The sequence below is a fragment of the Sceloporus occidentalis genome, unplaced genomic scaffold (assembly GCF_023333645.1).
Source record: "Sceloporus occidentalis isolate IW3139 unplaced genomic scaffold, rSceOcc1.0.p SCAF_2, whole genome shotgun sequence".
NCBI classification, from domain to species: Eukaryota; Metazoa; Chordata; class Lepidosauria; order Squamata; family Phrynosomatidae; genus Sceloporus; species Sceloporus occidentalis.
The window spans coordinates 216002706-216074794 of NW_028316982.1; positions in this window are offsets into that span (position 1 = coordinate 216002706).

A 72089-nucleotide genomic window follows, 5' to 3' on the forward strand; every position below is an offset into this window, starting at 1 on the left:
CGGTTACAGATCACTTCACCCTGGTCAGCCAAAGCTGAAGGCCTGTTCAAACAGTTTCATTACATTTTGATATTAAACTTCTGCACATTTTAGGTACATTGTATTTGCTTAATTTGTAAGCTGGCTTGAATCATGGTTATGGGCAAAAATATGGGTTATACAGAGATAATAGACAGACAGACAGACTATGAGGCTGAGAGAGTATAACTTGCCCAAAGTGGATTTCTATGGAAGATCCAGGTTTTGAAACCTAGTCTCCCTGAGTCTTCAGCCAACAAGCAAACCACTGTACCACTCTGGCACTCAGGTATGATGTATTTGACATATTTTCCAATCATTTTAACAAACTTTCTGTGGATATATATGTCATGTGTGTGTGTGTGTGTGTGTGTGTGTGTGTGTGTAAAAATGTGGTATTGTATGGAATGTGGCTGTCATTGGGCTTCTGTGGCAAAAGATGCTATTGCAGTACACTGCTTGTGTGTCTTCATAGATGACACAAACTATGGGACAGTTTTCTTATTTCAAGTATTGACTTGATCATTACACCCTGATTGCATTTTTATCTATTTGCTGCTCTGACAGGTATCTCTAACCCACTATGGAGTGTCTTGTGGGTATTTGGCATAGGAACAGTCACACACACACACACAACCCCCCACACATTTCATTTATAATTTATAAGTTAAATATTTAAGGTGACACATATTACTCTCTGTTTTAGAACAGGGGTTGTACAACATAGGGCTGTATAATGAACATTTTAATGCAACATTATTCACCTACAACAAAAAATAAATTAAATGTTATAAAGGTGATTCAAATGTTATATGTAGTTTGTAACAGTGAAATTTAGGAAGTATCTTAGAGTTGACTTTCTATACATTTGCATTCATTAATGCTATAAATGATTTCAAAGTGATTATTTAAATCAAACCAGCTTCTCTGACTCTAGGGCATAATTTTTTTTTGTATTTGCATAATAATTGGTTAGAAACAACTGATCTACTAAGCAATATTATGTAGACATAGTGTAATGAATACAGTAGACACAGTCTGTTAGATCAATATCAGAAATATAATGAAGGTTGAATATTTGAAGTCTCTGGATTATTTCAAACATCTATAATTAGTAATGAGCTCATTTAGATAAGCATTAAACACAAATTTAATCATATTACTGGTAATTATTAGCAGGTTGCACAATGTGAAGCCCCTTTTCATTTTCTTCAAAAGTTGTGACTAAGAACTGAAAAAAAAAACCCTCTACATTATTTGACCTCATGAACTGCACAGAAATGACTTAACTAAAGAAACAAGATTAGTTAGGGATGCCTTTGCCCATAAGTCATTTTATTTATTTCTGCTATCACACCAGAGGTCCAGATATCATTTGTTCAATGTACGGTATTAATCAATAGCCAATTATGTTTCCCCCAACTGCTGTAATGAAAGAGTCAAAAATCAAAATATTATTTTTATGTTCATACATGCATACACGGTATGAGAAAATTAAGTGGAAAAAGAAGACACTTATTTGTGTGTATTTCATTTTGAGTAAACTCAAGGGGGGTATTATGCATTAATAGAAAATTTTTAAAGGTAAAAAAATGACATGATGAACTGAAAACTAGGAAGTGAATAATAGAAACTATGGGTATGACTCAGCTAAAGGTACGTACAGTAAATTCAAGCTTGCTGAGATGAACAACAAAGCTATGCATATGTTGGATTTTCTGCCCCACTACCCTCCCCCCAAAAAATCATTGGCTTAATTACATCCTGCTTTAACTAGTCTGATTAGAGCTGTTTAAGAAAATACCTTGCAGCAGGAAAGATTTTCATTTTATCTTAATATCCTGCATTTTTATGTCTTGAAGAATACAAATCTTAGCTACTTTACAATGATATCTTAATTCTAAAGGAATATCACCTTACATTAGGGCTTGATTTTTGAAGAGTTTATTCCTTCCAGCCAAAGATAAAACTATCCAATTTTGGAGTAGGAGGCACTGTTATGGTGGTTCTGCTCCTATCTGCAAATCTAGTTGCAAAGAATGGCATTAAAGGAGTCCTGTTCAGTTTCATGGCTGTTAAACTATGAGATACCACTAGATTCCATTCTACTCCTCCTGTTGTTTAACATTATCTAAAACAACAGGGTGAAGACATTAGATAGTTCTGGATTGTGTACCATTGGTATGCTGTTCACACTCAGCTCTACTTCTTTGTTTCAGGAGTTATCTTATGAGATGCTGGAACAGTTCCTAGATGAGGTAATGGGCCAGATGATGTTAAATCCCCATAAGATTGAAGCTCCATGGATTAGTGGTTCCTGTGTATGGGAACTGAATTTTTTTAAAAAACCTGCCCTGAATGGGACTGTACAACTCTGAAGCAGGGTTTGCCAGATTCTGGGAGTACTGTAACTGGATATCCAGGGGGTCTTTGTGGTTTGGGCATCCTGGGGACTTTCCTTGATATTTTGGTCACAGAGTTTCATACTCTGGTAACTTACCAATTAGACTACTTTTCATGAGCTTGTCGTAGTCTAATAAATGCATCTTTTCTAGACATGACTTCTACTTTCTTGGCATATAAAATAATGTCATGTATATTAGGGGGTCCCAAAGGGTTCTGTCCTGGTCCCAGTGCTATTCAACAGCTTTATCAATGACTTGGATGACAGAACTGGGGACATACCTATCAAATTTACAGATGACACCAAATTAGGAGGAGTAGCTAATACCCCAGAGGACAGGATCAAAATTCAAAATTACCTGAATAGACTAGAAAGCTGGGCCAAAGCTAACAAAATTAATTTCAACACACAGAAATGTAAGGTACTGCACTTAGGGTGGAAAAACGAAATGCATAGATATAAGATGGGGGACATCTGGCTGAATGAAACTACATGTGAAAGGGTTCTGGGAGCACAAGTAGACCACAAGTTGAACATGAGTCAACAGTGCGACACAGCAGCTAAAAAGGCCAATGCAATTTTAGGCTGCATCAATAGAAGTATAGTGTCTAGATCAAGGGAAGTAATAGTGCAACAATATTTTGTTCTGTTCAGGCCCCACCTGGAATACTGTCTCCAGTTCTGGGCACCACAGTTAAAAGGACATTGAGAAACTGGAGCGTGTCCAAAGGAGGGTGACTAAAATGGTGAAGGGTCTGGAAACCATGCCCTATGAGGAACGACTTAGGGAGCTGGGAATGTTTAGCCTGGAGAAGAGAAGGTTAAGAGGTGATGTGATAACCCTGTTTAAATATTTGAAGGGGTATCATATTGACGAGAGAGCAAGCTTTTTTACCCTGCTGCTCCAGAGAACAGGACCCGGAGCAATGGATGCAAGCTGTAGGAACAGAGATTCCACCTCAACATTAGGAGAAACTTCCTGACAGTAAGGGCTGTTCGAGAGTGGAACACACTTCTTCAGAGCGTAGTGGAGTCTCCTTCCCTGGAGGTCCTTAAACAGAGGCATGATGGCCATCAGTCGGGGATGCTTTGATTGAGATTTCCTGCATGGCAGGAGATTGGACTGGATGGCCCTTGGGGTCTCTTCCAACTCTACAATTCTATGATTCTGTAAGGACCATACAATACAACACATCACTGTCTGTTGATCATTGACACTATGGCCAGAGTCCTTGTGAATTTGACCATAACATTAGTAGTTTGACATTTTTTTTTTTGCTGTTAAGATCTTGCTGTTCCATTTGGAATGGACATTGCATTTTTTAAAGAAATGGGAATCACCACATGCAAAATGGAAAATCTTGCATTAGTACAACAAGAGAGGCTTTTCTCCTTATTGGTGTTTGGTAGGATATTCGCTTCTGTCTCTCAGTCATCCTATACTTTTTCAAGAAATGAACCACACAACAAGTTGCAACGATGCTGGAAGTTGGAAGATGATCATATTAGAGATTGTGAACATCATGTTACCAGATGCTCTGCCACTATTTACAGCAGAGGGGACAAATGCACAAGGGCCAGGGGCCAATTTTCCACATCCAATCCCTCACAGGCTTTCTCACAACTGCACCAAAACACCTTCATTATTCTCTGTTTGCCCTCCAAAATGGCCAACAGAAATAATAGCAATAGCAGCTTCATTTATATACTGCTTCATACTGAACTAAGCAGTCTCTACATGGTTTACAACTGCAAGCTAATTGATGACTCTGATGAAATATGGAAAAAATATATTGAAAAAGCACCGAGAAAAGAAGACGGGAAATTTCCCTCACAAGAAGAGCTGAACTTTTTGATGGAAGATAAGGATGGGGATGGCTCTGGGGAAGGGGAGCACTGAGGTGGTATATTAAAGATATTTAGATATAATGTATTACAATGTAAGAATGTGTGTGTGTGTGTGGTATAATTTTAAGAATATTAAATAAAAAATTGGGAAAAAAAAACAACTTTAAGCTAATTGTCCTCAACAAGCTGTGTACTCATTTTGGGGCCTCAGAAGGACAAAAGCCTGAGTTGAGATTGAGCCCTGGCTAGTATTAAACTCAAAACCTTATGGTTTTGAATGAATGGCTGCAGTACAGGCATTACACACTGCACCACCAGGGTGTCAAGGGTTAAAGTCAGCACACTGGGAAATGCTTGGATGTGTGTGTGTGTCTGACCATGAGCATGCAGCAAGAGAAGGACAAGGCTGATCAAGCACAGCTGATGCTCATAGCCTCAAGGACACTCTGGTGCCTGCATGTACTAAGCCCTGGGTGATGAAACATCTAGTTGGATTGCACAGGGGGACACGTTAGACTGTAACACAGGAAGTCACTGGGTTTGGGAGACCGCATGGTCTGAAGGCTATATAAGCACAGAGGCTTCCAGTGATTGCTTTGTGGGTTGTAGTAGGAGAGTTGGTATTTGTTTGTGATCTGTATTATAGTACTGTAAATAAAGCACTTCGGGAGACTTGGCTTGTCTGGTCGTTTATCAGCAGAAGCCTGGCATCGGTTGCTGAGAGTCCCCGGAGGTTCTTGCATTTCTTCTGTTCCTGGAAGACATCCAGCTGCTGTTATCTCAACTGAGGACTGAAAACCATGTTTCTGAATTTGCCAGATTACTCTGCCGTATGCCAGCATTTGCTACAGGGCTCAGATGAGTTGCTGACAATGGTTATGGGTCCAGAAATTCCAGTTCCAGTCAGTGAGGTGCAGTTGTTGGTCTCCAGTCATTTCTGAAGCCAGCAGGTGGTGAGTACTGAGAGATCTGTTTGCTGTTTGAGTGTACACAGCAGTGAGAGCTGGGAAGCAAGCCAAAGTTGTTTAGCTATGGAGGGAGTGAAGTTTCCCAAGCTGAATGATACCAACTATGGAAGCTGGAGTCATTATTGTAAATCTCTTTTGATAAGAGAAGGGCTTTGGGATGTCGTCGAGCAGAGAGCTACTTCTGAGGAAGCTGAGGACGATGAGAAAGAGAGCCACTATTTTGCTAACAATAAAGCCTGGAGAGATAAACAGAGTTTGGGACAAGCCAACTGCAAAGGTTGTGTGGGATGCTCTGAGGGAGATCCACCAGTTGCAGACAGAGCTATCACACATGATATGGTGTGCTAGGCTGTATGGCTGCAAGATGCAATATGGCGAGTCTCCAGAAGAACACCTGAAAACAATGCAGGACTTGTTTTGCCAAGTACAGCAGCGAGGTGTTGATATACCCAAAGAACAAAAAGCTTACATTTTACTTGGCAGCCTCTCCAGAGAATATGAAAACATTCTCTACAGTTGCCAGGGACTATCACGGCAGCAGATAACCTTGGAGCTGGTAGCAACTCGAGTGTTGGAGGAGAGCCAGAGATGTCGGTTTGAGGCAGGGCTCAGAGCAAGGCAGCAAACCCATCATCCACCAGAGGCTTCGCAGGAAGGACAGCAGCTGGAGAGTGCAGCTGGTTCCTGGAGTAGACGGTGCTTCTACTGCGGCAAGCCTGGACACTTTAGACGGGACTGTGAAAGACATGCACAGGCTAGGAAACAACAGCCCAAAACTCCTGGGAACAGGAGGAGTGTTGTAGCTGTGACAAGGGAGAAGGACTGCAATGCCCAGAATGCTATTTGGCTTTTGGACTCTGGAGCAAGTTCCCATATGATTTATTCTCCAACTATGCTGAAGAACAAGAGATGTTCTGATGTGCCTACTGTGACGATGGAAGATGGAGTGGAGAGAGAGTCCAAGGACATGGGAACTGCTTTCATCCCCAGCTTTGCAAAAGACTTTTCAAAAGTTTTGTGTGTGCCTGATTTGAAACACTGCCTTGTGAGTGTATCTGCATTGACAGATGATGGCTATGAGCTAAGGTTTAAGGGGGATGATTGTATAATTTCCATGGGTGGTCAGGTGTGTGCAAAAGCACAAAAGAGAAACAAAATTTACTATATGGTAATGTGGTGGAAATTCCTTGTTGAAATAAAAAAGCTATAGAAAGATGGAGTCACCTTTGTCAGCCAGAGAGATGGTTTTTGAAATAAAGGCTTGGAGTTTAGAGAAACTAGAGCAAAGGAATAAGGAGTGCATCTTGACCTGGATGGAAGCTGGCACCAGTAAAAAAGACATAACATAAACTACTGAGATAAGGACATTCAGAAGCAAGGTTAGGGGGAAAGCTACTAAATTCCTAAAGGAGGAGGTAAGGAGTGATGATGCAGTTTTAATGTATGCATGTATTTCTGTTCTGATTGTAAGAATTCTGTATATTTAAATTGTAATTAGCCAATCAGGTGTATTGAAGAAGCTTCTTTGTCTTCAATAATATAAAAAGAGCCATTTTGTCTTGTTCGGGGTCTCAGCTTTTTGGAAGTTGAATTCCACTGAGTTCAATGTTTTCCTTTGTCGACAATTGGAAATAAACTTATGGATTTTCAATTACTAGGTCCTCTTGCCAATTCTTTTGCTCTATCAGTCCTAGAAATTTGAGTTTCCTGAAATTTCTGTTACAGTAAATGGGCCTGAGTGTGCCACAGTCAGTAATACTCCATTGCATTATAACTGTGTGCATTACCTCCACCGTGTGTTGGGTCATACTAGTTTCTCAAGCCTGAAGAAACTTGGGGATGTGTGTCCTGAATTGTGAAAACCACTTGGATTGTACTGTATGTGAAAGGGTTAAGCTGAAGGCTTGTCCTGTTGTCAAACAAACGGAATGCACTACACAGAGGCTGTTTGAGATAGTGCACACTGACTTAGCAGGCCCTTTGCCAGCAATTCTTGGCAACAGCAGATATTTTTTGGTGGTGGTGAACAAATACACCAGATACTCGTATGTGATGACCCTGAAGGAAAAGGGAGAAGCAGTAAAATCCTTAAAGGAGTGGGTCAGCATGGTAGAGAGGGAATTCCAATGTAAGGTGGGGGCGTCACAGGAAGTCACTGGGTTTGGGAGACCGTGTGGTCTGAAGGCTATATAAGCACAGAGACTTCCAGTGATTGCTTTGTGGGTTGTAGTAGGAGAGTTGGTATTCGTTTGTGACCTGTATTATAGCACTGTAAATAAAGCACTTCGGGAGACTTGGGTCCATTACAAACGGGCCTTTGCGGCGCCCCTGTCACGTGCTGGGGGTTGGCCAAGGACCTAGCATCCATACCGGCCTCACCCCTAGCACGTGACGGGGCGTAATAATGGCGCCGCCGCCATTTTGACATATCGGACACATAGCGACTGCACGTCGCACCCCAGATGTGATGCCATGAGTGCATGAGTAGCACCTCGCGGCGTCCCATCCGGGGCGCAAAAAGAAGCGCCATTTTGGTGCTTCTTCGCTGCGTCCAGGAACCATGCGGTTTGGCTGCTGCGGTTCCCAGATGCAGCAACCGGCGGCGGTGGCAGAGCACCACTTTTCGGCGGTCTGTAACCCTCCTTGGCTTGTCTGGTCATTTATCAGCAGAAGCCTGGCATCGGTTGCTGAGAGTCCCCAGAGGTTCCTGCATTTCTTCAGTTCCTGGAAGACATCCAGCTGTTGTTATCTCAACTGAGGACTGAGAACCACATTTCTGAATTTGCCAGTTTACTCTGCCGTATGCCAGCATTGGCTACAGGGCTCAAATGAGTTGCTGACACAGGACTCCTTCAGTGTAATGTTATGTCACTTCTTGTCACCATATCGAAATAGAAACATGGGGGGAGGGTATTTGAGAGGGGTGCAGGATTATAGGTGGATTTGGGGTAGCTGGAGAGGGAAGATTTGTATTTTTGTATACATTTGGACTTGGGGTTGGATTTTCTTGTGATTTTCACTTGAAAATCATGATGAAACATTAAAAAAAATGGGAGGGAGGGCCCAAGAGTTTTGAGGTCCAAGGACCTCCTCCAGGCTATATGCTGTAGTTTCCCTACCCAGATCAACTTACCTGAATGATTGCTGTTTTCCTTGTTCCTAGTAAATGTTGTCTTTGCAAAACGTGTTACTGCAATTTAGTTAATTTAAATTGCAAAAATTGTTCTTTGGCATCATTTGCCCTGTCTCTTAACAGTCAAGGTGTTGTAAGTATTATGTTGCATTTTAATAATAAATAATAATTCTTTTTTTAAAAAAAAAACTTTATTTTTTCAAATGGGGCAGTGCTTTAGTTGTTATGGAGATTTATAAGCCATTTTTGGTAGCTATTGTTTTGTCTAAAGGCTATGGTAAAAAAAAAAGGTTTTGAACAAATAAAACATACAGGTATTACAAAACAAGTGTATGCATTCATAGACATCCTGACACTGACACTATTAAACAACAGGGAAAGGGATTAAGAACCTGAGAAGTGATACTTGGTATGTGGATGAGGGAATTGCAAATGTGGCTATATTTTCATCTGCAAAGTATTGGCAGGTATGTATTAAAGGGATTGGATTACACTGGAATTCTTCATAGCTTCATATCTCAGAAGATTTCCATACCAGCTCTTAAGTGCTGGTAAATCACCTCTAAAACATTGAGGAAGTGTGCGTGTATGAAAGCCTGTCACGCTTCCTCATCATCACAATTCAGTGATGCTAGAGGGAGCCGACAATTCCCTGACAATGAGGAAGCACACCAGGCTTTGACACACACGTGCTTCCTCAACATTTTAGAGGTAATTTACCCATGCTTAAGAGCTGGTATGAAAATCCTCATTGTCTGCTATCAAGGTCAGATGTAGCTCCTAAACCAGTTTTCTGTATGACCCCTGGGTTGAACACAATATTCTTCATGTCTTGGCAGGAGAATTTCTAATAATGATGCCTTGAAGTACAGCCACCCAAGCACAATTGATATCATGCTCATCACAGTAAAATATATGCTGGACTGGCCATATATTTAGGGTAGATAACCCCAGGTTGCCATCAGTAGTTGGAACATAGTGAGTTACAGGAAGGTACTTTTTCACAGAAGATCAACAGAAAGTAAATGCTTCAAGGGCATTTTGAACACTGCTGTTTTTATGGTAACAGTTGGAAACTGATGACAAGAGAAAGGATTGCTAACATTCAGCAGTTTGAGACTGGCAAACTTGGCTGCAGTATAAATCTGTTATATATTAAGGCAAAAACAGTTCCAAACAGTGACAAGCTTTCCAAGTAGCTTTTTATTTTATCCGCTTTGTTTTTAAGAGCATAAAATCTTTATGCACTAGCTTGGATTTTTAGCTAAGCTAAAATATGTTGGAAATCATATATATGCAACTCATTTCCTGTAAACTATGAAAGCAATAGTAGTCCAATTTGCTAGAATATGGACTACTTAGGCTTGAACTTTATGCAAAATTTCCAGGGAATAAGTCCTACTGAATTTAATTAGGCTTAACGTTTGAATGGACAGTGGACAGTTTTGATAGCTCACTAACTAAACTTGATCCCATATAGATATGTTTTGATATCCAGATATTATTTCCTTGCTAAGAAAACAGAAGCACATGGCTTTGATGGTGCCCTATCTGCTTGGGACATAAAAGTGTCAGTTAAATATGGCCTTCAAGTTTATGAATTCAGAATAGTGTTATTGACTAGCAATTTCACTTCTCAAGGAAATACTGGATCTCTTAGCATCAGCACAGAATATGAGGGAAAGGGGTAATCAGGGAGAAACCAAAACTAATAATATGAAAATGTGCCAATGCATTTAGATCTTAGAAATAATGCAATTAAAAAAAACCTTAAATTTGTAACTTTTAAAACCTCGTCTTTTCTATACCTTTGAGGTTGACTGATACTATGATAACAAGTGCTTCCAGGTTGTCAGCAGCCCTCAAGGCAAAAAATATGCAATGGGAAATGTAAAGAAGCACAACAAAATCTCATGAAAAAAGGAAAGCAAATAAAACCAATACCCTGTTTACTAACATTCTCTTCAGGATAAAATTAAACCCCATGATGATGCTTTTGAAGTAGAAAATGACTGGCAATGTTAGACAGTCATAGATATCTCTGTTGGATGCTGTCAGATATTATTACAATTGTTTTGTGCAGGAATCTAATTTTCAAGAGGAAAGTGTTCCTTTATACAATGCCTTTTGTGAAAGCAATAGGGACTTTTTATATGTAGCATTAATCAACAGAAAAGGCACAATTTAAACCACTAAAATCAGTGGGGGTGTCAACCAACACTTCTTTCAGTTGGTATACTGGTTGAACATCTTGCACAATGCACTGTATATAAAGCTTAAAGTCACTCATGATAAATAGAATATTGATACCATATTTTGAAATGGAATGAAAGTATATGTTGTATTGGCATGGATGACTTTCTGTACAAATTACTTATTTTATTGGGTGATCTTATACATTTCAATCTTTGCTTCTATAAGTTTTTAAGCTTGAGATCATAAGCCAGAGTTGTCTGCAGAGCTTAGGTGATTTGTAACAACTGCATAACAACTCCTCTCCCTGATATACAAGGCAAATACAGTTTGATAGGACAGTTATTCTACAAACTGAAGACATTCTGCTCATAGAAATGAATCTGCCTCTGCTATTGAAACAGTCACACAGTGCACACTTCTGGGCCTTGCTAACTTGCATGTAATCATGTCCTCAGGGTGGACTATGACCTCTGCAGTCAGTAAGCTTTGCCAAAATTCAGAGTGATCTGGGAGAGAAATAATTTGTTTCAGTATCTGTAGAAGCAGCTGGTTGGCGTGGCAACTTGGTCTTTTGGTGAGGTATTGTGTGTGTGTGTGTGTGTGTGTGTGTGTGTGTGACCTCTGGATGAGTAGAAAGTTGTGCATGAATAAGCAGGCAAGTCCCAGCAAGGCAGATGTTGCACTCAATGACCTTCACTTGCTGGAGCTGATAATAAGTTTGGCTGTCATTCATTGCCCTTTTGAGGGTTTCACACAGCAGATCAATGCCAAGGAGACATACTTGATCCTACAGGCCCTGCCAGAAAATAGGTTTGGATTTAGATTTCCTGGAACTAATCCAAAACTAGTTTGACAACAAAATGTTTGTTGTAATAACTTGCGCAGAAAGTATGGTGTTCAGTTTACATTTATTTTCATGGGGAGGATATGATAATTTCATTATGTTTATTTCATAGGACATATGAATGTGAAGATAAACAGGCATATCCTTCCTTCCTTCCTTCCTTCCTTCCTTCCTTCCTTCCTTCCTTCTTTTCTTCCTTCCTTCCCCAATATATTGTACATAGTGATTGGTCATTTAATATATACATACCAGTTAATATATATATATATATATATATATATATATATATATATATATATGTTGAGTCTCTCTTTTCTGAAATGCTTGCGACCAGAGGTGCTTTGGATTTTGGATATATATTTTGGACACCTGTATTTGCATAGGTACATCTTGGAGATGGGGACCAAGTCTGAACACCAAATTCGTTTAGGTTACATATTTCTAATATCTCTGCTCTGTCATGGACGGACCATTTTCTGGTTGAGGCCCGAATCAAGGCTTCTACCTTAAGCCCCCCCGGGGGTGGTGGACCTGTTAGGATGGTCCACCCTCGAAGGCTGATGGAACCCAAAAGGTTCCAAGAAGCCCTAGAGGGGTATATGGCTGGAACTGACGGCGATTCTGTTGATGCCCTGACAAACATCTGGGATACTGATCTCTCCAGGGCTATACACAGTATCGCTCCCAAGCGTCCTCTCAGGCCTGCTTCCAAAAAACAGCCGTGGTATACAGAAGACCTCAGGGAAAGGAAGCGGGTTCTGCGACATCTAGAGCGCGACTGGCGAAGACATCAGGACTTAGCCGACAAGGCACTCCTAGACTCTCATTTGAAGGCCTATGGAGTGGCAATAAGTGCAGCTAAGAATTTGTTCTATGCTGCACGTATTGTGTCCGCGGAGTCACGTCCAACAGAGCTGTTCAGGGTAGTGAGGGAGCTTACTCAACTGCCTCCTCCCCTGAACCCTATATTGGAACCATCTAAAGCCTGCTGTGACAAGTTTAACAACTTCTTTGCGGATAAAATCTCTCGGATAAGGGCTGATCTCGACGCCAGTATTAGTTCAGAATCTAGAGTAGAGGTGTCCACAGCTTCCGTGGCCCCTGTTATACTGGATCACTTTGCGTTTGTTAGTACCGAGGAAGTGGACAAGATCCTTCAAAGCGTTAGGAAGACGACATGCTCTCTTGATCCCTGCCCCCATGGTTGGCGGCTCAGGAGGGGATGCGGTTCTAACTATGTTGCACTGCATAATTAACACATCTCTAAGAGAGGGACAGTTTCCATCTAAATTAAAATCAGCAGTGGTTAAACCCCTGTTAAAACAACCCTCCTTAGACCCCCTGATTTACAACAACTACCGGCCTATATCATTGCTGCCATTTTTGGGGAAGGTGATCGAGAAAGCGGTTGCCTTCCAGCTTTGATCGATCTTGGATGAAACGGATTTTCTGGACCCATTTCAAACCGGCTTCCGGGCGGGCTATGGAGTTGAGACTGCCATGGTCGCCTTAGTTGATGATCTCCGTCTGGACATGGACAGGGGAAGCGTGTCCCTGTTAGTGCTTTTGGACATCTCAGCGGCTTTAGATACCATCAACCATGATATCCTTCTGGAACGCCTGGGGGAGTTAGGTGTCGGGGGGACTGAGCTCCAGTGGTTCCGCTCCTACCTCTCGGGTAGATTCCAGATGGTGCAGCTGGGGACGTGTGCTCCGATAAGAGGGAAGTTACATCTGGTGTCCCTCAAGGAGCTATTCTGTCCCCCATGCTATTCAACATTTACATGAAACCGCTGGAAGAGATCATCCGGAGACACGGGGCACGGTGTTATCAGTACACTGATGACACCCAAATATGTTTCACTGTGTCTCCGAGTAGTGCAGTAACTAGGGATGGCATCTCTCCTCTAAATGCCTGCTTGGAGTTGGTAATGGGCTGGATGAGGGAAAACAAACTCAGTGTGAATCCAGAGAAAACAGAAGTACTGGTGATAGGTTCCCTGGATCCGGGTGATGCGATCAGCCATCCAGTCCTGAATGGGGTCATGCTCCCCTTGAAGGACTCGGTGCGCAGCTTGGGAGTGCTCCTAGACTCTTCGCTCCAGTTGTCATCTCAGGTGGATGCGGTGGTCAGGAGCGCTTGTTATCAGCTTCGGCTGATACGCCAGCTGCTCCCCTACTTGGACCGGAGGGACCTTGAAACTGTTGTACATACTCTGGCAACCTCTCGATTGGATTTCTGTAATGCGCTCTACATGGGGCAACCCTTGTACCAAACCCGGAAGCTACAGTTGGTGCAGAATATGGCAGCGAGACTGGTCGCTGGTGGTTCCAGGTCTGACCATATAACACCTATTTTGAAAGATCTTCACTGGCTGCCTATTCGCTTCCAGGCTCAATACAAGATGTTGGTAATAACCTATAAATCCCTAAATGGCTTGGGCCCACGGTACTTGGAGGATTGCCTCTCCCCATATAACCCGCCCCACACACTCAGGTCAACAGGGATGAAACTGTTGGAGGTCCCTATGACACGCTATGTGAGGACCTCACAGAGGGCATTTTCTATCGTGGCCCCTAAATCTTGGAATAGTCTCCCGGACGAGCTCCGCTCCACCACATCTTTAGTTCTTTTTAAAAAGAACTTGAAGACGTATTTCTTTTCCCAGGCCTTCCCACCGTGAAAAATCATTTTACCCCTACCCCTTTTATTGACGACCCTGGAACTGTGTATTTCGACTCCCCCTTTCATCTGGCCCTTTTGCTGCTATGATCTTTATCCTGTTTTTAATCTTGTTTTTAATTAATTTTACTGGAATGTTTTATATTACAATTGTACGCCGCTTTGATCATACAAGTTGGAAAAGCGGGCTACAAATAAATCTATTATTATTATTATTATTATTATTATTATTATTATTATATTTATCTTATACACATAGCCTGAAGGTAAAGTTATACAAAATTTGTAGTACTTTTTGGCATGAAAAATTTAATCATCAGAAAGCAAAGGTGCCATTATCTCAGCCACCCATTAAAAAGCTTTTGGTTTTTGGAATTTTTCAGGTTTTGGAATTCCAGATAAGGCAGACTTAACCTGTTTGTAAGTAAATACACTAAGGGCTGATATTATTTGGAGCTGCTAGGTGGCTGTCAAAAAAATCTATGGGGACTGTATTTTTGTTTAGAAATGCCACTGCTTGGAATTTTGGCTTGAAATTGGCCACAGCAACTTGGGCAACAGTGTCAGAATTTGCGATGTCTAGCACAAAATTCTGATGAATTGTGAATATACACAAGTGACCATGTGCAAATTCTCTCACACAGTGCAATTTTATCTTATTATAAAAAATATAAAGGAATCTTATAGCACATTTGAAACTAACTGAGGAAAAGAAATTTCTATCTTAAGCTTTTATGGACTCCAACCCACTTCATCAGATATATTGAGTGAACCTTTGTGAACAATAGCAATAGCAAGTACATTTCTAAACTGCTTATCAGTGCACTTAAACACTCCCTAAACAGTTTACAATGTGTAAGCTAATTGCCTCCAATAAGCTGGGTACTCATTTTAGTGACCTCAGAAGAATGCAAGCCTGAGTCAAGTCTGAGCCCCTGGCTGGTACTGAACTCACAACCTTATGGGCAGCACAGTGAGGGCTTTGAGCATGGGGATGCTCAGCCCTCATCTCACCTACAGGCCGGCACTTTTTGCCAGTCTGCAAAGGGCCTTAGTGAGGATGTATTTTCCTCCTACTCTTTACTGATTCTGTCATGGAGAATGGGTCTTTCTCTTCACAGACAGTTTCTCAGGCTCATTTCCCAGACCTATCAGATCCTAGAGTTACACCATTCTGAGTTATAAGTCATGAACACAGGGAGTCAGTGGTATGAACTATGAAGACTGTTGGGATCAACCTCTAGATTTTTGAAAGGGAAAGAAATAAACTGGCGGTCAAACAATAAACAGAATCTTTTTTAAGTTCAAAAAGGAGTGAATAGTATCTTGAGGCTGATGTGAACAAGGTTTCCATTTGAACACTGTTCATTGATTGAGCTCTCAGATGTCTGCTCTGTAGTTCACCAGGGCTTGCATAAGACATGGATGTGCCTTGCAGCCATTTCAAAGTTCAGTTGAAGAAAAACATCTTGTGATTTTAAGCCAGCAGGGGAAAGAGATGTATGGAAAGCAAAGCAAAGAATGAAAAACTAACATGTTGGAGGATACAAGCAAAGCTCCTTGGTGGACAAGGGGTTTTATACCATTGTGGCTTTATATAAGTGGAAAGTTCTTCCACTAATTGAAGGACACCCAATTTTCACTTATCCACAGTACCCTCTCCCCTTAAAAAATCAGGCTTACAGAAATGAAGAACAGCATGTAATAAGGTGATGAAAACTATACTGGGGGAAAGTGATAACTGAATGCCCCACCTTGAAGGAGAAGAAATATTTTCTGGCAGTACCAATCTATTCTTAGATGTAACAATTGAGAATAACTAGTGTGTGTGTGTGTGTGTGTGTGTGTGTGTGTGTGTGCAAAGAATTTAGCACTCACTCTGATATTCTTCTCTAAGTGCATTTATGGTATAAGTGCATTTATGATCCCTGTAAATGGTGGCCATGCATCCATATATATGAATATGACTGAGGTAATTGGATCCATATTTTTGTGAATTTATGCAATCTATTACCTTTATGATGTGTGCATTACATACAAATCTAATAAGCAGTGGGATCTTAATTTTACTGGCCTGTTTAAATAAGGGGTGGAGAAAGTGCAGCCTATGGCCTACATGTAACTCCTGGGACAAATTTTTTGAATATTTTGGACATTCCTGCAAGCCCTGAATCTTCCCCAGTTAAATACTGTGACCCATTTTTCTACCCTAAAATGCAAAATAAATAAATAAATAAAATGGGGTAGGTGGGAAGGAGAGGGGAAGAGCTCAGTACTAACACGAAAGGTACAAGTTTTCTGCCCCATCCTCCTTGGCTACCCAACTTCACTAAAATCCTGGAAAGTGAAACCAAAAATAATATAACATCACTCTCGGTGTTGGCATAGTGACACACTGTAGACTGCTGGGGGATGATGTATAATGGCTCTCAGTCCTGTTGCAATCTCCCCATCTGGTTTAATCAAACTCCTTCTTATTCTATTGGATAGTTTCCCATGCTTTTTTGGCCTGTTTTCTAAACTGTTATTCCTAAACATATTCAACACTTGCATGTATTTGTCTCTGGTAATTTTCCTAGCTGCAACCAATTTCAGGCTGCATCTACACTGCAGAATTAATGCAGTTTGACATCACTTTAACCGCATTGGCTCAATGCCATGGAATTCTGGGATTTGTAGTTTTGTGAGATATTTAGCCTTCCCTGTCAGAGATCTCTGGTAACACAACAAACTACAAGTGCCAGGATTCCACAGGATAGAGCCATGACAGTTAAAGTGGTATTACACATTAATTCTATAGTGGCAGCAGTCACAGACTATCTGTAGCAATAACAATAGCAAGTACATTTCTATACCGCTTATCAGTGCACTTAAGCTTGCCATTTCACAGATTCTGGCAGGACAATCACAGGTTTCAGCCTTTGGTAGTGTGCCGTACCACCTTTACATAATCTCCCCAACAGTCAGACTCTCGGTTAAGGTTACCATTTGGGGCTGGCTTGCTTCCCCACTGGACTACCTCCATCATCTCTCTAAGGCACTGGGGGAGGAGGAGGAGAGATTTCCCCTCAGTCATGCCATGGTTCACCTCTTTCACTGCACTGCACTGCACTGCACTGCACTGCACTGCACTTCCCTCCCCTCCCCTCCCCTCCCCTCCCCTCCCTCCCTTTCAGGGACGCCCTCAGCCAGAAGCAGCTGGGCCCTGGGCTGCCCCCTTCCTGCTCTGTCTTCCTAGCTGCGGCTATGAGGAGCCACCTGGCCGGAGAAACCCCAGAGCCTGCTGGGTGAGGAGGCTCCCTCCCCTTTCTTTCCTTCTTTCCAGCCTCTCTCTGGGAAGGAGGGCCAGGGTTGGAATCAGGGGGACCAGTGGTCCTACTCACAGCAAAGGAGGATGAAGCACTGCAAAATGGAGGGTATCCAATGAAAAAAAATTGGGGGGAGGATTATACAAAAAGTAGGCTGAAAACATTCATGTAAATGTAAATGCATGCTGCTTAGCCAGGCTGGCAATGGAGAATGTGTTGGGATTCCTCCTGGACAGTAAATAAAAGCTAAACTCACTCATAACAATGTAAACTGGGGCTTCTTAGTCATGCTCAAAATGGAAGGCCTTTTGGAAGTCTGCCTGTAGATAACATTGAAATGTAGGGCATGCCCTGGAAAAAGAGGATCTCTGGTCACCCTGACTCCTACTCTTTTTGCAATTCCCTGACCCAAGTCAGCTCCCCCAACCCACCCACCCCAATTCTCCTTTCTATAAGCCTTAATAAAGGAGGTGGGGGTGGGAGGTTATTGAACCTGCTGGCCATATTGTGTTGTTGTGTGCTTTCAAGTCATTTCCAACTTATGGTGACCCTAAGGCAAACCTTTCATGGGGTTTCCTTTGCAAGATTTGTTCAGAAGGGGTTTGCCATTGCCTTCCCCTGAGACTTAGAGAGTGTGATTTGCTCAGGGTTACCCAGTGGGTTTCTATGGCCAAAGCTGGGATTCGAGCTCTGGTCTCCACAAGTCTGAGACCTGGCTGTAAACTCTCTTAATGCAAAGTTTGCAAGCCATTGCATTAGACATATCCAGAGTAGCTGTGTTGGCCATATAGCAAAGTACAATAACACCCCAAACCCTGAAAAAAAATTATATCCTTAACGAGGCCAACCAAAAGGCACCAAATCTATGTTGCAAGCTTTCCGAGCTTCACTGGTATCTTCATCAATTACAGGTGTTAATAACCACACAGTAGACAGAAAGAAAAAAAAATGACAAAAGTAGTCATAGGCTTTCCAAGAAGCCTCCATGCTTTTGGATCAGGTGTTGCTAGGGTACAATATGCCAATGTAGTTCCAATTTTTTTTAAAAAAAAGTTTCATTCTACTTAATGGGAACTTAAGGTGTCATAGGTCCAAAACACACCACAGAAATAATCCAGTTTGAGAGCACTTTAACTGTCCTGGTTCAGTGCTAGAAAATCCTGGCAGTTGTAGTTTATTGTGGCATCAGAGATCTCTGGCAGAGACAGCTAAATGTTTCAAAAAATGACAGTTCTCAGAATTCCCTACCATTGAGCCAGGGCAGTTAAAGTGTTCTCAGACTGGATTATTTCTGCAGTGTGTTTTGGGCCATAGCCTTTGTGGTAGTAAACTGGGAGAAAAGTTTTCAGGTATGTGATACTTTCTTCTAAAATGCTTTGGAGATTATTTGGCTGCCTCTGAGGTCATTTAGGTATTTAACTGCCTTAATAGTGGCACAAGATGTTGACTTTGCCACCACTGCAACACCTGTATAGATGAAGGAGATGTTCCAGGCTGCAGGTGTCCATATGGTCAACAATACAGGAGAAAAACATGGTCTACAGCGTGATAGTCCAAAATGCAAACCACGCTGGCTCATGCACATAATCCAATTTAAAATTAAAAATATGTAATTTAGGCTAGCTCTAATATGTCACATTGGCCAGAGAGAAGGAGCTACATTTCAATCTTCTGTCCTGGAAGAATGTCAAAATCTCCTCTGTTCTGAGCATGACTAAGAAGCATGAATTTATATTAATACTTCTTTTAATTTATTAATATTTTTGGCTTTTAGCTGGTTGTGTCCTCCATTGTTTTGAATGTCCTACATTTTGTTCCAGTTTTGTAGAAGAGAATTATGGCAACCCTAAGTGCACTTAAGCACTTCCTAAGCAGTTTACAATGTGTAAGCTAATTGCCCTCAACAAGCTGGATATTCATTTTCGCGACCTCAGAAGCATGCTAGGCTGAGTCAACCCTGAGCCACTGGCTGGGACTGAACTCACAACCTTATGATTTGTGAGTGGCTGCAGTACAGGCATTTAACCACTGTGCCACCAGGGCTCTGTAGCAGATGATTGGCATGGAAGGTGGTGTGGGGAAAAGATTCTGATTCCTTCTCATTTCAATATTTGTTCTGCTAAATTTCCCCCTCCCTTTTCTCCATTTTCCCTATGGAGAGAAAACTAACTTAGGTAGGATGATGCTAAGCGAATAAAGAGGTACAAAAGAAAAACCCAAACAACCGTTATTCCTGATTGTCCTTCTCTACTGAATTTCTGAAGCTATTTTGAGCTTTCAAGTTGCTCCAAGTCATGTTTATAGGATAAGGAATTATTTCAAAGCTGATTAGGACAAATTTGTAATCAGTTTTGAAAATATAATATCTAGGTAATTGATATATTTCATAGAAGAAGTAAATTTTATATCTATGTCATATTCAGTCTCTCTATGTGCTACATCAGTTTTTAAAATAGAGTGGACCCTTATTATATGCTGGGGTTTGGTTCCAAGATCCCCTGTGTATAACAAAATCTGTGTATGCTGAAGTCCCATTCAATATAATGACTTAGCAAAATGATGTCCCTTACAAAAAATAGAAAATCAAGGTTTGATATTTGAAATTTATACTTTTTTGGAACATTTTCAAACCGTGGATGCTTCAATCCGTGTATAAAGAATCAGTGTGCAAGAAGGGACGACTGTACATTTGTCCCTCCACATTCGTTGGGGTTAGAGGCACAGGACCCCCCATGAATGTGAGAAAACCAAAAATAACAAAAACACCATGTTTTTACCTGAGAGAACACCTCTCTAGGAATCTCTAGGTCCTCCAGTGTAACTCTGTGGTCAACATCTGCCAGACACTGACCATAGAATTGCGCTGGAAGAGCTACAAATGCTTAGTGGAGTGTTCTGTCTAGGAATCTCTAGGTTGTTCAGTGCGACTTTTGGTTAAAGTTGACCGTAGAGTTGCACTGGAGGACCAAGATATTCCTAAAGAGAACATATTAATAAAATCTGTGAATAATGAAACCTGCAAAAGTCAAAACCTCAAATGTGGAGGGATGGATGTATAGCAATGAGTGAACATACAGACCTGATTCCCTATTTTTATGCATGGATGTCTTCAAGCATTTGTATAAATGAGGTAATACCTTAAATAATATTTAGAGCTCACCTGAGGGTCATGATCCCCTCGGCTTCAATCATTCTAATGAGGGTCAATATCCTATGTGTAAAAGATGCCTATATAGCAGTAATGTTCCATTGCCTGATGTAACCAGCTGCAATGCTTCTTCCTTTGTCATAGTGATGGAGGATGTGTCAAGCATCACAAGCATCTCTCTTTTCCTCACTTGCAGTGCTGCAATTAGGACCCTACTGTGTCATATTCGGAGTTCAGTGACTGTTAAATGTGCTATGCCAGCATCGCACTAACTACTATATCAGTCATGTTAGATGACCCTCTTGAAAATTGCTGCCAAAAGTTTATGTGTCAGAAATCACTTTCCCAAATGCTTAAGATGTGAAGAATTTTTCACAGCCCTGCAGACACAGAGAACTGTCACTCAAGGCAATCAAGCAGAGCAGTTTCTATTCTAAGATATGCAATTCCAGCGCTTTGCTTGGACAATTACTACCTATCATCTGTGAATGCTTGGGTACTGTGTTTAGGCAGATGTTAACCCTAATACTATAAAACATCCCCTGGAAATCAGTACAAGAGATCTGTCAAACACTTTTGCATTACTCTCAATTTGGATTATTTGTAAGCATTGTTGTCAGACATGCACTCTCAAATGTCATCAAATATAATTTACAACTCTGCTTGTTCTGTACTTTGTAGTTTATAAAAAGATCATTCTCTATCTCTTTATCTGAGTATTTCTTTTGTTTCCAAAATACATGGCAATAATTATATGAAATAGTAATTCAATCGTTTTAACAACTTTTTTGTTAGATGCAGCAACCTATTTCCAATGTGTGAATCTAACTTGTAGTGGAATCCCACACAAATTCTATGAAGTCAAAATGCTGTTGCTGATGGTATGATGAAGCCCTTTGGGAACTGTAGGGTTACAAATAACACACTGTTTCCAGTGTTACCCCTCCCTCCAAAACCCTCCATGCAGTGCAATGCAATGCCTTATTTATGACACAGCTATGTAGGGAGACATACTGTGTCATGGTTTTCCTCCTGATACAGCTGCATTTTTCTTAGTGGAAATTCATATGTCTGTAGTGGCTGAAGAATATGCCACTCCACTTATCAGTTCACTGATAACTGGCTCCTCTACACCATTTGCTGAGATATGCACAGAGAGCTTCATTTATACTCTTCTCTGTATAAATTAATCCTCAAAATGCACTGAAATGCACAGAATACATCTGAAGGAAGGTACAGGGAACATTAATTCTAATCATGTATTATATGTTTGTAAACAAGCAGAACACTACAAAGGAAAACAAATAAGATTTATTTCAGAAACAGTTGTCTTTAGTGTTACTGATGTTTAACTTACTGTTTTTCTACATTGTATTATTTGTTTATTTGCAAATAAATACCTCCATTAGTTGCAGAAAGCTTTGGAGTCTTTGAACAAGCCTTTGAGCTGTTGACAAAACCCTGACAGAGTAGAATTTAGAGAAGATAGACATTTCTGTTATTTTTTTCCTCTGTGGGTTATTTTTTTCTCCTTTTCTCCTATTTTTTAAAACTTTGCATGCATTTCCTCTTATTTCTGTTATGCTTGTGTAGATAATTTGGGGACCAAGGAGGCTGTGGAGCACCCTGTATCCTTACCCCATTGAAGCAAACATTTCTGCAAGTCCTGAAAGAAGTTTCCATTCTTTCAGGACTTGTATGTGTCCATTGATGATGCAGACTTACTTTTTCCAGCTACCATGGATTTGACTGAGGAGCCATCTGCAAAGAAGACAGCAGCAATGCCCCATTAGGATTTTTTTGGAGCAAGGCAGCTTTCTTTATATGAGCATGTAAATTTTATTTGTGCACTGTTAAAAATAATAGTCACTGGTACCACTGGTAATTCTTTTGATCCTAGTGAACATCCCAATAAGATGGTTTCATATTTTCTTTTTCATCCAGGGGCAATGCAGTATAGGAAATTTCAGCTCCAGTATCTAACGTCCCTTGATAGGATTTGCCCCAGTAGACCACGAGCCAGTAGGTATACTCAGTAATGAGATGATTCTTTGACATTATCTTCAGGAATTGTAAAACGTATATGCTGTATGGGCTTTGTATCTGTAGTGGCACTGGAGTCAGCATCTAGTGTTTGATCCATCTTGCAGCACCCTCTTCTTCCTCCATGTAAAGGAGCAGTGGTGCTTTCTCTGGTGTCCATGGTAGGGCTCCCTCAGTGGCTTCTGAACTCTCTTCTTCATGTCCTCCATAGTGAGAAGGGGCACCGGATCTGAGTTACAGCTTGTAGGGCTCCCTCAGTTGTTCCTCTCTTAGTGGGATAGAGGCTTCATTGAGCTTACTAGGATGTTTTGCACCCTATGATCCTGAGCAGGTCCTTTTATTTACCATCTCTTACTATAATCCTGCTTCACTTTTCTTGGGGCTCTGATCTCCTCTATTTTTTTCATCACCTCTGGCTCTTTGAGTCATCCTGCATTCTGGCCAGAACAGTCTCAAACTGGTCATCATCTGGAAGAACTTCCAAAGCTGTGTTACTGCCAACATAATTTCTATCCTTTCAACAAGCTCATCATTATAACATAGAAAGTGAAATAGGTGCCAGACATGAGAGCCAGTTGAACTATGCATAGAAACAGATCAGTCACTCATATATTCACTTTGCACCACCATTTCCCTGGTGGATGCATCTTCTGACACTACTTGGATTGCAAGTAGTTGCATGTGAATACTCAGATTGGGGCCAAACTCTTGACTTCCTAGATTTGTGTTGGTACAATATTGATTTCTTGCATATTTATATCAATGAGTGTGAACTCATTGTCATAGCTGAACAAGGAACATGGACCGAATTAAGGATCTTCGGAGCTGATTGGTCATAGAATCATAGAATCATAGAATTGTAGAGTTGGAAGAGACCACAAGGGCCATCCAGTCCAACCCCCTGCCATGCAGGAAATCACAATCAAAGCATCCCCGACAAATGGCCATCCAGCCCCTGGTCCAGAACCAGTCATGTATTAGATTCATTTATATAAGTTCCGATGGGTTAAAATGCAAGGATTTTATATTTTTCAATCTAGGGAAGAACACTGAATATAAATTAGATAAATGAGTATTTTATTTTTACAAGTTACTTGTCAAGAAGAAAATTTCATATGACTGAGTACAAAATTGATCTATTGCATATTGATCTTGTGTATAGTGACATCAATGAGTGTCAATTCATTTTCATAGCTGCACAAGAAATAGGGATAGAATTACGAACTTTCAGAGCTGATTGGTATTGTTCGGTCCCATTCCAGTCACCTATTCTATTCATTCCCATTTAATTTCCAATGTGTTAAAATATAGAGATTTTATACTTTTCAATCTAGGGAAGAAAGCTGAATATAAATTAGCTAAAAGAGCATTTTGTATGTACAAGATACTTTTCAAGAAGAAAATTTCCTCTGATGAAGAAGACTACAGAAGGGATTTTGAGTATGATTTACTCTCTGAATGATGTTGCATTTCAGATGTATAAGCTACTTCACTCCTGGATAATGCAGATTTGGCTTTATGGAAAGTTAAATATCAATAGGGCAGCAACAAGCAGGACATTTCTAGGCACATAAGCAAACAGAATGAGGTCAAGTCAGATAAACATTTTAAAATGGGTATTTGTATAGCACAGTAAAACTATCCAACATTTTAGAACACTATTTGCACAAGGAAGATCTCTTTCACAAATAGTTCTCAAACAAATACATATGCCATGAACCTGCCTGCTATCTTGCGTATTTTTTTATGAGATAAGCAAACTCTGCTGTTTAAATCCTACTGTAAAGAGAGAGAAAGCACACACTGCAGCTACTATTACAAACCCAAACTCAGGGGCATGCAGATTTGTTATTCTGACATCATAATTTATCTAAGTTGTTTTTATTTTTTGCAGTGTTTTGTATTATATTCCTTCTAGGTTATTTTTATGGGGAAGCAGGCTCATGGGGGTTAACATTATAGTGTAGCATTATTTCAGCACTTTTTTGTTGTTGTTTCCTTACTGTTTGATTTTTCATGAGCTCCCTGAAGGTGTGTGTGTGTGTGTGTGTGTGTGTGTGTGATAACTACTATATGTAGCTATTCTTCACCATAAATATGAATGCAAACAAAATTCCAGTATTATTCCACAATAGTGAAACTCTCCAGAAAATCATCCAGATCAGTTGCTATGACCATTGGTACTTGTTCTGTTATGTTGTTCCCATCTTCTACAAGCTGAGTTTTACTGAACTTTGGTTCCTAATTCTTCTCAAAAGGCTTAGGTATGGATCCCTCCATAGAACTCTAGCTACTGAGAAGATTATATACACTATAAAATATTAGGCAACAAATGACACATGCATTTCTTTAGTTAGTTATAGTGTATATAATCTTCTCAGTAGCTAGAGTTCTCTGGAGAGATCCATACCTAAGCCTTTCCATGAGTCATTTAAGTTGCTGTAGCTATTACAGTATGATCCAGAAATATTACAATGAAAAACTACTTATGACAATGAACACAATTGTACATGCTAATAATACAGTCCTCATATATTTAAATTTCATCTCATCTACCGTGAAAACCATTTTAATATGGTAACTTAAGAATAGGAATTTAGTAAAGAAAGAATTCAATCAACATTTCATTAGAAAACCACTCTTTAAAGTTTGGAATACCTATAAAAAATATTTCTACCCAAGACTTCCTGGGTGGCACTCTACCCAAGAAGCCCTCCATAAAGATCAGAATATAAAAGGAAAGCAATGGTTATGCTATAAGGCTTTACTAATTAAAACCCCAGGAGGAGTAAGAATCAAAACAAGAGAAGAACTTGAGAAGGAAGGAATTGTAATCCACTGGTTTAATTATAAACAAATCTTAGAAGAATATAAAAAGGATAAAGGAAAATATGGTTTTGAATATGAAGGGAATATTGTAGATAAAATATTGATAGGTGGTGAGAAGCATATGATTTCCAAATTCTATAAGATTTTATTAAAGATTGAAATGGAAAACGAAGTTGTGAAAAATAATATGGTGAAATGGATGCAAAATATTGGAAATAATATCTCTATGGATTGCTGGGAAAGATCATGGTTAAACACCCATAAGTTCTCAAAATGCACTAATTTAAAGGAGAATTATATCAAAATGTTCTTCAGAAGTTATTTAACACCTAGTCAATTGGCAAAAATTAAAAAATCCAACAATACCACCTGTTGGAAATGTAGAAAAGCTACGGGCTCGTTTTATCACATGTGGTGGCAATGCAAAGTGGTAAGAAAATTCTGGAGAAATATATTTAGGAATATTACAAATTATATGCAGAGTAGTGTACCTTTCACACCTGAGTTATTTTTATTGAATATAATTGACCCCGACACTTTGAAGCTGAACCAAGACGATTCTAGCAAGTTAATTTATATGTTAACGGCAGCCCGCATTGTTTATGCCAAATACTGGAAGAAATCTTATGGTCCCCCAGTTAAGGAATGGGAAGCAAAAATATATGAATATGCAGTAATGGACAACCTTTCTATGTTATCAACTGGTAGAACGATACAACAGTGTAAACGTAAATGGAAATTTCTGTTAGATAAATGAGGAAAAAGAGATGTTACCTCAACTATCACTTGAGATATTCGTATAACTGGAAAAAAAAATAGCAGTTTACTTCTTTTATGTCTATTTTTGTGTAGTGGAAAAATTTGTTTAATTGAAGATTTTACTGTTACACAAATGTATGTAATCATGTAAGAACAGAAAAGCCAATAAAAAACTATATCCAAAAAAAAAAAAAAAGAATAGGAATTTAGCAATAAGAGTTTAGGAGAAATGAGATTAGAAATGAAGCTTTTGTAAAAGAAAAATTGCTCCCATGGTAACTCTAGAAGATTCTTGATAGCCCAGAGAATGGTAGTGATTGCTTAGGAATGGTTATTCTTTCTTGAAATTGAATTCCCACAAGTTTAAAATGTGAAATCAGACTCAAATTTGATTTCACATTTACACTGAGGTTGTTTGACTCCAACAGCAGGTGGTGCTAAAGAGCTTTGCCCAATGTGATAGATCTTGATTGTGTATATTGCCAAAATGTTAGTTAATTTATATTTCTTATCTGCTGAATCAAGGTAGTCAGGTGGTGATGGGGAGGGGGTCATTCAGCACTGTGACATATCAAAACATTTCCCTATCCCAAATGTTCACTATCTAGTAAGTCAGATTTTATTTTAAATAAATGTGTTAATATTTTCTTTAAACCTCTTCAAAGAATGAAGATATCTTAATCTATTCAACTTCTGGCATATTAATATATAAAGCAATTATGAAAACAGACAAACAGTGTGGATGCTGTATTATTTAAATTGATATTTTTATTTTTAAAAATACAACAATGTCTTGAAGGTATTATGAGACAGTAGTGAAAGGAAGGAAATGGCAAACTCCCTTTAAGCTAATCTTACCAAGAAAACCCTATGACAGAGTCACCATAAGTCAGGGTCAACTTGAAGGCATTCAACAAAAAGTAATAATCTATGAAACATCGCAGTTCAGTACTTAAGCTATTCTATGCTATTCGAATGACAAGAACAAAAGATCCATCAGCCCCATCCCATGTTTGTATGCCTTCCCTGAATTGCCACAAGCCCAGTCTTGCTTCTGAAGAGTATTTGTGCATTGTGGAGGAGTTGGTTCTTATGGGAACCGAGATGTGTGCACTTCATTTTAATTTGGACAGTGCATATGGTAGAAGATTTCATTCTTTATAAACTCAATGGGAACAAATTTAATTAAATATATTTAAATGTGGAGGAAAATGCAACAAATAAATTCTTCCTTCAATTTCTTAGGTCCTTGTTGGTGGCTTTTGGAATTAGATAAGACATCATCAATAAGAAAGCAGGGGAAACTACTGAGGACTGACAATGAGTAGTGAAAACATGCAGGGTTGTTGGCCATTTAACAAATACAAACAAAAATTCATCAGTGGTACCTTCATTGGCCAACCAAAATGCACAATATACTTGTTGCAAGCTTTCAAAGCTCCATGGACTTCTTCATCAGGCAAGATGTTACAAACCAAACAGGAGGAGGGATGTTAGTCAGATTATGCAGTCCTTAGTAAAGATGTTATGCTGGAGAGGATATCTTTTGCAGGCAGGCTCCTTCTCCTACTGGTCATGTGGCAATTTTAGTGCTGTAGAGGTAAAACATGCAAATTCAGTCCAAAATGCTTCTGATGCAAAAACATGGAGACTTCTTGAGGAATCCATTGTTCTCTGCCTATAAAGAGGCCTAAGACCTCACTAGAATGGAGACATATTCGATTGCAAAAGAGGGGTTCCTGCTGACATGCAAATGGACTTTCAATTCCCTGGACTTTGAAAATCTCCCTATTGCTGCATGGCCACAAGGAGGAGGAGCCTGCAAAACATAACATGACTAACATCTCCAATTCCCCCCCCCCCCCTTGGTTTGGTTTGTAACATCTTGCCTAATGAAGAAGCCCATGAAGCTTTGAAAGCTTGCAAGAAGTATATTGTGCATTTTGTTTGGCCAGTAAAGGTATCACTGATGGATTTTTGTTTCAATGAGTAGTGAGTCTGGGAAATAAACATAGGAATAGAACAGCCACTATGCTACAAGTTAGTTTTAAAAAGCAATTTATCATCCCCCAAAGTAATTGGTTATTGTGATAGTCTCATATTTTAAGAGGAACAATTTATTTTCTTGTTTCTGAAAAGTAACAAAAATAGTTACTTGTAGTTACTTAAAAAAAATTAGAATGCCCCTACCTTTCTTGTTGGCACCTGAAAGCTCACACAACAGAGCATGAGCACAGGGCCCAGGTTTGATGGGCACTCAAACTAAGGGGCCATTCAGACTATGTTTTAACCTGGATCAGGAATTGATTCTTGCACATGAAGTTCATATTTGTCCCGAATCTGTCACAATCCATTTCGAGGCATGCACAAGCGTTTCGTGGCAAATGCCCCTTAGTGCGGGTCATTTGCAATCAGGTTAAAAGCCGTCTCTTTTGGAAATAAAATGGGTTCTGCGAATATGAACTTGCCCCCAGTCATGATCGGGTCAAGTTCAGGGAAGGGATTTAGGTTGGATGGAGGGCAGCGGACAGAGCATCCCCTCCCCTTCATCGGAGGAGGAGGAGGAAGATGAAGGATCGGGGGGAGAGAAGGGGGCCATGGAGGGCAGCATTGGGAGGAGGAGGAGGAGGAGGCAGGAGCCAGGGGAGAGAAGGCGGCCATGGAGGGCAGCATCGGAAAGAGGAGGAGGAGGAGGAGAAGGCAGGAGCCAGGGGAGAGAAGGGGACCATGGAGGGAAGCATCGGAAAAAGGAGGAGGAGGAGGAGGAGGCAGGAGCCGGGGGAGAGAAGGGGGCCATGGAGGGAAGCATCGGAAAAAGTAAGAGGAGTAGTAGAAGGCAGGAGCCGGGGGAGAGAAGGGGGCCATGGAGGGAAGCATCAGAAAAAGGAGGAGGAGAAGGCAGGAGCCGGGGGAGAGAAGGGGGCCATGAAGGGCAGCATCAGGAGGAGGAGGATTGCCAAGGGAAATTGGGCTGTGGATTTTTATTTTTTATTTTTGACAGTCTATGTGCATGATTTTTTGGGTGACAGAATGTGTGTGTGCTTGTGCTACTTTCATTTCCTCTTGCTCCTGGAACAGCACCTTATAGAGCCTTTATTAATATTATTATTATTATTATTTGTGTTATATGTGGATGCTACAATTTGAATGCTTGCACTACATTTCTCTTTTATTTCCTCTTGCTCCTGGAATTATTTGTTTAAAATGAAAATGCTACAATGCCAATGTTACAAATGTTTCCCTTTCAATTTGGCAAATTGATACTAATTGAATGCTTTTGCTACACACAGGAGACACACGAGCGGTTTTTAAATTTGACAGCATATGCGCACCTTGACCGCCAGATTTTTTAAAAAAGGAGCAAGGAAGCCCCCATCCACTTAGCCAATGGTTGCAAGCAATGTCACCTTTTACGAAAGTGGAACTAATTTGATTGACAGCAGAGGACACTTCCTTTTAAACCGGGTAAAGAGCTGCAATGGCATTCTGGGGTTAAATACTCCGATTAAGGTATTTATAGTGGGCACTTGCTTCCGGAGGCATCTGAGAGGAGGGCCCCCGATTGTACCCAGTTCCCTCCAGTGCAAATGTGCCAGTCTGAATGGGGCCAAACTGATATTCCTTCTCCATTATTTGGTATGATCATAGGCATGTAACTATAGAAACAGTTATACTGGAAATTTAATTATTCATTAAATTGCAAACATAATATATAGTCAATACTTAGTTATGGCAAAGAAGGCATTTATTACAAGTTGTATGCCACTTTCAAGTAAAGAGACCATTAGATACGTTGAGACTGAATGGTAAATACATTTCCTTATTCAAAGAGCAGCTTTATTTAGAGGAAGGGCCATAGTTTAGTGGTACCATACATGGCTCAGATATAGAAGATTGCAGTTCCCACTCCCAACATCTTTAGGTATGGAATTACTGCCAGTCAGTGCTCAGCCAGGTGAACTAATTGGTTCAATTTGTTAGAGGTGGGTTCCTCTGTTTCTATGTTTAAAGAAAGCATGGTACAATAAATACTGCATTTGGAACATTTAGTACACAATTAAGGCAATGAAATGAAAAGAAAAAAGCTCAAATAGAATCCTCCGTTGCGCCGAGAGCAGGAATTTTATAGACTGCTCTGCTGGCTGAATAGTTGCTTTTGACAATACTTAATGCTATATTTCAAATGTGATTAGAAGCTTCTATTTCTTCAACTGAATGATCCCTGAACCCCCTGAAAATGGAAACTAAGCATGCTTGAATTGTTTTTGGTCTATTAAAGCAGACATGGCACAAATGAAACTGACTTCCAAAGTATGATTTGTGCAGACAGATATAACATGCATGCATTCAAAATTTATAGTGCACCATGAATTGCTTAACATTCAGCATTCAAATGACTCTCCTTCTACCACATGCTCTAATAAGTGGAGATTTAATACAGAGCCCAATATTTGGACAGTTATTAACATTGTTTCTCTTTTGTTTTATTGCCTTCTTGTAAACAGTTATTTTAAAAAACAGTCCATTCTACTGGCATATGAAATCTGATTGTTCTCTTTTCAGCAAGTCCTGGAGATATATATTATAGAGCAATGTAACAAACAAAAGAATTAAGCAGAATTCATATGTTTGATGAATAATTTGCTAAAGCTGTTTGGCTTTCTAAACCCTCATCATGCTGGACAGGGTCTCCTTAATACACCAGTGCCATTTTTACTACAAATAAAAACACAGAAATAGGTTACATGGTAGCCATTTTGCAACATTCTCATCTGAACAATGGCCAGAAACCTAGATCACCATTTTAGGGGCCATCCACAACACAAATTAAGGTGACTGCCTTTTGAAAGCTCTGGGATTCACTTTTCCTTCTACTTTTGAACAACACTATTTTGTTTTGTTTTGTTTTTCATTTGCAAACCTCTTCGGGTCTGCTTGACTTACACCACAGGGAGAAGAAAATAATCAGCATAGGCAGGATGGATTCAAGTAGATGAGAAGAAGTCAGAAAATGAAAGCTTTGCTCCATAACCTGGCAGAATCATGTGCCTGGACAAGCCAGTCTTCTTGAGCAGGGGTAGGCAACCTTTTTGAGCCAGGGGCCGGGTTGCTGTCCCTCAGACAACTGGGGGGCCGAAGCCAAAAAATAAATAATTAAATATTTTTTAAAAACTTTAAACAAATAATTAAACCGAGACAAATGTAGGACATCATTTTCAAATGGTGGACACTTTTTTTTAAAAAAGTGGAGGACACGCAAAAAAATTTGCTGATTTTTTTAAAAAATGTTAATATAAATGCATGTTTCTGAGGCGTCTATAGACAATTGCCCCCCTTGCCCCTGTGCATGAGAGGCCAAAGGCCCCGGCGGCAATCGGTGGCAGGACCAGGCTGGGGCCGGTCCCAAGGCCTCGCCGGGCCGCATTCGGCCCGCGGGCCGCAGGTTGCCTACCCCTGGCCCTCCCCTCCATGCTGATTCTTGTCATCTGTGTGAGATCTGCATTTCTACTGCTCCAGAGACTAGGACATGGAATAATGGATTCAAGCTACAGAAAAAGAGTTTTACCTAAGCATTAGGAAAAATGTCACTGATGAAAAGAGCTGTTCACCAATGGAACATGCTGCCTCAAAGAGAGTGATGGAGTCTCTTCCCTGGAAGTTTTTAAACAGAGGCTGGATGGCCATCCTGTCGGGATTGTGAGTTCCTTCAAGGCAAGAGGTTGGGCTGGATGGCTTTTGTGATTCCATTATTCTAGTGTGGTTAAAAAACAGTTAAATACAGAAAATATTGACAGTTTGAGTATTTCATCCAACCTCACCACCTGCAGTTTTGATGTGTTCACTTTATATCTTCTACACCGCTGCCTCAAACTATCAAAAGGTGATGTCCTTGTGAGCTGCAACTTTCTGTCACTTGTTCTGTGCAATGTAAAACTTATTATGTCTGTAGATGGCAAGTGCTCCACACATCTCAATATATTTTTTTCTGTGATGGTTTCTTGGCTAGAAAGTAGAGAATAACAACAAGGGGACAGAAATGCTTCAGCAACACTCTGTCTCTCCTTCAGATGTGCTGAGAGGATGTTTTGTTCTTTTCACTCTCTGAATCCCTACTGCTGTATGTAACCAACAACCATATTATTTTTCTTGAAGTGTCTCTCTGCTCCAGTGACACTGAGGCAGGCTGCACAGCTATAGCACAGGGAATGATTGTCACAGCATAGCCTGCTAACGATGATTGTTTGTTCCAGGTCATGTGAAGTGGAGATTTGGATTCTTGCCAGTAGCTGTGAAACGGTAGCATTGATTGGTTGGATAAATGTCTAGGGCAGGGGGTGTCACAAGGTGTGTCACAGCAGGCTGCCCTATGCAAAGAACAAATTGCACTTGCCTCCCCAAAGTAACTGAAACAAACCAAACACAGCCAAACTACTCATGTTCTTTGCCTTTATCTGTGAGCAGCATCCTTTAAAAGCTGAAAGACAGCAAACACAGTGAATACAAGGAAGTTAAAAATTGCTTCTTCCCTGTGGTCGAAGAAGAACTCTAAGCTGGCACAACAAAATACATATATATTATCTCTGTGTGCAGCCCAGTACAGGTATAATTGAGGCAGAATCTAGAGTGTTACTTCTGACCAGCTCCACAGGAAGTTCAGGGCCAGAATATAAGCACTTGGATCAGAAGTCAAATTCGGGTCAGACTGTAAACAATGGACCAGAAGGGGAAAGACATCAGACATGTGTAACTGAAGCCTAGAAGACAAGAATAATAATTATATCCAGATTGATATAAGCCTGAAGGTGAAGGGAGTGAACCTGTGAACAGAAATGGTAACAAGTACAGGAAAGGGGAGGTGGAATGTTCATGTTGAAGCTCAAGGTAGGACAGGGTACAATAATTACTGAATCTACAGAGTTCCTTAGAGACCAAGACTAGGATTTGAACCAGAAAAATAAACAGTGACAATGCTAGCAACCTCTCTGACATCTTTTAAACCTGCTGTTTCACTGAATCATGCTACCATTTAAGGCACATGCTGCTATACAAGACACTTGGTACATTGTAAAATCCTACAGTGGGTGGGGAATAGGCCATAAAGGCAGTCAGCATTTCTACTGGTATCTTTATATACAACACTGACAGAGGGGACACAGGAGACCTGCACCTAACCTGCAATTCAATACTAGTACTTTTAGGGTTAATATGTGTGGCCTCAAACAACACCAAGAGATCATTTGCAAATTACACAGATGAGAAAAGCCAGAATGGACCCCCAAATGGGAAAAGCTTATTGCAATGCAAGCACCATTCTGAATAGTTTCTTTGGCATCCACTTTTACTGGAGACACTGCTATTTTTTTCAAAAAAATATTCAAAGCCAGTTGCTGGATATTATGGGCCCCTGGCTGTAGTCCTAGGCACCATATTACCTGGGCACTTGGGTAGGTATGGGTCTCCTTACTGGTGATCCTTGTAGGTACCAAATTTATTCCTCTGAAGTAGAAAGTAGTGAGAATTCTGGTTCTAATGTATTGTGACAGAAAAGATAGGTTGCCATTGCAAAAAATGTAGCAATTCTATCTCATGCCAGTTTGCATGAGAGATTGGGGTGCAGCTATTAGTCACTTCTTCCTGATCAACAGAGGAACACGTTCTCACTGACAGTAGTGTAGTATCTGCATGATCCCTACATAGTCCCTAAATTAGGAGCTCTATAAAATTCAAAGGTATAGCCATGTTAGTCTGTAGAATCAGTACACAAAGATCTTGTAGCACCTTTAGAACTAACTGAAAGAAAGAAGTTGATAGCCTGAGCTTGACTTGACTCTCCTTCCTCAGATGCATTTGGTGGAATGGACAGCTAGGGACAGACCAATATATGTCATTGGTGTGTGAGAATGTCAAGGACATATATAGGCGTATATAGGCCCAGTACAGACCGCAGAAAAGGGGTGGTCCGCAGCTGCCCCTTTCTGTGGAGGATTGGGGCCAGGGCAGCCATACCAGTAGCCCAGAGGTCCAAATCCGACACTTTTCCAGGCCACGGAGAAGTGGTAAAATGCCGTTTCCCTGTGGCCTGGAAAAGGGGTGTCCTTTGGGCTTCCTGCCCATGAACACCGGGGGATCCAAAGCTATGGGCCCCTTTCTCCCTGGTATTGTTCCCATAGCCGCTTTGTTGCTGCAGGAACGAAGTGGTGCCCAAAAGGAGCTCCATTTTGGAGCTCCTTCTTGTGTTGCAGTCAGGCCGCCATAAGCAGCCTGGGGTGTCGCAAAGATGTCACACACGAGGCGCGCCGTTTGGACATGGCACATGCGTGACATCATAATGACAGTGCCCGTGTACACAGGGTGCCGCCATTATTACGCCACTGGCAAGTATTAGGGTTAGGGAGTGTGTACATGGTGCACGGTCCCTAAACCTAATACCGGCGCTGGTACGCCGCTTGTTGGTGGTCTGTACCATGCCATAGTCTCCTAGGTGGTACGAGATCTCTCGAAGAGCTACATAGTACATCACAAATATGAAACAGTCATATGTGCAGAACCTCTAGCTTACACATTTGTAACTGCCCAACAGGATTCCAGCCTATAAAGAAAGAATAGTCAGAGAAACAAACTCGTAGAGAAAAACAGAAGATAAGGCCACACCTGTAAAAGAAAAGAAGAAAAACACTAGCAATATAACTTAACTGAACAGATGAAAACTGTAAGAAGGAATAAAAAATATATAACGCACAAAATTTATCCAGTCCAGCATACTTTTATTGCAGTGAAGGAGCTCATGATGAAGCACTGGCTGTCACATCAATATTAGAAGTAACATGGCTCTGAATTCCAGTTGCTGTGGAACAGCCAGAAAGAGATATTGTTTTCATGGACTATGTTATGTGTAAAGGTCTGGAGTTCTTGGAAGTTGTTAAGAGCAGTGCACTGTGTGGCACAGTGGTTAAATGCTGGTACTGCAGCCACAATGTTGTAAGTTCAAGCCTACAGAAGGGTTCCAAGATCCACTCAGCATTCCATCATTTTGGTAAAATGAGTACCCAGCCTGTTGGGGGCTATTAACTCACACATTGTAAACTACTCTGGGAGTGCTAGTTCACTGAAATGTGTTATGGAAATGTACTTGCTATTACTATCACTATGGGTTTACAGGTTTGGGGGGGAAATGCTTCTGCAATCACTAAGTCTTTGCAGGTCCTTACAGGATGAATGTTTTAAAAATGGACACTTAATCAGAGTGACTCCATAGAATCATAGAATCATAGAATCATAGAATCGTAGAGTTGGAAGAGACCACTAGGGCCATCCAGTCCAACCCCCTGCCATGCAGGAAATCCAATTCAAAGTGAGAAGGAGGTAGAAAGAAATCCGGACATGCTGATTTACAGCACAATTATTTCTTTATTAAAAACAAAAAACAATTTCTTTATTAAAAAACAAAAAACAAAAAGATAGCATCATAACTGTCTATATTAATGCAGGCTTTTTATCAAAGTAAAAGAGGGGGAAAATAGCATGGGTGCTAAAACTCTCTTCCTGAACAATCTAAAGGAGGTGTAGCGAAGATTAAGGGCATATAGACTAAAACCATGGACATCAATTTTATCACCTAATGTGAAGGGTGGATGACTGGAGATCAGAGTCTGGATGACGGGAGATCAGAGTAGCAGAACACAGGAAATCACATCTCAGACAGACTTTCTCCCTCTTTCTCTGTAACATTTTTCAAACTTGAGGCTGTCTTCTAAAGTGAAGGGAATGCATCTCGGTGGGAAAAAACATGAGTTGATTTGATTTGATTTATTACGGCACATAACCAGCATAAAAACATGACTTCAGTGTTGTTCTACAGAGGTTTGAGCAAACAAGAACATGAGTTTAAAGTGATGAGTGAAAAGCATGTGCCTCTGTGCAAAAGGACAGATGTGAATGTGCCTTCTGGGCACTGATAATGACTCTTCGATGGTCAGGGTAGTGGAGAACAATGGAGCTGAATACATAAGGCAAAGCCAAACATCTCTCAAAACTGCACAATACCTCACAATGAGGGTGTCTGAGCCAGGTTGGTAGGTCTCCTCAGTTCAGTGGAGGCAAGCAGGACAGTTAAACATTGATTGTTTCTTCAGGAGGAGGAGGATGGGATTTGGAGGGAAATTCCAGTTTACACCTTTGAACTGAGGCTTGGCTTGGAATGGATTTGGGCTATCCCATCCTACCTGTGCAGCATGCCTTCTTCTAATGTGTGCTGAATCTGATTATGGCTGCAGACAGCTTCCTGTTCTATGCATCAATGTCTATTATTTATATTTATTGAGCATAAAAAAGTAAGTAACAAAGTAAGATCATAAATAAAAATATGAAAAATGCAGAGTTTATTGTCTGTAGTTCCTTCCTTGCCTAAGGCCACTGGCCAACAGTAATAACCTTCTTAGACACCCCATAAAATACCTGGGCAGCTATCTATGCTTTGTCCAGAACATTCTAAGAAACCTGGTCAGGATGAAGGAGTGGACCTGCTGAAAATATTAGAGCTTACTTGTGAGCATCTGACAGACTTAGAACTTTATTGCACGAGCACTAGAAAAAATATGATGATGTTAGTTACAGGCCTACATTTTGTCAAGATGTGCTGTTCGCAGTCCATGTGTCATTCATGCAGGCTGGCCTCTTCTCTTTCTGGCCATGTGGGCACTCCAGGAAAAAAGAATAAATTCCATTATCAAGACAAGATGAGATGTTTCCCTTGAGATCCAAGTCAACTCAGCCTTTTGTAATGCTACAAGCACCTTTGTTAGGTAGATAGCACTGACTTTCTAAAGAAGCCCAAAGTTTTTGCATTAGGAAACCTTTTAAGGTTCTGTTTGGGAAAACATGCCAAATGTAGTCCAAATTTTAAAGAAAAAAGTATTTTACCTTTGTTGGAGGTAGAAACCTCAAATGGTAAGGGGCTATACAGACCACCCCTTTCCTGGTCGGACCAGTGCCACAGCAACCACATGCTGTGGCACTGATCCGGCATCTGTAGAGCACAAAAAGGAGCCAGAAAAAACAGTTCCTTTTTGTGTTATTGAAGGGGTGTCATGGTTGCTGTCACATGGTGTGATGATGCCCTTTTGGCGCTGCACTATTTGGACACAGTGCCAGAGGTGCATCATCATGGCGTGCATCATGTGGGCCGGTGCATGCCAAAATAACTCCCTGGTGGTGGCGTTAGGGCGTTGAGCATGGGTACGCTCAGCTCTGGCTCTGCCCATAGGCCAGCACTTTTTGCCAGTCTGTCCAGGGCCAAAGTCTCAATCCAATGGCCCTCTCTTTAGGTTTCTAAACGAAATATCTGTGGTATGATAGACTAGGTGCACAATTTTGTCTTTTGAACTTGAAACTGCATTATCTCATAAACTGAATGCTTTTATTTCCTGGCTTGAGTCCCAGATTCTAGATGTTATTCAAAACATACATTTTCTTTCTCTTGTGTTTGGTTCTTTATACCTATTTATAAATGTGAATTCTGTATTATCATGAGAACTCTGTATTCTCATGATTACCCACCAAGTTCCCTTGTTTGACTATAGGGCATTTATTAGGCAGAACTAATTAAAATCTCCTTTCTTAAGGAAGTAGTTTTTGTAGCTTAATGTCAGACACTTTTAAAAATAACAGAAATATTTGACAAAAAAGGCCAAGTTGGGTGGCACTGGTAACTCAATATGAAGGTTTTAGTCCTCTCCCTAGAAACAAAGTCACTGCAGTATATCACAGAAGAGATCATTAATATTTGATAAATGTATACAACAAAAATAGCAAGATGATAGTCATAGTGTTATTCAAGAAAGCAGGATAGCTCAGGGATTTATATTGTCAGCTACCCTTCTTCACAGAGAAAGCAGTGTTCATTTCAAAATGCAGGCATGCAAAAGTGTGTGGGTTTTAGTTCTTCCTTTTGTGGAAGAAAAAGGCTGACTTTGCTTTCTTAAAACCCCAATGATAATTTAAAAATTTTTCATCATCACTGTCACTTTTTGCACAGATGCTTTAATTTTATGGCAGATAATGATTTTTCTAAACCAAATAACAGCTGCTGTGATCCCAGTTCAGCTTATAATTTTACAGCTGTTTTTTTTTGTTTTGTTTTGTTTTTTTTAACATGGGGCACAGTCTCCCATATTCTATTCCTGAAGTGCAAGCATACCTCTGTTAATTGAATAGATGACGCTGGGCAGTACTCCTTTAACAGAAACATTAGTACTACTGACAAAAATAATGTGGAAACAGTAGGGATAGGTTCCCAAAGTCCTAAAAAGAAGAGCAGTTCAACAAGCTTGTTAATAAATACTAACAATATGCACATGTGAAATAAAACAACAAGCTGAGATAAACCTTGTATTAAGTCAACAAAACATATTGGTTCTTCTAGAGACCACTTGAATCTTCTCTGAGATGCAGCTATGGGTTATTTTTCCCTTCTCCAGCCTACACTTTTCTTATGATCACCAATTTGGTGGCCAAATAGAACCATACTTTTTAATCTTGCTGGGGAGAGTCTGGTAAGGCAGGCTTTTAAGCTTTTCTCCTTTTCTCTCTGTTTTGCTGTTGTCCCATGACCATTGGGGTATAATGTATGTTTGTAATGCTTCAGTTGGAGAAATCACACTGTGACTTCCATCTTTGCAAAGCAAAATTGCCTGAGATCTACATCTTCCATTTTAATCAGGAGTTGGGCATCAGTAGGACTGATCAGTTTCACTTTTGTGGTGTCTAAAATGTAGTGTCCCAAATCCACTGCCACCTACAACATATGGCTCTTATTACAGAAAAAATATTTAGCTGAAACTCAAGTTGATAAGCATCAGAAACATATACCGTTATCAGAAAGTTGTCTTATTTGAGTTATTATAAGTTAACAGGTTATTTATTTATGCAGAACTGGGTCTTTGTATCAAGACAATTTCTAGGATTTTATGCTAAATCTCTAGTTTATGATGAATTGGAGATGATTAACAACAGAATTCAGGAACTAGATTTTTCTGATGCAAGTCAGAAAGAATCTAATCTGCTGTTGCTAAGGTGCCAGATAGGTTTATAATATGGCTTGCTGAAGAGATAGGCTGAAAATGGGCTTTTTTTTTTTTTTAAAGATGGACCAGCTTTAATGATAATATACAAAATATTACAATGATGATGACAACTAAAAATGCAAAGGAATTATACTTATCAGACAGAATGATACTTAAACAGGATCCAAAGATTAGACAAGAAGAGCTACTAAAATGTCATTTCACTCACACTTCCATTATCAATTTAGAATAATATGAGGGAAATTCTAAGAATATTCGTCTTAATAAAGAGAAAATGGAGATTGGTGTCACCATCATTTTTAACACTCCAGAACGTGGAGCTTTCTGTCATTGATTAACTGAATGCTGAAGTTCAAGTTCAATTTATAAAGTTGCCATTTTAGGCAAGGGGCTTGACAGAAATGGGGAATAGCTTTCTTTGGTGTTTTTCTGTGTTACACAGGCAACAGATCACTACAAAATGTAGTTACAGCAGCTGTAACTAAGGTTAAATCTGTTAGTATTTATATTTGATAAGGTATCAGATCTCTCCAACAGAGGAGGTTAAATAGCTCACAAAACTACAAATCATAGAATTCCATAGCATTGAGCAATGGTAGTTAAAACAGTGTCAGATTGTATTATTTCTGCAGTACAAATCTAGTCTAAGTAGACTGATGGCAGCTATATTGGAGATTTTAACAAACTAATAGGGATGTATAAGTCAGTATTAGTATTTTATTGATCACTTAAACTGTATTGTATCATTTTAATGTTGTAATCCCACTTCGATCCTTGGAAGAGGTGGGACATATAAAGTAAATAAAATTATTATTATTATTAATGGCTTTATAAGTAGGTAGATAGAACAAAGATGCTAGAAAAATTAGGGTTCTTATTCACATGGAGGCTCCTCACACATATAGGAACTTTTCCTCTACAGACTTATTACTTCCAATGAGAGGAAAGTATCAAACCAGGAGGCAGATCTGTTGCAACAAAGAAAGCTAATTTATCTACCTAGTCCAGTATTTTCAAGAGTCTTTCAAAGGTGGCAGGAAGACCTTTCCCAACATCTCACTGTTGTGTGCCTTCAAGTAATTTCTGACTTATGCCAACCCTATAATGATATTTTCTTGGTTTTCAGAATTTGTTCAAAGGGGGTTTGCCCTTCCTTTGAGGCTGAGATTGTGAGATGTGGTGAAGGCCATCTAATAAATTCCCATGGCAATGCGAGGGATTCAAACTTTGGTCTCCCAGTGTCCTGGTCTAGCACTCAGACCAATACACTACAATCACTTTCAGCATTTCCTAGCTGATTCTTTTAATTGGAAATACCAAGCACTGAACATGAGGCTTTATGTACTTTCCTTCCGTGTGTGTGTGTGTGTGTGTGTGTGTGTGTGTGTGAGAGAGAGAGAGAGAGAGAGAGAGAGAGAGATATGTGGGGGAAATAATGTTTTTTTCTCTAGTCAAGTTCAAAGGATTCTTGAATTGACTCATAGAATGCAAAAGCATAAAATACCTGATACACAAGACACGAAAAACATTAAACTATTCATAAAACACATAGTAACTCCCTTCCTGAGGTTATGAGAAGTCAATAACATTTGCTTAAAAGCAGCAGAGAAAAGTAGGGACAAAATCCACAATAGGGATAGAAAAATTATTAAGTACATTTCAGCACCTCAGTACTGTTCAGGTTGAAAATAGACTTATATTGGGGTGGAAGAGAAAAACAGCAAAAAAAAATCACTATTAATAGTGATTTGATAACAGATATTTTGTACTTGTAATATATGTTAACTCACAAAACTATCACAAAGTGAATTTTTGAAGAAGTGAAAGAAGAGGTTTACTAAAAGAAAACAGTTATCAGAACTGAAATCTTCTGAATTTTGTTGTGTGTGCATTCTCCCTATGGCTCCAAACAGACTCTGCACTCTGAGCAGCCATGATCTCTGCAGCAAGTGGTGACGTCCACACTACCCTATAAGCACATCAAACAGAATGGTTTGGGAGTTGCAAATGAGAAACTTCAACACCTCCAAAATTTGGAAGATAGATCATTTAGGCAGGATGTTCTGCTGGACAAGCCCTATAAGTCTGATTTACAATTCTATTTTCACCCCAGACATTGCCTGACCAAGCAATCCTTTACAATATAGAATTGATTTCCTTTGATGTAGGGCAAACACCTTTGCCTTCAGGCTAGTTTTTGCCTATAAAAGATCCCCAAAATTCTTTGTTAGTGGGCTAGTTGGAAGACATGGGGACACTCTGTTACTCTGACCAGTCCTGATACATCCGTCCCCCCTGCTCTCAATTGAATGGCCCTATCCCATGCCATCCTCATCACAATTGGACTCAGAGTCAAGCCTCGTCTTGTGTAAGTATCACTGTTAGTTCAGCCTCCAACTATCCCAAAGCTAACTCCTGATTTTTCTTAGTTCTTGCATGTATGTGTGAGTGAATGTGTGAATGTGGATTGTGATTTCCTCCCTTAATAAAAGAAACAATTCATTTAAGGAATTCTGCCTCAGCAAAATTCCTTTGATTTCTTTTCTCTCAGTATACAGGTGGGAAACAATTCCACAAAAGGTTGCTTGTAGCACAACCTAATATTTAACTGAGCTAATTAAAACTTCTCCTAGAGAGATTCATTACAACAAAACACATTGATAGAGATGCGGGGCAATCAGTGATCCCACTGGATGGGATCATACATGTGATTGGTATAGGAAATATTGTCTTCCTTCCATTGGTTTTTCTTGTTACCTGGTGGCTTTGCTTGTCACCAGCAGAGGTTGAAACCAATACATTTTTCCCAATTGATTTAATTAATTAAAATTTTCTCCAATGTTTGCCTAATATCATCTCTTTTAGTAAACCAAACTAAACTTGGAAAATTTTTCTTTGTTTAGTTGAAGGACTGGATTGTGTAAATACTCTATGCTATTGGCAACAAGAAGCATCAGTACAATGAGTCAAATAATGCATTCATAAAAAAAGATTTCTGAACACTGACTATGTCTTTTTCAAAGTTTCAGGGATATATGTTATATACAAATGCTCATCTTGACATTCTTAGCTGCCAGTGTTGCAACAGCACTAATACTTTATATGGCAATCTGAAGAAAATTGCACATTGTTTATGAACTACATTCCCTTTGCAATAAAAATGATAAGCAGATGTGCCTTGTAGCAATTTCAGAATATGTGGAGAAGGCACAGAATAAAGGAGGGGGAGAGGGAGCGTTTGTAGTCAATGATTTTCTGTCATTCTCTTTCTCTCCCCCACCCCCATTTCTTTCTTTGGAATTTGCTAACTACATAGGCTATGTGTTCAGTTATAACTTGCCTCCTTGAAAATAGCAAACTAAATCACAGAAAAATATGTGTATATATTTGATCTAAATGAAGAACAAGGACAGGGACAAAGAGAATTCAAAGCAGTATTTTATTATGAAAACAGTTCATAATAATTGGTGATACTGACCATTACTAAAGTTAAACTAAATATAAACAGGAAATGTAGCTATTTTTTGTGGGTTCATTTTTTTCCAGACAAAATGCTCTGTTACAGCAATGTTAATTTCCAAGATATTGCTGAGAACTCAGTTTCCTTGCTGAAGCTGCATTTCTGTAAGAGAGCTATGACAAGGCATGGATTCAAGAATATATCACATGAGTAAGTGAATTTATACTCAATCTAAGATCCATCATTTTGGGAATCATAAAAAACCCTCAAAGAATAAAGAGCATTAAGACCCATAAGTTGTGGGAAAATACAAGATAGTTGAGCAAAAGGAGACAGGTAGCTAGGACTATGCTTCAGTTGTCTCAGGCTGGATCCACACTAGCCAAAAAACCAATACCCACTTTAGTTTTGGTGTTGTTGGAACACACTACATATGTCCTCACAGTGGAAGTGCTTTTTTTAGGCTTTGAAGCAATTCAGGAAAACTCACTTTTACTCTGCAATTTTAGGAAGAAACAGTTTTTTAAGTGTGTGTGTGTGGGGGGGGGGGGGGCTGTGCCCAAATGAGGTGGAAGTAGGAAGTGGAGTGATTCCAGGTGGGACAGGTAGCTGTGTAATTACTTGCCATTAAAAAAATTCTTTTCATTTCCAGCTGACAGGGGTGTGTTACATTTGTTGGAATATTTATTATTTTATTAAATTTTATTTCATGATAAGATGGAAGAGAGAGTGCATGCATGCACCCCCACTGAGTCAGAAGAGTCTGTCACTGACGTGGCAGGGCTAAAATTCCTTTGCTCACTTATGATCACTCACTCATATCATTTTTTTCTTTCTCCTTGGGGCTGCCATTGAAGTTGTTTCAAAGTCAAATGGCTCATGGTCAAAGGTTTGAACCCCTGGCTTCAGCTCTCTTCTTATTCCCTCTCCCCATTCTGCTCTCTCTGTCCATCCTGGAAACTATTCACCCTCCATACTGTGCATTACTCATGATCACTCACGGGGGGATGAAGGGAAGGAGAGAATTGGATGGGAGAACTATCCAATGAGAGTACAGGATAGGTGGTAAGACTTAAAGAAAACAAGAAAGGATGACAGAGTTATGCATGCTGGGAAGGAAAAAAGTGCATGGGAAGCAACACCTTTTGCACTATTTTATCAGGGGTGGGGGGATGTGTGGCTATAAATAAAATTTGAGTCCAGACATTTATGGGTCAGTGTGTGATAAATGGGGTGAAAATTTTGTACACTTGATCTTGGATTTTTTTTTTCTGATGTAGATTCAATCTTAATGGTGAACCAAGACTTTTATGTGACATAGCTTCAGTGCTTTGGGAGTCATACTTGTGGTTATGGAACATGATAATTAGACTGGGCCACAAGCAGTTTCCCAAGGTCTTTTAAAAATAATAATCCTGTACTCCTTCCCTGCATAGGTTTCCAGTCTCTCTGGGTAAACAAACAAAAAATTGTGGTTTCCCCTGATTCAGGAGAGTTCCAGGAATTGTTCAAACCATCAGTCTCCCTCTCCCAAGATGACAAAAAGAAGCTGTGGCCCAAAACAGATTGTCAAAAAGAAGTAACTTCAGACCATGTTAAGAGCATGACTTTTAGATGACGCATGCCCATAATGCATCCTGAAGCTCTCAGAAAGCCATGCTTCGGTCCAAAGGACTGGAGAAAAAAGGAGCAGTTTTAATCTGCTCGTGAGGTGCTTCTTAAAAGAAAATGGCGTAGAAGTAAAAAAGGGGCAAACAAAATAACAAGAAAAGCCCCACCACCAACAACAACTAAAAATCAGCAACTCTCCTATAAGGAAAGGTTCCAATATTTCCCATTCAGATTAGAAAAAGGTAATGAAGAGGAGACATGATGGAAGAATAGAAAAATATGCACAGTACAGTGAAAATTAGCAGTAGAACACAACCGTCAAGTATCATTGTCAGCACCACCCACCCCAGGTCATCAAGCAAGTCCTGTGTTCTGGAAAAATACCAATAATTGTACTTTTAACTCAACCAGTCTAAAGTCTTTGTGGGAAACTGCTTAAACAGTCAGTCTTCCACTCAAATAATATAGTTTCTATGTTTCATATAGATATTGTGTTAAATCAAATGTGAGTGTAATATAACCAACCAAATTTCAGCCTTTATGTTCCAAAGGTTAATTTGGCTGGAATAGCCAGATTTAACTTCTCCAGTTGTTGGGCTGTGCCCCTTTACTATACAGACACAATACTTTGATGTAGCTAAAAAATTTTTATAGAAAAATTGCCTCAGTAAATTGTATGTATCATCTATATCAAAGCTATGTATTTCAGGAATTCTGCCCTTAAAGAAAAAAAAAGATAGCCAGTTTAGGTTAATTAAGATAGTTTTGATGTGAATTGTTTGATGTGTCTTTGAAAGTATATGCTTTGTGCATATTAAAAACCTGGATTAAGAACAATTGCTTCCAGGCTAAGACCTTGTATGCCAAAACCCAGCCTGCTGCTTTTTTATAGCCAAGATATATATCTCTGAAAATGCACAGCTATAATTTGTTATGTGTTATGACATTTTGCAATCAGCGAATCATGGTCTACAGATTAGGGTTTAGTGCTTCCAATCATTACAATCACGCTGCATTGGCTAAAACCTCAGCCGAGACCCTCAAAGATTGACCTTCATTTCCAAATTCCCTTGGCTGATAATGGGAGCTTTGAATGTGCAAGGAATTGGTAATTATTGTAAATACTAGAAACCATGCCAACTGTAATAAACTTTAGTATCTCTCTGAACTTCTACCTGCTGTAGAACTCCTGAACTTTCTTTCGGAAGAGGGGGAGGGTCCATGTTTCAATGAGATTATTTTATTTATTTTTATGCCACTGTTCTGCAAAATGCACTGAGATGGTATGAAAAAACACAAGAAATTAAATAAACTAAACTAATAAAATCCACAACAGTATAATAAAAAAAATTAGAAGTATTCATTGAAAACAATGGTTTGAGTCCAATTTTAAGTTCCCACCTAGATCCCATAGCAGAAGAAAAATAAATAAATAATAAACAAATGGTGTGAACTAAAATTTTACTTTTAAATATTTTTTATTTAATAGATAAATATACAAATATACAAAAATATACAAAAAAAATTTAAGCCATTACTTAGGTGAATTCTATTCAATATACCTGCTTTACTTGGCACCACCAATTGGATTTAGGCCAACAGTCTAAGGATAAGCTGTCAAAAATGTTAAATATTAAAATAAAGCCTGGAAAAGAACAGGGAACCAGTGTAGGTCTTTCAGCATTGGCAAAATATGGTCCAGATACATTGCATTGGTTAGCAGTTTGCCAAATGTTGCACTAACTGAAGTTTGCAGATGTTCTTCAAGAGTAATCCTATGTGGAGTCTGTGTGATTAAGGCATGGGTGACTGCTACCAAGTGAACATCTAGAAAGGCAGCAGATGTAACTGAAGATTTCCATACCTGGCTAAAATGTGGCTCAAACGTCCCTGAAACGTCCTTAAAAAGTGGAGGAAGCGCGCATGTCTGGAGGCAGGTGCACATCCTCAATCATCAGGGAAACGTCGCTCTCTCCTTAGCATCCCTGAATTGTCCCAGGGGAGCAGATTTATTATGAACACAAACTTTGAATTAATAGGAAATCCACTCCCCTTGAGAAGATTCAGGGACATTAGAGAGAATGTCCCTCTTAGAGGAAGCACGCCAGCTTTCCACACAAGTGCGCTTCCTTCACCTTTGAGCAATGTTTTACCTATGATTCAGCCAAGTATGGAAATCTTCATTGTGTAAATGCACTCTTCCTACTGCCATAACTTGACTGTCTAGGGGGATACTATAGGATGAAGATGTGGGTGATATCATGGATTTTTGATGTAAAATGTTGCCTAATTTACTACATGTTCAGGTAATGTGTTTAGCTATGCATCCTGTATAACGTAAGGAGTTGTTGGGAGGGGGTGACACATTGGTATGCTGAGCATGAACAGTGATTGATGGAATGTCTGAGGGGATGTGGATAAGATTGTTGAGTGACAATTGGGAAGACTGTTGATATAGGGCTTTACCACAAGAGCACATTCTTGCTGCAAATGGAATTATACTCATTGGTACTCCTGCGTCACCAGACTTCTTCTCACTTGCATGACTGCCATCATCACATTTGCTTCCTGACTCACTCTTAACCCCACCTCTCTGCCATTACCCTGCATGCTTTTTAGGGTTTTTATTTTTATTTGTATTTATTTTCACTGTTTCATGCAACTCCAGAGCTTAGCTACTGCAATTTGATTTGAAATGGGGCAGAGAGGTAATTGAGTTGCTTGGGAATAGTGAAGGGATGGGAAACAGGGGGAGATAAAGGTGACTGCCCTGGGAGTGATGTTTTTCCCATAGGGACTTGTACTATTTCTGACATCCTAAACATGGTTGGGGAACACAGCAGCTATAGGTAGAAGGCAGTATTGAGTGATAAGTATTACCAAAGCTGCTTTTTTCCAGATCTAACCATAATGTAAAAGCTGTGTGTAGAAATTTCCATAGTCACTTAAGCAGTTAAGGTAATGAGAGAGCTGGTGGAGAAGTGAGTGAATGGAGGGTTAGGGTTGATAGACTCATTCGGTCAGTTTGGTTTAAGAATTAGTATTTGGTGTTTAAGAGTTTGAGTTAGCCAGAAATGGAATGTAAGCAAGAACTGGAAAAGTGTTTTAAATAATCAAGTTGTTTGTTATGTTCAAATTCTGTTAATAAAATACTGTTTTTGTTTTTATATGCTTTTGGCCTCTTGGGATGTAATATATTTTAATGGTTGGATTCAGACACAGTGTTTGTGGTGGCAGCAATGAATAAAGTGGGGTGGTGTCTAATGGGAATATGAATTGCATAATATCTCACACTTGTACCTTGAGGGCATCTAGGAAACTCCCAGAGTTGCTGGCCATAGCAGTAGGACACTGGTGGCAGAGCTAGGGCAACAGAAAAGCCTCACTCATGGTGGTAACAGAAAGGCCTCACTCATGGTGGTAACAATGTGATTTGTGAACATCTTCACATTTTGTGGCTGTAAAGGTTTAGGCAGTACCTCACAACAGGTGAAAAAAGGGTAAGTTAAGTGGTAAACCCCCCAAAGCCACACCTAACAGATTACATAACAGTTGTACAGTTACAATAAATGTCCATCAATCACTGTGATTTCCAGCATCATATTTTCCACATAGGTTGTTTTATGTCGAAAGCCAAAAGAAACGCTCTCAAAAAAAAAAAAATCACTCTTCCATTGTTTCAATGCCAAAATAGGTTCTCTTATTACAAGAAGCATTACATAATGGACTAACTGGATCTTTGAAACATGTACACAATTGAAACAAATAACAGAGCATCAACAGAAAGTTGTAAACTTTTAGAAAACAGAATTTGAAGCTGTAAGAAAAAAATCAATACAGTGGGCCCTCCCCTTAGACGAGGATCCGTTCTGCATGTGCTACAACCCCATTAGAAGTAATGGGGCTCGCGCCTGCTGGGCACAACAGCGCACACGTGCCACGGAAGCACGCTCTATTACTTCTTCTGGGGCACATGAGGGGCTTTTCCTGCAAGGCTTTCAGCAAATGCTGCAATTTGTGTATGCTGCGCCCGCATAAAATGCGGGCCACTGTAGGTGTATCCAGTATTACTAAAATGAGAGGCATTCCCATAGCTGTAAGATCCTTTTCTCTGAAATGACTGAGGCCCCACTATTCAAAAGCCATCTCTGATCCTCTGAGAGAACTGAGAAGATTATATTTGTGAGAGTGAATAAAAACATCTTTATTACAAAGGAGGCAAAGAGAAAAATCAGTTGCACAGGTGACCTCCAGTCACATAGTACCTACATGGACTTACAGGGCAAACAATGCTGCAGGGAAAAGTAGGAGTTTGAAACTCTCCATGGTAGAGACTGGGGTGCTTTGTACACTTTGTCCCTGGTGTAAGGTGCCAGAATGCAGTATGTGATGGGGGCAGGAGCCTATTTAAGATCTGATCACACCCTCACAAGCTTCTTTGGATCTTCACAGCATGGCCCACCCTCCTGGTCACAGCACAGTGCTAAATTTGTCTGGTTGATTTGAGACTGAGTAGGTATTTTCTCCTCTTTTACCGGTTTTCCTTTCTTCCCATACTCTGTCTGCAGGATTTGGACAATTGGCTTCAGGCAATAAGGCTTTCACCCAGCAGGTAAATCTTTGATGATCACCTTTGGCGCCCTTTTGGTGTAGAGCAGAACTCTGAAACCTCCTCTTGCAGGGTTCTGAAGGCTGGGGAGTTAAGGAAGGATGCTACCCTTGAAATAAACTTGGGATCTTAATGAAATATGCTTAAAGTGTTAATTACTCTTTGGTCCAAAACACATGGGCCAAATAAGGCAGTTTCTGGCTTTTTACATGGCGCACGCCCCCAAAGCAGCCAGAAGCTGCTCTGAGGCCATACTAACAGGGGTAATTTTACAGCTCCTGCTGGCAGCACATTTGGCTCTGCAGCAGTGCCCTGCTTTGGAAGTGGGCTGTGTGTTTTTTGTGGTCCCAGCACATTCAGGGTTGGAGTGGTCAAAGGCAGCCTCAAAAGGAGTCAATTTAATCCACTCCTTCGGGCTGCACATTTGGAACTGTGGCAGTGGCCTGCTTTGGAAGAGAGCTGTCAAAGGCTGCTCTCCCTGGGCCATCTGCTTCAGCCCCTCAATAAGTACAATTCTTACTTTTTGATATTTACTTATTTCCAAAAAGAGCTATTATAGAAGTCAGCTTTTTTAAAAAGGGCAAAATCAAGGTATATTTTTGGAATGTATATATTTTAAAAATATTTTCAAGCCATGGATAGTTGAATCTGTGGATGAAAAACTCCGTGGATATTGGAGGCTGATATAGACATAAGAAAATGTATAAATGGAAGAAAGAGAAGACAAAGGGAAGAATATAAAAACATAGGTAACATTTCCTTTTTCTTTGGGCATTACATACCACACATACACATCCCACATCCACACATTTTGTTTCCATTAACTGGGAATATACACCATAATAAACATCTTATATGCTACAATAGATCTTAGTTAAAACTGCTGAATAATAAAGTCTTCCTCTTAACATGTTCTAATCTTATTAGTATTCTGACTCCACTGTTGCAGTATTAAAATTACATTGAATGCATTCCTTGAGTTAGTAGTCAAGTCATAAAGATTAATAGGACAGTGCCCCAGAGGCATGTGTTATCTTACTGTAACACAGAGCTCTTATCTGTCTTAATATTTAACGGTAGCACTGTCCATTTGAAATATATCATTTCCATTTGAAAGTAAGATTGGCAAAATTTGTAATTTGTAGAGTTGAACAGTGCCAAAAGCAAATGCTTTTTTGATGTTGCAATGATTGTTTTGCATTTTTATTTTGATGGCCACTATGTGCTTATTTACAATTTAAATTTACATGCAAATGTAAATTTACATTTTAGATTTACAAATTACAAAATGTTTCATGCAAATGTAGCATAGATACTGATGTACATAAACACACATGAGATTTTCAAGATCATACACATATTTAATTATTTTAGTGTTTTTTTTAAAATGATGTCTCGTCTTAAAGCTGTGTTGAATTTATACTCATTCTTGCTTTGTGTTGTTTGAATTTATAGATACCTGTGATGGGTTTCCCCCCCAAACAATTATTCTCACTGTATTAAGATGTGTAATAAATATAATAAATTAACCAGATTGTTAATTAAATGAATGAATGAATGAATGAATGAATGAATGAATGAATAATGTTCCTCATTCCTAACATTGTGAATAGGGAATATCTCTAGGAACAAAAGCTGAAATTTGACAGCTATTAAATCTGTACTAATGGTACCCATCAATTGCAACAATTTTCCCTGTGGACAAGTCAATAAGAAGTGTGCCCTACACCCCATCTTGAAATACTGCATGAGGCTGGTTGGGAGGTGCATTTCTATTCATGCATATTATGACCATGCCCCTATCACTCCTGTTTATGGTTGAAATGCTCCTTTACCATTTATGAGTTGAGAGAACATAGAAAAGTCTTCTTGCACACTGATTGGTCCAGAGCAAAAAGACTCTGGACCAATCAGAACTTTTCATTATTTGGGGACGCTTTCCATGCATAGATAGGTATGCAAGGAGAGCCCTTATACAGGTTGATTAAGCATGCAGATGGTGGGGAAGCATTTCTATCATGGGGTGCAGCAGTAGATAGACAGTTCTCCAAACATGAGCATGGGTTGGTGATGGGGAAATCCCACACAGCCTAGCAACCCTCTTTATGGGCTTCTCTGTAATCCTATGGAGAAATATTGTTCTTTCTGCATAAGTGTGGCTACAATATAATTTCAAAATTGCCAGGTGAGAAAGAATGATTTATAAAATATGAGGAATTGCCATGTCTTATGCATTCTGAAGTGCATGATTCTCAACTGGGACGTATACCCAGCTATGTACATCCTAAAAAATTTACACTGGGTAGTATAATTAGGATTTTCTTGGTGCCCACTTCTAGATAGTTGAATTCCCAACCAGTGGAGCTAAAGCACACACCCCCCCCCCCCCCCAAATTCCTGTTGTTCTACTGGCAGACAAAGGTCTTTTAATTCAGGAAGGTCTTGGAAGGTTATTATACAAGAGGATTTTAATCTAGTCAGATTGGTTTTCTGCTTTACCATTTTGTTCTTACTTTTTTTTAAGTGTTTTATGTTTTAGTTAATCTGTGGCCCAGGACAGACCACCCCAAAAGGGCAGGTTGGTGGTGGCCTGTTTCCCTCCAGAGGGATGCCACAGCTGCCAAACTGTGTGGCATCCCTCCGGAGTAAAAAGAACCCGGAAAAAAAATGGGTTCTTTCTTGGTTACCTGGCGGATGTCATGAGTGCGCGTTCCTTATGTTAAGATGGTGGACGCCACCATGCCCCTTTTTGGCCCATCTGTCTCGGGCCTCAATTTCACATACATTTTCTGTTCTGTTTTATTGTTAGTCATCTTGAGTCGCATTTCTGGAGGGCAATGGCAGGGTACAAATGAAATAGAAATATAAAATACTTTATTTTCCACCTCAAGTAGCAATTATAGTCTGACAAGTAGAGCAAAATAACAACACAATAAGTGTTACAATTTGTTAAAACAATAGTATGTGGTCCTGTTAAATATGAAGGTGAAGCAGATAAGAGCAAATCTCAAGAAGAAGTGTTAGATGTTGAAATGTTTGAGTAAAAGCAGCCTGGATGAAGACCCATTATCCTTGCAGAACTGGATACAGAGGATTATGATTTCTTTCCCTCTTGATTCATGGTTGATATCTTATCCTTCCCTTGAAAATATTTTTACTCTTGTAATGGGGGGGGGGGGGGGGAATCAATGGCGGTATCCAGACCAGTGCAAAGCCCGGCCTGGATACATACTGGGGTTGTCTTGGGGCATCCTTTCCAGATGTCCTGCAACCCTAGTACGTTGTACTGGTGGCACCTTTTCTACATGGGTGCCACCATTACGATGTCATGGCTGCGCCGCAGCCAAACAGCATGGCGCAGATGTTATGTCCTGTGCAACTGCAGGGCGCTTGTGGCGCCCTTTCAGCAGTGCCAGAAGGAGCTCTTTAAACGACCGCGCCAGTGATATGAAGAGAAAGGGGCCGAGCAGCCCCTTTCTCCCTTTCCCCACCGCTGTCGGGGTGTCCTTGGGGCATGAAGCCCCAAGGACACCCCTTTCCAGGCTGTGGGGAAGCGGCATTTTGCTGCTTCTCCGAGGCCAGGAAAAGTGGCTGATCAGGGCCTCCGGGGGAAAGGGGGCCCCATTCTATGGCCCCGATCCATCGGGGAAAGGGGTGGGTGCAGGCTGCCCCAAAGGGGCAGTCTGTATCCCATCAAATTTAAACCAAAAGTCTGAGTTCATTATTTTAAAGATGGAGAGGTAATGGAAGAAGGAAAGATCTAGCACACTGCTACCACTGTCAAAAATTGACCCACTCCATTTTTTAATAGTTATCTCTCCTGACTTGCTTTCATTCAATTCCATCCATTTTTAAAAAGCCACCCAAAAGTTATCGAGTTGCACTTTTGGTTGTTCTCCTCTTCTGCATCCTCCTGTAATTTTGACATTATTATCAAGAGTCACAAAAGGAAAGACATTATTTGGTCTAAGTGATTGCATGGGATTTGAAAAAGATTTACCTTCCAGTCTCCCCTGAACTGTGAAATACATTGAGCATTTTCCTCTCAACATGACCTCAGGGGTGTCACTTAGGGTTGCAGGGTGTATCGGGTGCACCAAGTGACATCCTAAGGAGGAGTGATGCTACTGCTCCCCGAACATCTGCATTTTGGCAGAAACAGGCTATGGTGTTTGCTTGCATCCCTTTAAAATGCTGAACAGATGGTGTGAGTGGAGTAAAGCTTAGTGAGAAGAGGCTCCAAGTTTTTTTTTCAGATTTTAAGTCTTTAAAAACATTACATCTTATCAAATTATTCACTTTAACCATGTGACACTATACATAAGTGAATACATTTAAGCTGTGCAGATGATATTATAATTTAAAGTATAATTTTAATTTTGCTAATTGTTTATGTCACAACTTTTACCACTACATTCAATGATATATGTGAGTTATCATTTCTGAGTGACATTAGTACAAAAATATTACTAAGAATTCTGTATGGTATAGTAGGGGAGAAGGTCAATGTATGGGGTGACACCATGAGTTACCACACCAGCTCATACCAACCCTAGTGATTCCACTGCCTGACCTGCATCATGGGATTATTTTGAGCAGAAAGCATTGAGCTTTTTGGAGCTGTTTGGAGGGAAGGTGGAATATCAGTGCAACTAGGGGTGCATCTACCCAGTAGAAATAATGCAGTTTGAAACTGATTTAACTGCCATGGCTCCATCCTAGAGAAACATGGGATTTGTAGTTTTTGTGAGGCACCAGCACTCTGGCAGAGAAGGCTAGAGACCTTGTAAAACTACAAATCCAAGGATTCCATAGAATGGAACTAACAGCACTTAAATTGGGTCAAACTGCATTATTTTGGCAGTGTCTATGGACCCTAAGAAAGAAAATGATCAGTTCATTTCCTTCCTTTGGAAGCCTACTTCAAACTGCAATTACATGGCCTATCATCTTCCAAAAGGTCTGTTTTAAAAACTGTTTAATGTATTGGACATTTCCCCAAATAAATACTGAGCAATATTCTCAATTGTTATTTATTATCTTATCACATACAGAGATACATTTTATTCTGTTATAAGTGACCTTGGCTGAGTTCCTATTCTGCCACAGCATGCCGTAAATAACTCCCAGCTGAGTTATATTCTGCCTGCATTATGAAATTTCTATGCTAGACCAATGTAGCACAATATATGTGAGTCACTGATAAATGCACATGGCTGACACCCAATTGAATAATTCTAATGTGCAATGTGAGAATGTTAGTATGGTTTCTACTCTGGGCCTCTATGTGATCTGTAGCAGAATCTCAAGGTCATTTATGGAAAGGTTCACTGCAGATTGTTTACACTCTCCCTGATGCAGATCAGTATGTTTTCCACATCTGCACCTCAGCTTCCATCGCCACCAGTTATGTCTAGTAGTTAGATACAGCCATTGTGCAATGTCCAACAAAAGCTTTCGGCGAGTGTAATGAAACTTACAACTGGGTACATCATTAATGTCTCAGAGAATGGTAATGGCAAGCCCACCCCTAAACAAATTTTGCCAAGAAAACCCCATGATAGGGTCACCTTAGGGTCACCCTAAGTTGGAAACGACTTGAAGGAACACAACGAAACCATCATTAATAGGAAGCTAATTGACACACCCCTCCCCTCTTAGGGCATTTCCATTTTTTGCTGTTGTAGATAGCAACTTTATGAAAAAGAAAGTCACTGCTGTGGAGGAAGACTCCCTACATAATACAGAATGATGGGGGGGTTGTTCCTCAATTTCAAAAAGGAGTGTTTGCCAATAGAGCAGGCTCTTGTCTTAATAAAGTTACAATCTATGTATAGAGGTGAGAGAAATGACAACACAAGGGATGTGACAAGTGCTCACCCACTCCATCCAAACTGAGTATCTCCATTCCTTTGTATTATAATGACTGAATGGGTCTATTGATACTGGAAGACTCCATCTTCTAATGCCAGGACTTTGATTGCGTGTATCTAAAAAAAATAATCTGGCTTTGAATCCTAGTGTATTTGACCATGTGTTTCATGCTAAATTGGGGTTGTCCCAATGTTTTTTGTTTCTCACAGAGAGGATGTTTTTAACACTAATATGGCAGGCAGGTACAGCATGGTCCTTTCAGCAATAATATCTAGACCTATTATATCTATCTGTTTCAAATGGAGAGAACTTTGTTTAGGTTCATTTTTTGAAGAATTTACCAGACATTTACCAATGACTTCATATACAGATTTCTCCATCCTATAAATTCATTCACATGAATGATATCAGCATTATTTTCCCTTTCTCTTTGTGAAAATATGCTACATGTAACATGATACATTTCTTCATTTTTCTTTTGTGCAATTTACTTTTTCTTTAAAAATCTTTCAAAAGTGACCTGTATTATAAGTCTGAGCATAAATGGCCTCCCTTTCCATTATTTTAGCAGGCAGCAAGCAGAGAGCAGGAGGTCAAAGAAAGAATGCCAGCAGGGAGTATGAAAACCTACAGACTTTGAAGACTAGTCCGATAGTATTAAGCCAAAGGGGAGAAGCAAAGCTGTAGCCCAAAATTTCTTTCCAGGGGTTTAGTAGCCTGAGTCCAATCCAAGATATCAGGGTTCACAAGCAAGAAATACAACAGCAGCATGACTCTCCAGGACAGGTTGTTGACCACACTGAAGTGAAGCAGCTGGCTCTTGTCAAGATGAGTCTCACTCACCCAACTATTTTCTTATTGTGGCAGCCCAAAAGGTTTTTTCTATCCCCTCACTGCCATCAATTTGTTAATGAACCTTTTTTAAAAATTTCTCTAGACTTTGTTTTAAAATGCTTTATAATAGTAATGTGGATATATACTCAAAGGGTGGACAAATTTTTGTTAAAATAAAAACAGAATTTTATTTACAAGATGACTTAAACAATGCAGTTTATCACACAGGCCCTGGAATGGGTCTGTCACGTTCTAAAAAGGGACATGATGAGAATGGGAGGCAGCATAGAACACATCTTACTGCACAGGGAGAACGCTGCTGCTGCCGCCAAATTTTCCCATTGCATTCTGGATGTGTCCCAAAGGGACCGGTTTTCAGGAACATTTCAGGAATGTTTCATTAGTAGATGATGGATTAGATAATTGTTAGTTCATATAATGGTGTTACTTGCTTCACTTTTTGATTTTACTTTCTTAGCCTTTATTTTGTTTCAGTTACAGTTCCTCTTACTCCACTCTCCTCTGAGAACAATGGTTGCTGATACTCAGGACTCAAACACTGTCCTTTTTTGCATTACTTTCCTTAAAACCCTATTACTAAACCAGCCTCTCTGGCTATCTCTATCCCGCAGGATATTTCTCTACATTAAATTCCTCACATGGAGTTCTGTATGGGTTTTAAGTCCCTCACTTCTGGACTTTAACCTCTTTCCTCTCTGGAACCCTCACTACAACTATCCCTCTCTGGACTTAACTGAAACCCTATCTGACCAACTCTCACTAACTGACTATCCTCTCCAGCCTTCCATTTGTTCTGCCTTCCCTCCACAGCTCCTTTTAAGGAGTATTGGCATGCCTCACCTGTTGTCCATTAGCCATCCTCTTGGCCTCCAGTTGGGATGACCATCTCAGGAATTCCTTGGCATGTCGTTTCTCAGCAGGCCCTGGGACTGGCATGCCAAAATTTGTCTCTTCCTCCTCCGAGTCCTTCTTGGCCTCTGAGGCTGCATGGCAATCCTCCGGCCCAGGGTACTCCCCTGAACCTCCTGGCACCCCCAAGTCTGTCTCAGCATCAGACCCAGAGTCTCTCTCTTCATCAGCCCCAGGGCAGGCCATGACACTACCAAAGTTTTCTACTTGGGTGGGTGGGGACATTTTGAAAAAATATGTTCTGAGATTATAGTGCCAGCATTTAATTATTAAAGTTATTAGTAAACAGAACTGAATAAATGAGCTACTCAATTTTATCCTTCCCACCTGCTTCACTTTTTCAAAATAAAAGTGAACTGCATCCAAGATGGCACTTTAGAACACTCTCCTTTCAACATTCTTCAGTAGATAATGGGGCATTAAGACTGCAAGTTTGTGGATCTAGACATCTGTAGATCAGTTAAAATAATTGAATTCTTGATTGACTAAATTTTTAAAACACCCTTACAAGCACATAAATAATTTCCTCCTCAAATATGTTAAACCATCTTACATCCAGACATATGCTACATTACATGCTACTTTAATATCTGTTTTGTTTTAAATTGAGAAAGATGTGATGGCATCGATTTGGACCTAAACATGCCAGTCCTCATACAGTCTGCGCCTCAAAACATGCAGAGGGATTGGATTTGCAGACACTTTTGACAGTACTCAAGATGTATGTTACAATCAAAGTGTTTCAAGGTGCACATCAGAAAGATTAATAACTCTAAATTAACCCTGTTTCAGGTCCTTCTGCTTTGAGCTACTTTTTGAAATTTTGATAAACGGTTCTGTTCAGACTGTGCTTTTCCACTACTGCTGACTGACTCCCTTTTGCCCTTTAGAAGAGTAGCTACCATTAATATTAGTGTATCCTGCTGTGACCATGATACTGTTTAGTCTATGTCACAGGCTTTAAAAATGTGATAGGATTTACTGCATTTTGCTCTAGCTCTAAGTCCACCCTCTATGCTAACACATTACCTACTGAGATTATCCCACTTTTCATTTTACTTTTTGAGTTGCATTTTTGTGGACTGATTAATATTTTATACACTCCCTCTGTGCAGCCTGATATGGATCTGTATCTCATTTGATTCTTCTACTGCTGTGATGCCACTGAATAGTGATAGATAGCTGGAGCTGGACTTCTGATGGTTTCATGGGATCTGTTTTGAGCAAGAAACGATCAGTGGCTTGCTACATCATTAATCTAGCTAGAATTAATTAAATGTTTTCACTTGTATGCATTTCCTGCTGTATTATAATATATACATACAGTTAACAAGTGAACTGTTCTTGATGTTAGATGAGCATTTTAATTTAAGTGTGATCCAAAAAAGAGAAATAATATGCTTGCTCCTGTACAGCCTTAGAAGGCAGAAGGGCATCTACTAGATGTTTCCCTCCTTATGCAAGTTTTGAATAATAATTTGTGTTTAAATCCTGTCTATTGCATACTTAATAGCCCCATAACTTGATATGCTTGATTAGTGCCAATTAATATGAATGCTTTGATTATTCTTCAATGATTATTGATTATTCTTCAATATATTTAAAGAAGGGTGCAATCAAGAAAACAATACAGCACGATTCTTGTGTATACAAGCAAACTGGCAGATTGTTGTTTTTCCCCCCTTGGACTACACCGCTTCTAATAGGGTTATCCTACATCCCTCTTTACCCAGACATGTACTCTTTTTTGGACTAAATATTTTGCCTGGGAAAATTAAAAAAATGCCTGGGTTTCCACACAAGGTCTGGGCTGTAAGAAGTGGGAGATCAGATAGCAGAGCTCTGAGGAGTAGAAAGAGAAGAATGCCTGATTAAAGTGGCTTCCAGCTCAGGATTCTAGTGGAAGAGGAAGGGAAATAAAGGCTCTAGTTTAGTTAAGCCTAGTTGTTGATAAAGGCAAGATCTAAAGAGAAGTATGTATGGGCTGGTCAGCATGTGGAGGAAGAACAAAGAACACCATGACTAACCTTCAGCTAGTTGTCTTTATTTGTATAGATATAGGAGTTTAATTTATCAATGTATTTCATATTCCTCATCCACACTGCAGAAGTAATCCAGTTTGACACTGCCATGGCTCAATGCTATGCAGTTTGTTGTGGCACCAGAACTCACTGACAGAGAAGGCTAAATGTCTCACAAAACTACAGTTACCAGAATTCCATAGCATTGAGCCATGGCAGTTAAACTGGTCTGAGACTGGATTATTTCTGTAGTGTGGATGCAGTCATAGTGTATTATTTGTAATAACTGGAGCAATTTAATCTTACAATTAGGTAATTAAAACTGAACTGGAACCAGATCAATTGTTGTATACTAAAGGAATGAAAATGATTATTATTTAAATAAAGTTAAACTTAGGAATATTTCTAGTAGCAACTATCACAGTTTACATAGTAGAGGTATTTAAAGTGAGAATTGCCATATTAATTGGTGTTTTGAATTAGTCAACAAATGTGTCCTCTTTTTTTGCTTTCCAAAATTTGGTAACCCTAGCTTTTGAATCTGTTCCTCCAGCATCATATTATCTGTCTATTTCTGGGCAAAATTCAAAGGACTGGTTTTGACCTTTAAAGCCCTACATGGCTTGGGTCTAGACTATCTGAAAGAATGTATCTTCTTATATAAACCAGAATGTGCATGAAGATCAGCACAGGGGGGCCTTGTTGTAGCCCCACCATCCTTGCTGGCACAGTTGGTGAAGCCTCATGAGAGAGCCTTTTCTGTTGCTGCTCCCGGCTGTGGAAGTCACTTTGACAGTAGGCCTGGTTGATTTCTTCCCTGTTTAAAACCCTGGTAACTCCTGCTGACCCCTGGTTAAAAACAATTAAAAACACTTAAAAAAATTATAGAATAATTTCATTTTAAAATTAAAGATTTTAAAAATATAGTACACTGCATCACACACACACACTACAACTCCACAGTTAAAATGCCTGCTAAGACCATCTTCACCTGCTGATCTTGGGTTTTTCAAAACAGGTGTTTTGAATTGTTTTTAACCATGTTATTCCTGATGCTATTTAATTTTCTTTTAACTTATGTAATCAGTGTTTTAGCTGTCATTGTTTTTAAACTATTGTGAGCTACTTTGGATCCCAGTTTGGGAGAAAGGAAGAATATAAGTACAATAACAAATAAATAAATAATATGGAAAGAGCTTTTTTTTCATAGAACTGGATAGCAAAGAAAAAAATATTTATAAAATACAGTAGAAACCTGAGTTTTAGAAAGTAGGCTGATCAATAGGATAAAGACAGTATAGGTACTTCTGGGGGGGGGGGGGGGGAAGAGGCTAAGTTGATTATATTTATTTGATAACCTCTTTGAGCTGGTGTTTAATGGATAATCAATTTAAATGCTCTTATCATAAGCCCTATGGCTGTATGTAGTGTTCTCAAGAGGTTACAGTTATTATCCTGAAAATTCAATGATAAGATTTATAGGAGATAGAAAACTATAAGGTTGTGTTTACATACAAGTGGTATGTATAAATATTTAATTCTATGTCATCAAATAAAAATAAGGTACAACTGTCTCATTCTCTCTCAAAGCACAATACATAATATGTCATTTATATTACATTATATTATTAATAATGTGCATGATATCAAAACAAACAAAGTGATTTTCCACCTGTCTATAATTTCTGCCCTAAATACCCTCATTGAAGGGAAGTTAGTCCCAATTTACAGCAATCAGTAAACATGTTTTGCATGAAAAAGATATCCCGAGTCCATTTCTGAAGTGAGGAAATCAGAATTTATTATTGGACCACTAAGGCTGAGTCTACACATTCAGGAAAAGGTGTCAAAAGAATGTTGGCAAAGTAATGGGAACTGTACCACATCAAATGAAAGCTATGGTATATGTCTCTCCAGATTAAGACTAACAACAACAAAAACAAGAGCTCTACAATTTTTTTTAATTATAAAAAGCACTTGGCTGCTGTGTTGATTTTCTAGTTTAAAACTTTCAATTATTGTTTTTTAACACTGAAAATATATTAGAAATATAAAATTTCTAGCACTTCACAGTGGATCACTGACAATGAACTTTCCTAGTCCAACAATGTCAGGGCAAATTCAGACCAATCCACAGGAATCTTTTCCTTTAAGCCATAATACAAACCAAGGTCTCTATTCCAGTTCTTGGAAGTCAGGTGCAAAACATTAGCATTCTGTATGTTATTGTTATTCATCATATTTAATGTGGACAAATGTCAAAGCTGAGGATAAGGCTCTACAGCGGTGATGTCTAACTTTTTAGAGACTGAGTGTCCAAACTCAGTTGCATTCCTGCAATGGTTGTCTCCTGGTGCCAGGGGGGACTTCTAGATGGCATGACATCTGCCTTCTGGGGGTGGGACATCTGGGAGGAAAACCAAAGACTCCCTCTCTCAGCAACCCCCCCCCCCCGATGAAACTTGCCAAGAAAACTTTGTGATAGTTTTACCTTAGGGTCGGCATAAGTTGGAAACGACTTGAAGGCACCACACATCCAAGTCATGCTTTCTCAGCCTCAGAGGATGGCAATGGAAATCCCTTCTGATGAAGCTTGCCCTATGATAGTTTCACCTTAGGGTCTCCAGGAAGGACTTGAAGCCCTCCTCCCCACATAAGGCACACTCCCTCAGCTTAGGCTAGCAATAGCAACACCCCCCCCCCCCCAATGAAACTTGCCAAGAAAACTCCATTATAATTTTGTGGCTCTCCCAGCTGGGTACACTGTTAAGGAGCAGACCAGGACATGTGGGCAGGGGGGAGGTGTTGCAATAGTCCATAAAAACACCCTTACCTTGTACAGGAACCCCATCCAGAAAACGGAATTTATCAAGTGTATTTACCTGACCCTGAAGGCCAGAGACAGTCTGGGGATTCTGTTGGTCTACCGTCCACCCCGTGGGCTAACAGACTCCCTAGCCGAGCCTACACAGCTGGTCTCGGAACTGGTGCTGGAGTCTCCCAGACTTCTTGTTCTGGGGGACTTCAACATCCCTTTTGAGGCCAGCTCACAAGATCTGACAGGTGCAGCTTGGGAGTTCATGGCTTCCATGATGGCCAAGGGCCTGTCCCAATTAGTCTCGGGTCCAATGCATTGCGCAGGCAATACGCTCGATGTCGTCTTTAGTATGGATTGGGATAATTCATGGGCAGAGGTATGTAGCACCTCTGCTCTGTCATGGACGGACCATTTCCTGGTCGAGGTCTGACTTAAGGCAACTACCCAAGTCCCCCCGGGGGTGGAGGACCTATTAGAATGGTCCACCCTCGAAGGCCGATGGAACCCAAAAGGTTCCAAGAAGCCCTAGAGGGGTTTATGGTTGGATCTGACGGCGACTCTGTTGATGCCCTGACCGACATCTGGGATAATAACCGTTCCAGGGCTATACACAGTATCGCTCCTAAGCGTCCTTTCCGGCCCGCTTCCAATAAGAAACCCTGGTACACAGAATATGTTCGGGAAATGAAGCGGGCTGCGCAACGACTACAGCATAGATGGCGGAGACACCAGCACTTATCCGACAAGACACTTCATCAGGCTCTTTTGAAAGCTTATGGAGTGGCAATAGGTGCAGCAAAGAATTATTTCTATGCTGCACGTATTGCGTCTGCAGAGTCACGTCCAGCAGAGCTGTTCAGGGTGGTTAGGGAGCTGACTCAGCTTCCTCCTGCTCTGAACCCTATTTTAGAACCAACTAAGTCCTGCTGTGATGATTTTAACAACTTCTTCGCAGATAAAATCTCTCGGATAAGGGCTGATCTCGACACTGGCATTTCAACAGAAACAACAGAAGAGATGTCCAAAGATTCTGTGGACTCTGTTAAACCTGGATCACTTTGAGTTTGTTCATACCAATGAAGTGGACAAGCTTCTTGGAAGTGTTAGGAAGACGACGTGCTCTCTCGATCCCTGTCCTTCTTTGCTGACCGCCCAGTGTGGTGATGCTGTAACATCATTATTACAACGTATAATCAATGCATCCTTCAGAGAGGGTAAATTTCCATTGAGCTTAAAACTAGCAATAGTTAAACCGTTACTCAAGAAACCCTCCTTGGATCCCCTAGTAAGAAATAACTATAGACCGGTCTCCTTTTTGGCATTCTTAGGTAAGGTGATGGAGAGGGCAGTCGCCTTCCAACTCCAAGCAGTCTTGGATGAAACCGATTATCTGGACCAGCTTCAGAGCGGGATATGGAGTCGAGACTGCCATGGTCACCTTAGTCAATGATCTCCATCTGGGCATTGACAGGGGAAGTGTGATCTTGTTGGTGCTTTTGGACATCTCAGCGGCTTTCAATACCATTGACCATGGTATCCTTCTGGAACGCCTGAGGGAGTTGGGCATCGGGCGCACTGTGCTCCAGTGGTTCCGTTCCTACTTCTTGGGCAGATTCCAGATGGTGCAGTTGGGGGACACTTGCTCCTCTAAGAGGGAACTGACATCTGGTGTCCCTCAGGGAGTTATTTTGTCCCTCACTTTGTTTAACATTTACATGAAACCGCTGGGAGAGATCATCCGGAGACACGGGGCGCGGTGTTAAGAGTATGCTGATGACACCCAAATATGTTTCTCTGTGCCTCCGACTGATGCAGTGACTAAGGATGGCATCTCTCCTCTGAATGCCTGCCTGGAGTAAGTAATGGGCTGGATGAGGGAAAACAAACTCAGTCTGGATCCAGAGAAAACGGAAGTGCTTGTGATAGGTTTCCCAGGCCCGAGGAAGGAAATTTATCCACCAGTCCTGGACGGGGTCATACTCCCCCTAAAGGATGAAGTTCGCAGTTCAGGAGTACTTCTGGACTAGTCCCTGCAGTTGACATCTCAGGTAGATGCGACGCTCAGAATTGCTTGATACGCCAACTGCGACCCTACCTGGGCCAAAGGGACCTTGAAACTGTGGTACATGCTCTGGTAACCTCTCGCTTAGATTTCTGTAATGCACTCTACATGAGGCTACCCTTGTACCAAGCCTGGAAGCTTCAGTTAGTACAAAACATGGCAGCCAGATTGGTCACCGGTGCATCTAGGTTTGACCATATAACACCTATTTTGAAAGATCTTCACTGGCTGCCTATTCGCTTCTGGGCACAATACAAGGTGTTGGTTCTTACCTATAAAGCCCTACATGGCTTGGGCCCGAGTTACTTGAGGGACCGCATCTCCCCATATGATCCGCCCCGCACACTCAGAACATCTGGGAAGAATCTGTTGGAAACTTCATCTTCCAAATATGTCTCCACATCCCAGATGGCTTTTTCGATAGCAGCTTCGCGGATCTGAAATAGTCTTCCTGAGGAGCTCCATCTTATCACCCCCCTGGAAACATTTAAAAAGCGACTTAAGACTGTTCTCTTTTGTCAAGCTTTTCCCCCGATGAATAAGATTTACACGCTTGTTGCTATCGATTCTCTGCCTTACCTTGGATATGTGTGTTGTATGACTGTGTATTAATAGAGCTTGTATTGCTGGTATTTATTTTATATTTTTATAAGAGTCTTTGTATGGTTTTAATAGTCTGTAACCCCGCTTTGATCCAATGGGAGAGGCAGGGAAACATAAATAAAAAAATTATTATTATTATTATTATTATTATTATTATTTCTTAGGGTCACCATATGTCCGACTTTTTCTCCACACACCACTCTGAAGGACTCTTCTTCCTCCGTGTTGTCTTCATGGAAATGGAAGCAAATTATAAGAGCCAAAAGGGCATGCCCCTTGCAGCCCCACACATTTTACTCGAGAAAACTAGCACTCGGGAGGGAGGGTGCTCTGGGCACCTCTCCTCCCTCCCAAGTACCATTTTACTCATGAGTAAACCTGCACTTGGTGGGGAGGGAGGGTGCTCTGGACACCCTCCCTCCCTCCCTCCCTCCCTCCCAACCACCATTTTACTGATGAGTAAACCATGTTCAGAAGGGAGGTAGGGTGCCCTCCCCTCTGCTTGCTGGTTTACTCATGATAAAAATGGCATGCTTCAGCAAGTTGAGGGGCCCTCTGCAAGCTGGAGCACATGCCTATAGAGAGGGTTCTGTGTGTCAGCTCTGGCACACGTGCCATGGGTTCTTCATGGCTGCTCGACAGAATTTTTTGCTCCAAATTGCAGCAACAACCAAAATCATTGCTAAAACCATAGTTCAGCCTCAACTTGGGATGGCCCAATTGCCCATGTAGTGCCAAAGTTGCCTAGATATTTCTTTGATAGAAAACATAGTTATCAATATAGTGTTTGCACTAATTATACAGCCAGATAAAGAAGATATTAAAGAATGAAATTTCAGTGAAAATCTGGGATTTGCAGTTTAAGGAGGAGAATTAAGGAGAATTCTCAGCCAGAGAACTCTTAGGCCTCACTGAAATACAAACCTCAGAATGCAACAGGAGGCAGCCAGAGCAGTAAAATTGGAATAGAAGCACTATATAAGTGTAGTGCAGTAATGTCGTTAGAGTAAGATTTTCTATGACTATGTAATTGATTTTGTTTCTAAAATGGTGATGTAAATTGTATAGTTTATCTTTCATAACAATTTTTGAAAATGAACCACTGTGGCTATGTAAAATGACAGCAATGGGGTGAGCAGTACAAAAATACTCTGGAAAGTCTATCATAGAGGACATGAGGACCCCAATGAGGTTACAGTAGCTACATAGTGGATGTGAGTTATATTGTTGTTGCAGCTGATGCTTGTATGCTTGTATGTGAGCTGAATTATGATGAGAATCTGTCTGGGTGCCAGGATGATAGAATGTTAGGCCTTTATGGACCCTGAATGTTTAACCACATTTATTGGGTGAATTTTGGAAGCCCTGAATTCTACCTGGTTCCCCTTTGGAACGCAGTATTACAGGCAGACATTGAACCAGTCAAGGAAGGGAGTTACATACAAGCAAACATTACCAATGATCAATGAGAGTCCTCCCAAGAGAAGCAAAGACATGGCAGAGTTTGTGATTTGCAAGAGGCATATTCCTACTACTACTACTACTACTACTATCCCACCTTTCCCCCAAAACTGGAACTCAAAATTGATTTCATAACTTTAGGTCAGTATTAGCTCATGGGGATCAGCCACCCCTGAGCAAAGCCAGAGTGGCAATTAACATGGATACAAATAATATTCTGATGAGCAAAAAGGTATAGAGGAATAAATTAGAAATGCTGCATTCTGAAGACAATAAGGGTATGTAGAACTAGTGAAAGCAGCCAGAGAAAAAACATTTACAACATTAAAGTACATTGGATTCCTTCCCACAGTTGCCTTCTGCTAAACAAACTTCTATTGTATGACATACTGCGTGGGAGTAATGGAGAGAGGGAGCAAGCGTGAAAGCTGCTTCAAATATGGCAGTAGGCTTGCTAAACTGATTCTCTTTGGCTCTAACTATAAACTTTATAAGTCAGATTTAAGCAAAGCTACCAGGCTGATAGCTTAGGCTCAGTACATAGCGGCCTTACAGGTGCCCTCGTCATGTGTGATCGTTGACTGGGGGGCGGAGCGCCCAAATGCCCCGCAACCTGCACACTTTTTCCACCGGTGGGAAGCCTCACTGTTTGGCAGCTGAGGATTCCCTCTGGTGGAAAAACAGGCACCAGCAGGCAGCCCTTTTTGGGCGGTCTGTACCCACCTTAATTAGATTTCCAAATTCTGTGTCTAGGGTCCTGATTCTCAAACATTGACTTAGGCCCGGTACAAACGGGCAGGAATGGACAGCGACACACTGCCCCTTTCTGCCTGGATTGTTACCACATCAATCACATGGGCATGACAATGATCCACTCCAAAAAGGATCTGCAGAAGTACCCCACTGGTTTCTTCTTTCCAGGATGAAGAGGAGCAATTGATGAGCACCCTTTGGGTTTGGCCGGTCAACAAATTACTAATCAATTTAACAATTGCATTGCCTAGCCCACATTTTACTAGCTTGTTTGCAAGAGTGTCATGGGGAACCTTGTCAAAGGCCATACTGAAATCAAAATTTTCTATATCCACAGTATTCCCTTCATCTACCAAGCTGTTAATTTTAACAAAAAAAGAGATCAGATTAGTCTGGTATGAATTGTTTCTCAGAAACCCATGTTGATTTTTTGTGATTATGGTGTTGCCTTTTAAATGCTCACAGATTCTCTGTTTAATTATCTGCTCGAGAATCTTTACTGGTATTGATGTCAGACTAACTGGGCGATAATTGTTGGGATCCTGCTTTCCCACCTTTTTTGAAATGGGGACAACGCTTGCTCTCCTTCAGTCTGTTGGGTCTTCTCCTTTTCTCCAGGAGTTTTCAAAGATTATTGCCAATGGCTCTGAAATTACATTTGGCAGTTTTTTAAATATCCTTGGATGTAGTTCATCTGGTTCTGAAGACTTAAATTCATTTAGATTAAAAAGGTATTCCTGTACTACCTCTTTATTTTTTCTGTGCTGCATTTCCCCTATTGTGTCATCTGCTACATTTTCCTCAGGTTCAGCAGGTGCCTTTTCCCTATCCCCCATTAGCATTTTTTCCATCGTCTCCACACAGCGGCCCTACCATTTCCCTCTTCTTCTTTTTGCTACAGATATACCCCAAAAAAGTCCCTTTTATTTTTCTTAACCTCTCTAGCAAGCCTGATCTCATTCTGCTCTTTTGCTTTTCCAACTATACCCCTACATCTCCTAGCTATTTGTTTGAATTCCTCTTTGGTGATTTCCTCCTTTTTCCACTTCTTATACATGATCTGTTTATAACTTAGCTCAGTTTAAAGTTCTTTAGTCAACCATGATGTTTTTTTGAGACACCTCCGATTTTTCCTCCTCATTTGAACTGTTTGAATAGTGCCTTCAGTATCTCTCTTTTGAGAAACTCCCATCCATCTTGAACTCCCTTCTCTTTTAGTATTCCTGACCACAGGATCACCTCCAGTATTTCCCTAAGTTTCCTGAAATCAACTTTCCTAAAGTCTTGAATGTGTGTCTGACTCTGAGGATTTTCATACTAGCTCTTAAGCACTGATAAAACACCTCTGAAACATTGAGGAAGCAAAGGAGAACAGGGTACTTTGTGCGTCACCTATGGGCTGAGCTGTATCACATGGAGAGGGTGAGGGATGAGGCTATTTATGGACCTGTTGCCTCCTCCCATGTCATTCTATGTCTACATAACCAAGGATATTGCACACACAGCCCCTATGGTTTAGTTAAAGAACATATTTTTAAATGCATAGCTACTTACAAAACCCATTGAATACAGAATACTGTGAGTTTTATTTTTAGATAAATGAAAATTGGCTAGATCTTAACTATTTCACTGTTTTAGAGTCTTCTTGATGTGGAAGCCATTGAACTGGTTTGCATTATTTTTCTACCAACTCAATTAGCTCAGGGGCAAAATTTCATTCTAATTGCAATTCTTCCGCATATACTTTGGGATTTAAATGAGAGTTTTACATTCTAAATTGAATGTGTATTAGAAATCTTACTATCCAAGCCAGGTATCTAAACTTGATTCACTCAGTTGTGAAGGGCTGTTTTTATTTTGTTTGTTTTGTTCTGTAAAAGCCTTTATAACTGCTTATTTAACATTATACTGCAGTATAAACACATAAACAGGTTTTAAAATATGGGAACTGTATAAATATTCATTATTTCATAACTCGCAAATAAAATAATTAACATAAATTGGAATTATTCCCTATCTCTTTTTTATCAATAATGCATTTACATCCATGTTACATTATTTAATATTCTCTAATAAGCACTGCCATAATCACATTTCTTGCAATTGTATTTATTGCCTTTCCTGTGCATTAACTTACCTTTCTGGTACGATCAACATCAAGAGTGAAAACTGCATCTGATTATTTATTTTTAATTAATGATACCCACCCAGTTTCATGCAGTTTCAGACGCTGATCTCAGTGATTGGTTCTGGATGCAACAACACAAGCAGCTAATTGTAATGCAGAAGCTTTATTCAGTCTTTGTGCCTTACAGCCTGAGCAAAAGCAGCTGGGGATATAATGGCTCATGATATACAAACTAGAATAGTAAAGAGTCCTACGTATTCCCTTCCCCTGAAAGGAATTACCATACAGGCATTGATACAGATGACATTTGAAAGGCCTTTTCTTCTTCCCTGTATGAAAGTTCATAATTAACTATATTTTCAGAGTATGGTTATATGTTACCAAAGTTACTGTGAGCCACAAAACATAAAGTCTATCCCTTCTTCACCATCTAGTATTAGGAAAGAGGTTAGATCCTAGCACAATGGCACTTGTCCTATTGTTATGACATTGCAGTATCATGACAATAGTAGTACTGGATCCCTTGTGCTGGTGTCTTAGTATTCAGCCGAAAGGATTAGATCAGGATTCATTAGAATGTGCATATATCAAAATGAACAAACAGTCCCTTGGTACCATAATAAATTTCAAATATACAGTGGCATGAGCTTTTAGGGCTTTTCGTATGTATGATGAAATATCTACCCCAGAACACATTTGTACATCTTTCAGATGACAAATAACTCTTTTATGTTACTGCTACATTGCAACTGACAAACATGCCAACCCTTCTGAGACCCATTCTGTGTATTATTATTATTATGTTTATTTATATTTCACCTTCCTCCCAGTACAGAGACTCAAGGTGGCTTACAAATCTAAAACAGTCTAAGTTAAAACACTATAAACATGCAATTTACAAGTTTTAAAAAAATAAACAGTTAAAATAATTCAAAACATTACAATTTTAAATAATATGTCTGTATGTATATTGGTACAATGAATGACTTTCACATATGATTATTATTAATTTTATTGCTAATATAATTACATGAACTTCCTTGAGTTAAAAATGTAAGACTTAAATCAAATTCTAGTCCCAATCAGAATTAACAAAACTTTATGTAAGTGTTGACATACAAAATTTCTATTGATTCAGTGGCTGTACGGTAACTGGGATGAGCAATTGGTTTTAGGGTTAAGAACAAAAGATTTCATTTTGTTCTAAAGATATATCAAATGTAAGTATAGTGACATAATGAATTTCTTCATTGCACTTTCTTAATTAAAATTAACTATATTTCATTTTTATAGCTGAGTTAGACTAAAAAATACCAGGAACAAGATGACTGACAGTGACAGAGGACCTTATATCTTAAGAAGGAAAAGAGGAGAATGAAGATGAGGAGCAGGAGGAGAAGAAGGAGGAAGAAAAAGGAAACCCAGTCCTTAATCTGACAAAAAAATAGGATAAACTTCGATATTCTCTTCCCAAAAATAATTTGATCCATTAAATTATTAGATGAAAACATTCATTACACATTCAAGCCCTTCCTTCATCCACCATCTTGAGGGGGAGAGAGGCAGGCTAGCTCCAAGAAGCCAAGTTCTCCCTCCAGTCCATCTCCCTTGGTCCAGGCCTCAGAGGTTGAGAAGAACTGCTGGACCTCATCCCCTTTCCCACCACCATTCCCTTCTCCTTTTATGTCATGTCTTTTTAGATTGTAAGCCTGAGGGCAGGGAACCGTCTAATTTAAAAAGATTGTATGTACAGCACTGTGTAAATTTACAACGCTTTATAAATAAAGGTTAATAATAATAATAATAATAATAATAATAATGAACTATTTTTGGTTTTTAATGTTTATTATTATTATCACTATTATTAAAAAGAAAAAATAACAATAATGAAGTTCAGCCATATCCATGCAATCTTACAGTCATATTAACATCTACTATATAATCCTATACACATTTTCTTGTTATATTTTCTTTATGTACTTATTTAAACAACCATTCTGCATCTTTATTTTACTTAAGTTTTACTTTTGTTATTACTTCTCTTTGTTTCCCACAGATTAGCTATTTTTTCCCATTCATTTTCATACGTTTGTCATGTCTTATTCTTCAGGTGCATTGCTAATTTGTCCATCTGTGTCATTTCCATTAGTTTTAAGATCCACTCATCTATAATTAAAATCTGTTGATCTTTCCATTTCTTAATGTTAACCATTCTCGCTGCTGTTACTGTGTACAAGAGTATACACTCAGATTTGTTCCCTGTTTGATTTTCTAAACCGCACTATGTACTATTTTTGTAAAAGTGAACAGAAGATATAGAAGGGCATGCATCTTATCCTTAAGAATGAGGAGGCTTTGTACCTATTTCAAACAACTACCTCTAAAGTTCTTGCCAACTGAAAATATTACATGATGCCTGCAATCAGTGCTCCCATTTCCTATTTCCCTGCAGTCAGAAGGGTGGAGTGGGAGTGAGAAAATAATAGCTGACTGTTACAGATAGGGAAATCAAGAATATTCAAAGTATTTCTATTTTCAACAAGTGAGATAGTCCCAGCATGTTGAGAAATTGCCAGCTTCTGCAAGCATTCTTGCCTCCAACATGTGAATGAGACATGTGACACCAAAAATAAAATAATAAATGTGCAAAACTGCTGCTTTTACCCTATGTGAAACAAAGCACAGTCTCTCTCTCTCTCTCTCTCTCTCACACACACATACACACACACACACAAACACACATACATATACACAGAGAGAGAGAGATGCACATAGAGAGAGGGAGGGAGGGAGGGAGGCAGAGAGAGAGAGCATACTAGGACTGTCTGATTGACTCAAAAACCAAATAAATGTTCCACCCATTTTTTTAAAAAAAATTGTAAAAATGTGGGTAGAAGAAATGTGAGAACTCTCATTGATATTGTCAAAAAATATCTCACGATCTTGCAGATGATAAAAAAAATGTGTTCTTGCTGTCACTGGTTTTACTAATGAGAACACTACAAGTACTAGATTCTCTTGTTACCATATCCTCTCTGTAGATAAAAAAATGGACAGAACATCTCTTCCTGCTGAGGACTTTATGATAAATGCAGCCAGAAGACAATTCAGCACTGCTTTTCTTCTAAGGTGCAGAATCATCATGAATCAACACTAGAGATTTTGAATGTGATCCTAAGTTATATATTGAACATATATTTCCCACCCAGGACAGGGTGTTGGGTGGGTAAGAATGCCAGTATTGCTTCCATGAGACCACCTGTAGCTGGCATCAACTTACGTGCCAAGATACATGTGACAGCCCCTGTTGTGCAAAGAGGGACTGAAGGGTAGGTGACTAAGATGCTTCTGTGAGCCACCTGGCCCCCATTTTGGGAGAAAGGTGGCATGTAAATAATGTAAACAATTTTTTTTCAAATGTTTGTCAAGTTGGCAGTACTCTTACCCACAGTAGGCTAGACTCAATTGGCCTCTTTGATTTTCACTCGCTTGACACCCACTTCACATTTATTATCTTATGTATTCAGTTCCTTGCACCAACTCAAACAATATTCATGAAATAGGTAATTAAATGGTTTCCTCTTTCTTTCAAGGAAATAATAATAATAATAATAATAATAATAATAATAATAATAATTTATATCCCGCCTCTCCCTTCCGGA